The sequence below is a fragment of the Gigantopelta aegis genome, chromosome 8 (genome assembly GCF_016097555.1).
Source record: "Gigantopelta aegis isolate Gae_Host chromosome 8, Gae_host_genome, whole genome shotgun sequence".
NCBI classification, from domain to species: Eukaryota; Metazoa; Mollusca; class Gastropoda; order Neomphalida; family Peltospiridae; genus Gigantopelta; species Gigantopelta aegis.
In genome coordinates this window covers 16838301-16910389 of record NC_054706.1, presented here as the reverse complement: position 1 = coordinate 16910389, position 72089 = coordinate 16838301, and the positions used below count along the sequence as shown (strand labels likewise).

At 38.3% G+C, this 72089-nt stretch overlaps 2 protein-coding genes across 2 annotated transcripts; both read right to left on the bottom strand.

Moving 5' to 3' along the window:
- Positions 1 to 26253: 26253 nt before the first annotated feature.
- On the bottom strand, positions 26254 to 49007 carry LOC121379932 (monocarboxylate transporter 14-like). Its single transcript, XM_041508623.1, has 5 exons — positions 48918 to 49007; positions 34610 to 34880; positions 32148 to 32291; positions 29624 to 30400; positions 26254 to 28728 (listed from the first exon to the last, which is right to left on the bottom strand). The coding sequence occupies exons 2-5, from the start codon at positions 34794 to 34796 to the stop codon at positions 28358 to 28360; spliced, it is 1479 nt and encodes a 492-aa protein (XP_041364557.1). The 5' UTR covers positions 34797 to 34880; positions 48918 to 49007; the 3' UTR covers positions 26254 to 28357.
- Positions 49008 to 59550: 10543 nt separating this feature from the next.
- Positions 59551 to 71213, bottom strand: LOC121379513 (monocarboxylate transporter 13-like). The gene is made up of 5 exons (XM_041508157.1): positions 71132 to 71213; positions 63925 to 64181; positions 63035 to 63178; positions 61822 to 62598; positions 59551 to 60733 (listed from the first exon to the last, which is right to left on the bottom strand). Exons 2-5 carry the CDS (start codon positions 64109 to 64111, stop codon positions 59907 to 59909), a joined length of 1935 nt encoding a protein of 644 aa, XP_041364091.1. The 5' UTR covers positions 64112 to 64181; positions 71132 to 71213; the 3' UTR covers positions 59551 to 59906.
- Positions 71214 to 72089: the final 876 nt, after the last annotated feature.

Genomic DNA, 72089 nt, shown 5'->3' with positions numbered 1-72089 from the left:
TGAGTCGACAGGTGTTTTGGCAAGCGATGGGGGAAAACGCGACTTTTTATTGCGAATATATTAAAAACGGGTAAATTTTTAAAAATTTATTTTATTGATACTTCATATATATTGTAAAAGGTATACGTAGATACCAAACAATAGTGAATTACGTTTTTGATAAATGTTGACCTTTAAAGCTGGTAGGTACTGGGTTCGTATCCCGGAAACGGCTCCCACCCAGAGCGGGTTTTAACGACTCAGTGGGTAGATGTAAGACCACTACACTCTATTCTTTCTCACTAACCACTAAGCCACTGTCCAGATAGCTACGGTGTGCCCAGGACAGCGTGTTGAACATTAATTGGATTTAAAAGGAAATGATATGCTTGACACCCTTCTCTCACACTTCCGACCCCGGTCGGGCTGCCTGTGCTACCTTACATTTGCCAGTGTGTGCAATCCAGCCTTTTCCCTCCCCAAACCCTTTCCTGTCCTGGACAGAAGAGCTAATACTAGTTAGAACTTGTGTTCATTACAAACGTGCGCTTATCACAATTTGCTCTGAATGTGCACTTGCTTAACACGTAAATTCGCTGTTAATGATATCATGGCCGCGATGAAGTTGAACATATAGGTACCTTGGACAGGCACCTATTTATTTCCCACCACATTTTATATTTGCCAGATTAATAGATATGTGGGTCTTCCCCAATATGATTGGTTTCCTAAATATAAAATCCTCCAATTGGTAGTAATATGTTAATTATTTATGCAAATATTATATAAATATTATCCCTTACTAATATTTTATTATAGTCCTACTTTTATTTAGAACACAGTTGTTGCCGTGTACCGGTACACAATAGAGACTGACGCCAGTGTAAAGTAAAATGAAACGTGCAACTGTGATTTTCGGCAAAAATTAAAGTTGCTGTTGCTAATAAAAAAAACATTCATTAAATTTATTAAATTCCATGTGACCATGCAGATTAAATGTGAATTGTATTGGAATGAATGGATAAATGAGCGAATGAGTGAGTAGATGAATGGATGGACGGACGGACGGGTGGATGTATGCATGAATGAATGAATGAATGGATGGATGAATTAATTAATTCATGCTTAACAACACCCTAATACAAACAACTGTATTGGTGTACTGCCTTCAGGGGTGTGTAATGGTGCGTTGCTTATCAGTTTTATTAGAAAATGTTAACTTTACCGCCAATGGGTATTTATTTCGTCCAACAGACCTTATAGAGATTGTCCCATGGTAACTTATATAACAACCGGCTTATTATCCCAAACTGTGAACAGTACAGAACAAAAGGCAGGTTCATAGAGTCACTCTCAGCTTAACCAGCCATGAAGAATGTTTAACGACACCCCAGCACGAAAAATACATCGGCTATTGGGTGTTAAACTATGGTCAACATTAATATAAAAATTCAACAGTTAAATAAAAACACAGTGTAAAGGACTGTGTAAAAATACAAATATCATAGATAGATATAATTAAAATTTAGAATAAAAGTCAGTGTCACGTAAAATTTTTTAAATAATTTCTGGATGGAATCGAAATGATTCCATCACATTTCTCTGACCAAATATATCTTTTCGAGTTTCCGTGAGCGGAGTCAGCCATGAAGAAAGACGTGTCTCTACCAGACATGAGTAGAGGAAATCAGCAGGTTATTCATTTAGGATTTAGGGCTTTGACCGACCACTAAATTTACTTTTCCAAATTCCGCCCACCTTAAACTTACCCCCACCAGCCCCCTTCTGGGCCCGGACTTAGTCACTGGCGATGTCAGCGGTCAAGCCCATGACAGGCATGTGCGAAACGCTCGTGGTATATGCGCACGTTAAACTTATATCCGATCCGGTTCATATTGTAATAGTTAAAGCTGCACCATCGCCTCCACAAACTAGCCTCGGTGGAGTAGTGGTTAAGCCATCAGTCTTAAGGCTCGTAGGTAATGCGTTCGCATCCCGATACAGGTTTTCAACCAGGGTGTGGGACGGGATGTAGCCCGGTGGTAAGCCGCGCGCCTAATGCACGGTCGGTCTAAGATCGATCCCCGTCGATGGACCCACTGGGCTATTTCTCGTTCCACGACTGGTGTAACAAAGGCCATAGTATATACGATCATGTCTGTGCGATAGTGCCTATACCAATTCTTCGCTGCTAGTTCATGAAGGGGCGGCAGCGAGTTTCCTTTCTCATTATCTCTAATTATCTCGCTGGTCCTTAGCCATATATCGGGGCGGGACGTAGCCCAGTGGTTTTTAAGCGATCGCTTGGTGTGTTGTCGGTCTAGGATCGATCTCTGTCGGTGTGCCCATTGGGATATGTCTCGTGCTAGCCACTGCACCACAACTGGTATATCAAAGCCTGGCATGTGTTAACCTGTATGTGATACAGTGCATATAAAATATCCCTTGCTACTAATGGAAAACAAATGTAGCGGGATTCCTCTTTAAGACTATTTGTCAAAATTACCAAATAGCTGACATCCAATAGCCAATGATTAATAAATCAATGTGCTCTAGAGATGTTGTTAAACATATACTCTTAGAGGAAACCAGCTACATTTTTCTATTAGTAGCAAGGGATCTTTTATATGCACCATCCCACAGGCACGTACCACGGCCTTTGATATACCAGTCGTGGTGCACTGGCTGGGATAATAAATAGCCCAACGGGCCTACCGACGGGGATCGATCCCAGACCGACCGTGCATAAAACGAGCGCTTTTAACACTGGATTTTGTCCCGCCCCTCGTTAAACAAACCAAACTTGAACTTTTAACTCAAAACTTGCGGAATGTCACCACGACAAAGAAATGACATGAATAGTCTTCCATCTCATCCTAGTTTCAAAATGTTAAGTAGCCCGTGTCGCCATAAACCGCAGGCGTGTTTAGGATAATGACGACGAATATAGCGCTGTGGACGAAGCTGTTAACCGGCCTCCGTGGCGTCGTGGTTAAGCCATCGGACATAAGGCTGGTAGGCACAGGGTTCGCAGCCCGGTACCGGCTCACATTAAAAGAGAGTTTTAACGACTTAATGGGTAGGTGTACGGTCACTACACCCTCTTCTTTCTAACTAACCACTAACAATTAACAATAAGCCTACTGTCCTAGACAGACAGCCCAGATAGCTGAGGTGTGTGCCTAGGATAGCATGCTTGAAGCTTAATTGGATTTAAGCACCAAAATAAGTTAAACTGAAATGAAGCCGTTGAGGTATCCACCCATTTGTTACACGTCCCATTTCTTACGCACCTTATAACATGGTTGAGTGAACTGCTAATCCTATACCTTCTACCTAGTATGCAATAATGGACTCACCTTTTATTAACAATTAAACACACAAACAGAACATATATTCACATTTATTTATTACAAATTATTTATTTACTATGTGATGATAGACAACACTTTGTCATACATGATTACAATAAAACCACAAATTATCATAAACGTAATTATCATAAACTACAGATTCAATGTCTGTTAAAATTAAAGGTGCAATATCATAGATGCAAGTTGCATATTTCGTTACACGTTATACAAAAAACCTTGACAACTATGTTAGCTTGTCTGTGTTATTTTTATATTATTTAGAGTTTCATTTCCGATTCGTACTGGCTTATTACGGCATACAACGGCCATGTATGCGATATTCACACTGTAAACGTTTATCACATGCGCTTGGATTTTTTTTAGTTTAAACACGTTATTTTCCCGATTTACAATGTATTATGTACCAATGTGATTTGTTTGATGCAATAAAGTTTAATTGAATTGGACAGTTGAATTGGACTAGAATGTCCCACTAAGGGGTTTGCTTAATTAGTCCCTAAGCTGACTGTGTAAGAACAGGTAATATGCTGGGGCTTAATTCACAAAGCTCATTTAGGCTCTGCTAGACAACAAAGCATCCTCTTTGCAAGTCTTTTAGCATTGCACTGCGAGATCGCAAAGTTGCAAGACTTTAGTGAATTAGGCCCCAGGTGTGTAACAAATGGGATATAACCATGTGAACATACTAGTATACACAAGCAATACATGGCTACTTGTATCCATTTGAGTAACGGAAACAGAACAAAATACTGAATATTTAATGATATGGCTGAAATGTCACCATATAGTTATGCCCTTTGTGGGGAAGGGGAGGGGCGTGAAGACGCTACCAGGAAAATGGCATGGTGATTTGTTCTATAAAGGATGTGAATTTTGAAAGAAAGGTTAAAGTTTGTTTTGTTTAATGACACCACTAGACAATATTAATTTATTCATTATTGGCTGTTGGATGTCAAACATTGTGACATGCTGTCAAAGAAAACCAGCTACATTTTGCTGCAGGGTCACGAAATGTGGGCTCTTTTTCATGGTTGAGTGAACAACTATTATAAGTAACGCGAATTGTTTTACTTTATCGCTGCATTACAAAATAGACATACGAGACGAATGGACCTGTGATCGGAGAACTGAATAAAATCCGCTATTAGGTGAGAATTGATATTTAGGATGACATTGGTTTCTTAACAGGTATATCCAAATAATACGTGAGAGAGAGAGAGAGAGAGAGAGAGAGAGAGAGAGAGAGAGAGAGAGAGAGAGAGAGAGAGAGAGAGAGAGAGAGAGAGAGAGAGAGAGAGAGAGCAGGCAGGCAGGCAGGCAGGCAGGCAGGCAGGCAGGCAGATATTGAACAGTCCACAGTTGCAGCAGGGAGACGTAAACAGGACATATCTAAATGTTAGAGGTGAAGATGGGGTGGTTAATCATTCGAAGGAATAAATAAGTAGATTTCTTGCTAGATATAGATGACGACGATGAACCCTAAATACCACAGATTGCTAACTAGTCCTGAATATTAGCACCAGTTATTGATATATGGTCCTCAGATTGCTAACTAGTAATATATCCATATGATTGGTAACTAGTGCTAAGATCCATAAGATTGCTAACTGGTGCTAGAATTCATAAGATTACTAACTAGTGCTAAAATTCATTAGATTGCTAACTAGCGCTAAGATTCATTACAATGCTAACTAGTGCTAAGATTCATTAGATTGCTAACTAGCTCTAAGATCCATAAGATTGCTAACTAGTGCATAAATCCGTAAGACTACTAACTAGTGCTTAGATCCGTAAGACTACTAACTAGTATTTGGATCCGTAATATTGCTAACTAGTGCTTAGATCCGTAAGACTACTAATTAGTGCTAAGATCCCTAAGCTTGCTAAGTAGTGCTAAGATTCATAAGATTGCTAACTAGTGCTAGAATTCATAAGATTGCTAACTAGTGGGAAGATTCGTAAGATTGCTAACTAGTGCTAAGATCCATAAGATTGCTAACTAGCTCTAAGATTCATAAGATTACTAACTAGTGCTAAGATTCATAAGATTGCTAACTAGTGCCAATATTAATAAGATTGCTAACTAGTGCTAAGATTCATAAGATTGCTAACTAGTGGGAAGATTCGTAAGATTGCTAACTAGTGCTAAGATCCATACGATTGCTAACTAGCTCTTAGATTCATAAGATTGCTAACTAGCGCTAAGATTCATTAGATTGCTAACTAGTGCTAAGATTCATAAAATTGCTAACTAGTGCAGAGATTCGAAATATTGCTAACTAGTACTAACATTCATAAGATTGCTAACTAGTGCTAAGATCCATAAGATTGCTAACGAGCTCTAAGATCCATAAGATTGCTAAGTAGTGCTAATATTCATAAGATTCCTAACTAGTGCTAAGATTCATTAGATTGCTAACTAGCTCTAAGATCCATAAGATTGCTAACTAGTGCTTAGATCCGAAAGACTACTAACTAGTGCTTAGATCTGTAAGACTACTAACTAGTGTTTGGATCCGTAAGATTGCTAACTAGTGCTAAGATCCGTAAAATTACTAACTACTGCTAAAGTCCGTAAGATTGCTAACTAGTGCTAAGATCCATAAGATTGCTAACTAGTGCTAAGATCCATAAGATTGCTAACTAGTGCTAAGATCCATAAGATTGGTAACTAGTGCTAAGATCTATAAGATTGCTAACTAGTGCTAAGATTCATAAGATTGCTAACTAGTGCTAAGATCCATAAGATTGCTAAGTAGTGCTAGAATTCATAAGATTGCTAACTAGTGGGAAGATTTGTAAGATTGCTAACTAGTGCTAAGATCCATACGATTGCTAACTAGCTCTAAGATTCGTAAGGTTGCTAACTAGTGCTAAGATTCATAAGATTGCTAACTAGCGCCAATATTAATAAGATTGCTAACTAGTGCTAAGATTCATAAGATTACTAACTAGTGGGAAGATTCGTAAGATTGCTAACTAGTGCTAAAATCCATAAGATTGCTAACTAGCTCTAAGATTCATAAGATTGCTAACTAGTGCTAAGATTCATTAGATTGCTAACTAGTGCTAAGATTCATAAGATTGCTAACTAGTGCTAAGATTCATAAGATTGCTAACTAGTGCTACGATTCGAAATATTGCTAACTAGTACTAAGATCCGTAAGACAGCTAACAAGTGCTAAGATCCGTAAGTTTGCTAACTACTGCTAAAGTCCGTAAGACTGCTAACTAGTGCTAAGATCTGTAAGATTGCTAACTAGTGCTAAGATCCGTAAGACAGCTAACAAGTGCTAAGATCCGTAAGATTGCTAACTAGTGCTAAGATTCATAAGATTGCTAACTAGTGCTAAGATCCATAAGATTGCTAACTAGTGCTAGAATTCATAAGATTGCTAACTAGTGGGAAGATTCGTAAGAGGGCTAACTAGTGCTAAGATCCATACGATTGCTAACTAGCTCTAAGATTCGTAAGGTTGCTAACTAGTGCTAAGATTCATAAGATTGCTAACTAGCGCCAATATTAATAAGATTGCTAACTAGTGCTAAGATTCATAAGATTACTAACTAGTGGGAAGATTCGTAAGATTGCTAACTAGTGCTAAAATCCATAAGATTGCTCACTAGCTCTAAGATTCATAAGATTGCTAACTAGTGCTAAGATTCATTAGATTGCTAACTAGTGCTAAGATTCATAAGATTGCTAACTAGTGCTAAGATTCATAAGATTGCTAACTAGTGCTAAGATTCGAAATATTGCTAACTAGTACTAAGATCCGTAAGACAGCTAACAAGTGCTAAGATCCGTAAGTTTGCTAACTACTGCTAAAGTCCGTAAGACTGCTAACTAGTGCTAAGATCTGTAAGATTGCTAACTAGTGCTAAGATCCGTAAGACAGCTAACAAGTGCTAAGATCCGTAAGATTGCTAACTAGTGCTAAGATTCATAAGACTGCTAACTAGCTCTAAGATCCGTAAGATTGCTAACTAGTGCTAAGATCCATAAGACAGCTAACTAGTGCTAAGATCTGTAAGATTGCTAACTAGTGCTAAGATCCGTAAGACAGCTAACAAGTGCTAAGATCCGTAAGATTGCTAACTAGTGCTAAGATTCATAAGACTGCTAACTAGCTCTAAGATCCGTAAGATTGCTAACTAGTGCTAAGATCCATAAGACAGCTAACTAGTGCTAAGATCCGTAAGATTGCTAACTAGTGCTAAACTTCATAAGACTGCTAACTAGTGCTAAACTTCATAAGTTTGAATTATGTATTTTTATAAAGTGCATTGCATATTATCGTAATGTTTTTGTTTATCGTTTTGCTCATCTATCAGGTAATAGGGGACGAGGTAGTTGTGTCTGAAGGGAAATAACTATAATGTGTCTAATAACACAATATGACTATTATGTATCTATTTTGAATATTACTACAGATAAAAGTAGCAAGCGATCTTTTATATGTATATGCTACTCAATGTCTGCTATGGATCTCATATCTTTTTGACCATGGAAGAAGTTATATTTTAATCCAGGTTTTTCATAGACTTTGGTGATCATCGTTTCAAAGTGTTCAAGAGGGTTGGTGAACGATATCACGATGCCTACGTTGATGAACATGGCCTCTATGGTAGTGGCTGGGTAATGGTCTGGGGAATGATCAGTTGCGTTGGTAAAACCAGTCTCCATGACACGCTTAGAGAAACAATGACAGGTGTCCGGTACAGAGATGAAATACAGGATCCTCACGTTCAGCCATATACAGGTGCTTTAAGTCCTGGTTTTATCCTCGTGGACGTCAAAACAGGTCCACAACATGCTAGGGTCGTTAATGACTATCGTCAGGTGGAAACCATATTGCGAATGGAAGGAAGAAGGAAATGTGTTATTTAACGACGCACTCAACACATTTTATTTACAGTTACATGTCGTCAGACATATGGTTAAGAACCACACGGATATTGAGAGAGAAAACCCGCTGTCGCCACTTCATGGACTACTCTTTTCGAGTAGCAGCAAGGGTTCTTTTATATGCACCATCCCACAGGTAGGATAGTACATACCATGGCCTTTGTTAGACCAGTTGTGGAGCACTGGCTGGAACGAGAAATAGCCCAATGGGTCCACTGACGGGGATGGATTCCAGACCGACCGCACATAAAGCGAACGTTTTACTACTGGGCTATGTCCCGCCCCTATTGCGAATGGAGTGACCTGTTCGGTCTCCAGATCTCCTTCCATCTGAACACGCTACCTGTAGCCATTTCACACAGTCAGGTCCGGCCACAGACTCTGCAGGACATAGGAATTGCAATTTTGGAGGAATGGAACGATCTTCCACAAAGACACGTTCAAAGACTGATTGGAAAATTAAGACAACGATGCCAGGCTGGTATTGTGGTAAGAGGTTCTCATACACGATGTTGACATCGTCGTGCATCTGTCGGAGACGTTTCGTTGTTGTTCCTTATCTGTACTGACCTTCAAGTATGATTGCCCACAATATAGTTCTCAAAGATGCTTTGATCCTCTGCCATGTAGCTCATTTTCCCTCTCTTTAAATGGAAGGTGGTTTTTTGTTGCTTTTTTTTTTTTTTTGCATGTTTCCATTCACTAAACATTTAACTGTTAGACATTTGTATTATTTGGTGATTAATGTTGAACACGTTAATATTAGATAGACTGTACGATTAATATCAAACATTGAGTAATATACTTTCCCATAGAAAGGATAGTACTTGGGCCTTTGTTGTACCAATCGTGTTTTAAAAGACTAAATACTCAGTCTCCATACAGCCACGATATTATTAACAGCGCAAGAGTAATGCGAGCCAATGTTTCGTCGAATGGGCCAAGTCAAAACAGTCAGAGCGTGAACATCCGAACTGAATGAAGTCAGTGGAAACATCCAGGTTAACGTTACGTGGGTGAACGTAAGTATTACCTTGGGGGACAGATACCACATTACATTTGAGATCCAGGAAGGTGGTGGGCGGGTAGCCCACTATTGACTTCACATCGGCTTCAGTGTACAGCTTGACTCATTACAACCATAGATGTATTCCATCGCAGCTCAGTGGTGTAAGGTGATCGGTCGGTCGTGTGACCTTAAAGCGGCAGAACGATTAAGAAATATCGAAGTAAGTGATAATTTCGTGAAGTATTGTCCTAAATGAAGAAATATATATATATATTTTAAAATGTTAGAATTTTTTTTACCCTGTTGTGGTCTTACTACATATATTTATAATACTTAAAAGCCTGCTTTTAAAAACATTGGCTTTGTACATTCAAACTGTGTACCAAGTAAAATAGTTATTATGTTGTTGACAAACGACTCTCGAGGGTCAGTGTTTGCGTCTTCATTTTCATAAAACCCTAGTGGTACTTTCTTCGGTGTAATTCTTAGCACCGATATCTCATCGGTGATTCAAATGTGAGTTTCTGAAAACGTGACCTACTCTCAGATGAACCTGGTTTAATGTGAACCATTGGTCACGTCAGAAACTATTCCATGTACAAAAGCATCCAGTTAAACATAATTTGAATGGAGATCAAAACTGAATCACTAGCGCAATAGTTGACATTGTTTGACACCCAGTAGCCAGAGTATTTTGTGTGTGCCGAGGTGTCGTTAAGCATTAATTAATTCATGAATCATTAGCGTGAAATGTAGAAGCACAGTTGATCTTCTCTCAAAGAAAATTTAAACCATTAATCGTGGGTAAACCGTTAAAAAGAAATCGGCCGTAATGTATTTCATATTTATAACTGCCGTACACTAATTTGGTACTTGTTTATATTGTTTGTATTGCTCACTTACCATTTTATATATAATAGCCAGTGGTTATTTTTGTTGTGTAGCATTCTTTTATTCCACTATGAATAATAAAAATACTGAAAATACGCTAGGTAAGGGACAGAATAGCATCTAAAAGTATTATATTTTGCTATTATATTGTATGTTTTGTACATTTTCAGCTTCCGTTTTGAAAGTATCCAGAATATAGCTGATGAGGTGCGGGCTTGGCAGAGCTGTTTCCTTACTTTGGAGTTTCACAAAATGCCAACAGTAAGTCCACCATGGACACTCTTCTGGCGACTCTTTTTGCTTACAAAAGGTGGCTGTTGTTATATCTGCCACTGTTTCTGTAGAAAGTCTAAGTTAGCTGACAACATTCCCCTTCTAACAGCAGGTATGTCGTTCTGTCCCAGCATTTGAAAACCTTTTTTACTTAACAGCACACTAAAATGTAGGCTATAATTTCTAGGTGTGAACCATATTAAAATATACAGTAATATAAATGTGAATGAATGGCTTAGACACTGACAATTGAACTTATTTATGTTTGCTAGATTGATTGGATTATCCTTGTTAAGTATTTTAATTCTAATTTTAAACATGATTAATTAAAAATAATCTTGATTGGCCGCATTCATTGTTCTAATAAAGTGTGTTATTAATTTTCTTGACTTAATTGTCTTGTTAATTTTCTTGACCCATTCAAACTGGAAAATGGCAGTCTCTGTCTCAAGTCTGGCTATGCAAAAGTGAAGCTTACTTTGCCATGTATCTATATTGTTATCAGTTACCCTGTGTTAGATACTAACAGACTCATTAGTGGGAACCGGCCTCGGTGGCGTCGTGGTTAGGCCATCGGTCTACAGGCTGGTAGGTACTGGGTTCGGGTCCCCGTCGAGGCATGGGATTTTTAATCCAGAAACCGACTCCAAACCCTGAGTGAGTGCTCTGCAAGGCTCAAATGGATAGGTGCAAACCACTCACACTGACCAGTGATCCATAACTGATTCAACAAAGATCATGGTTTGTGCTATCCTGCCTGTGGGAAGCGCAAATAAAAGATCCCTTGCTGTCTGCCGTAAAAGAGTAGCCTATGTGGCGACAGCAGGAACTGCCTGGAGATGACTGATTAATTCTGTTTTCCACAGGGTTTTTTAATTAATATCATTAATTTATTTTCAAACTTGACCATCTTTTTTTTTTGTATAAAGCCATTGAAAACAATATTATTCATCTGGTAACCTGTTGCAGGTAATCAGTATGAAACCTGGTCCATGCATGTATAAAACATATTCAAGATTGGAAGAGATACCGAACAGAAATAACTACAAAGTGAAATGGTGCAGATATGTTGTTCTAAATAATGTTTGTATTTTAGTAAACATTCATCATCAGCAATCCCTGTGTTACGATCTCACTCTAAATTTTACAACTGACATTTTTACAAAACATGACAGAATAATAATATCGGAGAAACAAACGGAGATTGAGAGAATGAGTGAGTGAGTGAATGGATGAATGAATGAATTCAAGAACTTGCAAAAGCGACAACTGGCAGCTATATACTGTTGTACAATTTTATACAGTGATAGTAACTTGAAATTCAAAATTTGGATTTATAGATTTATTTGAGTAAACAGAAAATGATTTTCAGATAAAAACTGAAAATGTTGTTCGTGATATATTTAGAAAAATATGTAAAAAGAATGTTCAAACTTGTAAATAAGCTAGCCATAAGCGTATGTTGTATTACCTGAAATAAATCATGTAAATGTATGTCTTTTAAAGGGACACACCCTAGTTTTTAAACACTAAGGCATGTTTTTCAATATTAGAGCCGTCTCAGAAGTAACGGGTATGGAATCGCGTTTTAATCTATTTGTAAGGGTATTTCAACGTCACCAACTCTTGTTTCACTGTTCTATCCAAATTTATTACACGTTTGTAAATTAATCAAACTTAGTGTCCATTCGTACGGGTTGAAACTAGGGTCTAAGTGAAAAGTATGCCTTAGTGTTTAAAAACTAGGGTATGTCCCTTTAAGATCATTAATATTTATGTAAATGCCTTGGCCACCACATATTTAGCAACGTAAAAATATTAAGAATTCTAAATAAATTGGCCACAAGGCCAGCTTGCATTATCTGAAATAAATCATGTAAATCTATGTCGATAATAATTAAAGGAAGGCAAAAAGTGTAAATGAAATGTTTAGATTTGTTAAACACGTATTCTGAGTGGCAGTCCTCCTACATTCAAAGTATGACGGATGCATCATACTAGGAAGTAGCAGTCCTCCCATGGGAATAACACCTGACTAGTTCATGGGATCAGTCACACACGTGTCAAAACATCCTTTTGAGATTTGCAGATATGATTTTTCAAAATGTCAATGATTCATTTGAGATGTGGTATAGTAATTTATACCATTTACATAGTTTATTACATTTACGAAGTGACATAATAAAAACTTATTCATTTGATTTCATTAAATTGAGTTTCTTGAAATAGTTACTACATCATGTGTATACCACTGGATTGTATCAACTATATAAAGGAATTTAATCCATTTCGGTATTTTTAATCATTCTATGTGTATCATTTTACAGTAATATAAATGACAAATACAGGTATATGTATCACCATTTCCCCAAATTTTGGTTTCACACGTTTTGTAAATACAGTCTTTGTTTATTCTGATGGTGACATAATGAATCATACCCATTTTTATGGCATCAAAGTCACAGTTTTTAACCAGTCTAAACGTAGACAGGACAACTTCTACATCATCTCTCATAGAATAATATATATCACTGTAGAGACTGGTATTATATACCACTGTAGAGACCGGCAGTGAACAATATTTTATGTTTAGTTTAGAATCGATTTTAAAGGTTTCAAAAGTGTGAAAATCTGAAATAGAGCCATGAATTTTTAATTTTGATAATTTTGTTCTTACTGCAAACAAATGTATCCTTCATGCAGGCATACAACCGTTGAAGTTTTTGCATCTTTTTTGTTTTCAGTCCTTAAATATCATTAAAACAATACATTGCTCATACAAACCCTGTACATCAATATTCAACTTCTCACACCATGTTCTAACAAGGATTGAGATGATATGGTCATTGATTATTTTATTTTAAGCACAAAGTTGTGTACAGGCAGCGATTATGTTTAACAACATGAGGTGTCCAAAGCTGGTGTTATAGGATTTGATAAAGATAATGTTACCTAGACAATGGTATGTAACTGCTATCACATTTGGCAGGGTCATTATATCCCCATGAAGAATTGCCTGGAGGAATTCACTTACAAGTGAACAATGAAGGGTCCTGATCTTCTTGCAATGTTCCAATTGAATTAATTGTTAGTTTGTTTTACTCTTCTTCTTTTTTTACTTCTAGGCGTGGAATAAATTATACATTTCATCTAATGAAGGAAAGGAATGTAATGTTTTATTTAATGACGCACTCAACACATTTTATTTACGGTTATATGACACATAAGATATATGGTTAAAGATCACACATATATAAAGAGAGGAAACCCGCTCTCGTCACTCCATGGGCTACACTTTTAGATTACCAGCTAGGTATCTTTTGTATGCACCATCCCACAGACAAGATAGTACATACCACGACCTTAGTTACACCAGTTGTGGAGCACTGGCTGGAATGAGAAATAGCCCTATAGGGATCGATCCTAAACCGACTGCGCATCAAGTGAGCCTATGTCCCGGCCCTAATGAGAGTCATAATATATTTTATATTCCTTTTTATGTGTTATTTTGAATTCATTACTGTATTTTATTTATTTAGTTTGGTATGTGAAATAATTGTATTACAACATGGCTTATGTATGCTTTTATATTGCATGTGACATTGTATGCCTATTGAGGGGAAGGACGATCTACTTGGAATGATGACCATCTGTTGTTGGGGATTTGTTTTGTTTTGTTTGTTGTTCACTGGCGGTAATTTGAAGACTTTAATGATAATACAATTATTGGCTTTATCTAACCACATATATCTATCTATATTACCATTTTATGAATCTGCACTTATTAGTCCTCTACCGGACCAACTACAGGGGACTATAGGTTTCATCTCCGTCCTTCAGCCTGTCTGTATGTCTGTCCGTCTGTCTCATATGTTTTCTAGATGTTTGTTGCAGAAGTCTTTGAGATATTCAGCTGAAATTTTATCATTTACCATTACATAACAAGTTTGACTTTCATGGCTATTTACCAATTTTTGACGGAGTTATTACCCTTGAACTTAGGAGATATGAAATTTGTTTTCCGGACTTTTTCCCCCAGAAGGCCTTGATATATTAACCTGGAATTTTGTATATAGGTTTATCGTGTACTGTTACAGACGAAGTTGAACTTTTATGGCAATTTACCCATTTTTGACAGAGTTATGGCCCTTGGACTTCGGAGATATTTTCCATTCAATTTGCATCAGTGTTTTAAATATATAAACAGAAATGATTTACAAATAAACATTTTATAATAAATGTTAGTTTGTGTCTTTATAGCTCGAGCTAGTCATATATAGATATAGTTCCTGCTACTAACACTGATATGAAAGAAAGAAATGTTTTATTTAACGACGCACTCAACACATTTTATTTACGGTTATATGGCGTCAGACATATGGTTATGGACCACACAAAATTTTGAGAGGAAACCCGCTGTCGCCACTTCATGGGCTACTCTTTCCGATTAGCAGCAAGGGATCTTTTATTTGCGCTTCCCACAAGCAGGATAGCACAAACCATGGCCTTTGTTGAACCAGTTATGCATCACTGGTCGGTGTAAGTGGTTTACACCTACCCATTGAGCCTTGCGGAGCACTCACTCAGGGTTTGGAGTCGGTGTCTGGATTAAAAATCCCATGTCTCGACTGGGATCCGAACACAGTACCTACCAGCCTGTTGACCGATGGCCTAACCACGACGCCACCGAGGCCGATAAACACTGATATGACGTCATGCGCATAGCTACATTACAAAATCGCTCATTTGACCTCTAGGTAATAATACAATGTGGTTGAAATAATAGATATAATGGCTTTTCCCCTTAATTTTTATGGTCCGCAGGATATAGATTATAACTAGTTAAAGGGACACACCCTAGTTACGGCTAGTTGTTAACCATTACGGCGTTGTTTTTCGCTATTAAACCCATTTTTTCACAAATAAAATTGCACTTACTTACCGTTTATTATTTAGAATATACATTTCCATTCACCTGAAGTGTTTTTTGGTAATCCTGGTTTTTGTAATACCACAAAATACATTTTTCGTATTTCATAAAATCGCACGCACGTCTGAGAAAAAAACGTTGAGCAGACAAGGTCTAATCTATTTTTAGAGGGGATATTTCCATTTCAATGTCACAGACATTGGTATATCACGTGACCGTTATCATTTTGGTTCGGTTTGTTTTCTCGTGCACGGTTCGCGCAATCAACATCCGATTTGTTGTTGTTCATTTGTGAAATTTTTCTTCACATTTCGTGAACATTTTCAGTAACAATAAAGTTCAGACAAGTAAGTGGCTTAATACAAAACGTTACAAACCCTTAAAACCAATAATTTTGATAAGTCTTACGATATCTGGAGAGGGGATACAACCAGGACAGAACAGTTGGAACATGTCCAGGAGAGGTGAAAGAAACGCACCCCAAGTCTGTGAAATTTGTCGTGACGTAGGCATTGTTGTGCTTCGAGCGACATCTACCGGTGACATCAGAATACTAACTTTCAAAATTATTTCAAGCAATTGGGACATGGGGATTCCCATGGTATTTATCGATATAAAACCTGCTTTTTCACTCCATTTGATAAAAACGTGATCTAAGTGGGTTACAGGTTTGTAGATTAACCAAATTATAATTTATTTTCGCTGGATGGAACTAGGGTGTGCGGCTTTAATGACGTCGAATATCTGCTTTATCCTGTTCAGGTAGAAAGAGAAATTCCGCTAGGCTATTTTCCATTCTTACCTTCACAGGATAAAGTAGATATCCGACGTCATTAGCCAGTTATTCTCTGTATAAATTCCCATTTTTTTACGGGCGTTTTTGTATATAGATACCAGCCCCCTACATAAAGGGCGTGGACGTGGGAGAGGAGGGCAGCTGTACCTTTAGACAAATGTTAAAACATTAGCCCCATGCCTGGTAGGTATTGAGTTCGCACCCAAGACCACATTCTAAAGTGGGTAGATGTAAGACAATCTCTCGGCAACCACTATATCATCCCCTTTCCTGGAAAAACTGCTCAAATAGCAGAGGTGTGTGCACAAAACAGCGTGCATTAACCTTAATTGAATACAAGCATAAAATTTGGGTTAAAAAAAAATGGGCCATATTTCGTAACTGGTTTGGCACAGTACATTAGTGTATCAGGGAACCAGTCAAGTGTTTTGGAGGTGTTTTTATATTGGTTAACTTAACACTTCATAACACTTTAATCAATATTTATATTACTGCATCTTCTAGAGTGTTCCTTGAATTATAAGCTTCATTTCATTGTGCTGTAAAGACAGTCTAAAACACGCTTGAAGAGAGAATCAAACACCAGTATAGTCCGTGTCACAAGGGAACCGATGAACTGACGTATAACTCATGTTAAAGGGACATGGTGCACTTTTTAAGATGTTATCGACTAACAGAGACTTTTTAACGATTGTAATTGCATATCAAATATATTTTTTTGCATAAAATATTAGTGGCTGTATACTAAATGTGTTTCTGATCGTTTTAATGTTTGTACTATTATCCTGTTCAATTATTTAGACCCAAAGTTTTTTGCAAATGTTATGTTTATGTCCTATTCGATATTTGTTTTCTTTGCATTTACATGAAAACAAACCCAAACCCCGACAGGATTTATATACAAATCATCATATAAAATGCACGAAGTTGACTTAATTCCACTTTTTAAAAATCTCTGTGTCTTTTGAATGCACGTTATTTCTCCTATAAATAACTAAGGTCATTTGCTTATCAAAACATTGGGATCTGAGGATACGTGAAGGCCATTATAGCTTCTTTCACTAAATCAAGATTATTATTGTTTTGCAGTGTGTAACAGCATTGTCTAATCTTTCCGTTTAACATAGATGTAAACAAACAGAACATGTAACCCTTTCTTGTAGGTGCATTATATTTAATAAATTTAGCTAATGTATTATGTATTTTTATTTTATTATATCAATTATATATTAGCATACCATACCTAACCTAACACAACTGAGGTGTAGCACAGTAATAAACACAAATCACCTCACACACCGCAGGAATGTGCTTTCCAAATTTAGAAATAAATTTAATGCAGGGCCGGACCAAGAAGACCGGGGGGGGGGGGGATAAAATGTCAAAGGCCACCAACATCAAATAATAATAAAAATGTTATTTAATTTTCCTCTAAATTGGGAACTCATACGTATATATATATATATATATATATATATATATATATATATATATATATATATATATATATATATATATATATATATATAGTATTTAGGGTGGTGCAAGGGGCTGGGGTTTGGGGGTTGGGTGTTACATTTGTAATGCGAAAAACCAAAGGGCTATTGTTCGGACTCGTATGGGTTCAACCACTTTTTCATCCCGCAGACACAGCCCTGAATGTTCAAAATACGATAGCATTGCTTGGTCAATAACATCATTATTTCGATCTATGACTGCACGTGCTATTGTAGCAATGTGTAAACCACGTAAAATACAAGTTAGGTAGGGTATATAAATTCATTGAATATGTATTAGTCGACATTCTTGTTATTGTTATTTGAGGAAAAATATGGGTAAATCGAAAAACACTTCAGTTGATGTAAAATCGTGTATTAAGAACGTTTTCGATTATTTTGAAGATGAATATCAGCGCGGTAGACCTAGGTATGCTTCTTATCGAATTGTCGATCGAGTTGCCGCTGCACTTAAAGTTTCGGTTTCAACAGTAAAAAGAACTGTGAAAAATCTAAGCTCTACGAATCCAAGCACAGAAATCACTGTTAAAAAACGCGACCGAAAACTCATCGATTTATTTGATATAGATGTTATTAGACGACGAGTATACAGATTTTATAGAGAGGGCGAATTACCTACATTACATAAGATTAACGTGGCTTTAAGGGAGGAATGTGGAATCAATATATCCATATCAACGTTACGAAGAACACTCCATGACCTCGATTTTAAATACCAACATATGTCTACAACCGGAAAAGTGATTTTTGAGGACGCCAATATATCAGACAGGAGACTGTCCTATCTCCATGAAATATCCAGTTTACGAGAACAAGGGTATTTAATAGTGTATCAAGATGAGACCTGGGTGAATGTCAATCACACAACATCCCACCACTGGACAGATATCCACCCGGGCACAAGTATCGTCAATCACCTGCCGAAATCAGACGCTGCTGATCGAGTTCCTAAACTCTGTTCGGTGACTGGGAAGGGAAAAAGACTTATTATTTGTCATGCTGGCTGTGATAAATATGGATTGATAGATGGCTGTGAATTGATCTTTGAGGCTAAAAAAACAGACGGAGACTATCATGGTGAGATGAATCATGAAAATGTCATCAAATGGTTTGAAGAACAACTTATGCCTTCTCTACCAGAACCTTCTGTTATCGTCATGGATAACGCAAGCTACCACAACAAATTAACTGAGATTACACGATGTCCTGCACTAAACGCTAAAAAGGAAGAAATTCAGTCGTGGCTACGAAACAAAAATATACCTTTTGAGAGTAACATGACAAAGCCAGTTTTTTATGAACTTGTGAATAGTAACAAATGTGCAAAGCAATTTGTTAGTGATGATATTGCTGAACGCCATGGGCACTTGTGTCTAAGACTGCCGCCAAGACATTCTGAACTCAATCCGATAGAACTGATCTGGGGTCAAGTCAAAGGGCACATAGCTCGTCATAATGATGGTAAAATGACCACGGTGCGGAGAGAACTTGCACATGCATTGAACTCTGTCACACCTACACACTTCTCTGACGCAGTTAAACATGTAATAAAGATCGAAGACGATTTTAGAAAACAAAATAGTTTTATAAGAAATAAAATACCCCCTGTGATAGTTCCCCTTAACGAAGATAGTGATGAAGAAATGAGTTCGTCGACTGATTAAGTTATTTCTCCATACCCTACAGGAGTATTACTTTAATGTATGCATGAACTCTTTTAACACCAAAAACTATTTATTTCCATATCATTCACTATCAAACAACCTAACAACCTATAAACTAATCGACTAGAAATGCATATAGACTACACATACATACGAGAGAAATGTTTATTTAACGACACACTCAACGCATTTGATATACGTTTATGTGGCGTCAGATAAAACGGTTAAGGAGCATTATGACTGAGAAAGAAACTCGCTACCGCCACACGGGCCACTGTTTCCGATAAGCAATTTTAAAAAGCAATAAGGGACGTTTTATATGCACCATCCCATAGACAGGATAGCACATACCACAGCCTTTATACATCAGTTGTGGTGCACAGGCTGGAACTAGACACAACCCAATGGATCCACCATGTGGGATCGATCAGTCGACCTACCATGAGCGAACGCTTTACCTCTGAGCTACGTCCCGCTCCATATACAAAAGAAGCCTTAAGTGGGGTTGGGGTTGTGCAGAGGGTCACACCTCCACCAATCGCATGCATACCATATTCCTCTCTCTCCCTATAACCATAGATTAAAATATGTTGAGTGCGTCGTTACATAAATGACGTCTCTCTCTTTCTCTCTCTCTCTCTCTCTCTCTCTCTCTCTCTCTCTCTCTCTCTGTCTGTCTGTCTGTCACTCCCTTCAGCACGCGCGCTTGTGTATTCCACAATATAATTATAATATTTGATACATATTTTTTTTTCAAACTGAGGTTTTGTCACTTGAACTCCCCACCTGAATCCGCGCCTGCTTCATGTTTACAGATATTTTCTTAAATATAGGTCATACTACGATTTGTGCGGATAGGACGATAGAACCGAACATCAGTTTGAAACGCACTATAGAATGATGCTTTTGATATGCAAATGACCGTAGTTATTTATAGGAGAAATAACGTGCATTCAAAAGACACATAGATTTTTAAAAAGTAGAATTAAGTCAACTTCGTGCATTTTATATGATGATTTGTATATAAAACCTGTCGGGGTTTGGGTTTGTTTTCATGTAAATGCAAAGAAAACAAATATCGAATAGGACATAAACGTAACATTTGCAAAAAACTTTGGGTCTAAATAATTGAACAGGATAATAGGTTAAATTTCATTTTATTTCCTAAAATACAGTTTTTTCGTACGTACGAAATTATTTGAAGACAAAATCCAGTTTGGGCTTCTTATAAATATTAAGACAACCAGAAACATATTGAATATACAGACACTGATATTCTAAACAAGAAAATATATTTAATATGCAAGTTTAATCGTAGAAATATTTTATTAGTCGGAAACATATTACAATGCAGCAAACTCAGGAATGTCCCTTTAAAACTTATATTAAAACATCTTATTGAGTTTTAAACTCATACCAACTCAAATATGGTTTTATTCAGATTGATTTTTTTTTCTTAAAAAATTTTAATTGACGTTTTACGGGTTTGAAAGTTAACATGTTTACATATGAATTTTAACTTTATTCATTGTATAGTTCCGTCAATTCGTTGGTTCTCTTTTGACGCAAATGGACTACACACGAAAAAGCTTCATTCTGTCAAGCTAATCCAAGGAGAGTGGATGATACAGGAAGGATGGAATTGCCTTTTGTCGGTCACACATGCATTTATTTTGAAGACCCCTGCGCCTGCTGTAACCTCACCGTGGTGCAGGGGTGTAACATTCTCTTTGAGAATGGCCAATACAGCACAAATACATTTTGAGTAAAAGTCAGTATCTATCTGTGATATTTGTGTTCTTTCACGGTTTTTTAAACTGTGTTTTGTTTTGATGATTACTTTATTTGTTTGCATTACCATAGTTTGACACCCAATAGCCGATGTATTTTTCGTGCTGGGGTGTCGTTAAACATTCATTCATTATTATTTTGAAGAAGGATCATCCACCTTTGAGAGCGCTGTCAATGTACTCTGGCGGTGCGTCACATTTTGGGTGGAGTTCGGTCATCAGAAGCAAATGAGGAAAAATATGTTTGGTAGGAGACATCTGATCAGTTCCACCTTAGACTTGTATTTAAAGTTTATTCCAAATTTTAAATTTACTTACCAGTGATATTTATATTTTTGAATAACAACTTACACTGTGTTTTACACTTTAATTTATTGATAATCAGTCCATTCATCAGTTCAGTTGTTTACTTACCTTCGTTTTGACACACAGTAGTCGATGCATTTTTTTTTTTTTTTTTTTTGTGCCGAGGTGTTATTTATCCTTTTATTCCCGTGATAGGCTATGTGTTTTTCTTTATATTGTATTATTGTACTACAAACTGGCACATTTTCAGTTTAGACTAATAAACAGAATTCATACCACAAATACCTATTTACACCTACTCCAAATTAAATATAACAAGCTATGGACGTCTGTGTAGTAAAAAAAAGGAAATTCTTATTAATATACATACACACAAACACACGTATACCACTATAACTCTAAGCTTAAAACTTGAAAGAAGACAGGATTTGATTTGCAATATCAGTTTATTCAAGGCATTTTATATATGTATATAGGAAAAAAATCTAATAAACTAACACAAATCATTTGTTGAAGGAGTTAATATAGATAATACTTTGAGAATTTCATTTAATGAAAGCAAATAACATAAACTGGATAATAAGTGGGCTAACTAGCACTGTCTTTATTCGTGAAAATAACATAAATATAACTAACAATAAATTAATGAATGTTTACGACACCCTAGCACGAAACATGCATCGGCTATTGGGTGTCAAATTAAGGTAAATTCCAAAATGAAGTGAATTTAACTAATAAGGACTTACAAGTGCACCAGACTTTGGTTGAAAAATATATTATATAATACGCATATATATATTTAAATTTCACACAACAAATGCACAGTTGCTATACAACTTGAAAGAAGGTTATGCTGCCAAAATAATACCCGTTTAAAACCAATTCCTGGGCACTATTGACCACCTACCCTTGTTCCTCTTGAACAAGGGGTGGGCTAAAATTTAACAAGGAATCCGTGAATAAAAACGTTTGAATAATAATAATAAATAGCAAATAGATGTGCCCTTTGTTATAATGTAAATTGTATATTAGTGCTATTAAAAAAAACTTAATTATTATATTTCATGTGTACCTATTATCGCTGTCGCCCAGTTGTCAGTACAAACGGTTTGTTTTGAGTTAACTCTGTCATCATTTTCCTGTAAATGTAGTAATCACGTGTTTTGTGGTTCTATCCAGTTTTTGCATACGGGAACGGACACACATTTTTAATTTGATCTGAAGAAACTTTTTGGGCTAAAATTGTCTCAAATATTATTTCAAAAGCCCTAAACCTAATTCATAATTGTTCAGGGATTTATCCAGGCGTTCTGTGGGTCCAAACATAGGCTCCTTCCCCAAAACGTGGCATTGAAAATTCCCAATTTATATTCTAAAAATTCCCAATATAATTTAAATTAATTTAACAGTGGTGTATTAGACCATTCTGCGCTAATTTTTCCAATCCCATCAGATATGGGACCTTGGAACAAAATCCTGGATAAATACCTGTTGTTACGAAAAACGAATGTCATCATCACCATACCAGAAAATGTATTAAATTGTTGTTTTTACCTTGAAGTGGGTTCTTGGACAGCTGTACTGGCCCTCGGCCAGATGTACTGGGCCAATACAACAGTTCTATGAACACACCCATACAATAACATCATAATATGATTACCTGAAATAACAAATCATCAGGAATATCTGGAAATTGTACAGGAGGTCTACACTCTGGCGAGCGAAGTTTCTTGGGGGTATGGATCATAAAAATAGGCCTACATGTATATGGGGGGAAATTTACTGTGGGCAGGGGAATTCAATTACCTCCGCTGCTCATGATCCTGAATATATTCATTCAAACAAGTCATTCTTTATATAATATACTAATCCAGGTCTGGAGTTTGAAATATTACCACTCCTTACTGTCAGGGGCAGACGGCAAAACACTAAACGATGTTGTATTCGGGTTTTGGTTCAGGAATCGACCTCTTTTTTCATCCCCATAATTATGGGAGTTGGACCCTCTTTCAACATTGGATAACCCAACAATCAAATTCAACAAAATTAAATTAAAAAAAAGTGGCATCTTTTCAACAAAATTACATTCGTAAGTCAACTCCTACAATTGCCCACGGCAATTTTTATTCTTGTCACGGGGATCCTATAATACCCGTAACTGAATAAAACACGATTATCCAAATATCTCTCCTAACTGTATATCTATTAGATCTCTCTGTATCGGGCAGTCTAATACCCGAGTGGCTCGGCTCTAGGTATAATCAGAGATAAGATCTTATATAAACATATTTCTTCACAGCACTTTTTGTAGACTATATTCAATATGTTTTTCCATGGCATGTTGTTGGCGGTTTTTTTTGCCATAGACATTTTTTTAATTGCATGGGTTGTTGGTACTGGCTTCGCTTTCCAGAGTAATTTTCAGACATAGCCAGGATTGTATATTGAGGGTGGGACAACCCACACTGTCTATGAGTCATATTATGGGCATCTTCGCAAGCCACGGTACCATTCCTTATAACTACTGCATATGTAATGGTACCTTGGTTTGCGAAGATGCCTATAAACAGTAGCTATACGGAATGGTACCTTGGTTTGCGAAGATGCCTATAAACAGTAGCTATACGGAATGGTACCTTGGTTGCGAAGATGCCCATAAACAGTAGCTATACGGAAGAGTACCTTGGCTTGCGAAGATGCCCACAAACAGTAGCTATACGGAATGGTACCTTGGCTTGCGAAGATGTATTATAAGGCACAACAACAAGCAAGTATAAAAGGCGATGGGGAATTAACCGAGTCATCCATATCAATGTTTCATTGTGACAATCTAAGCAAAAATACAAAATTTTAGGTAAGTTTCTAAAACATTTAATAAAATATTTACTAATTAGTAATTAGTGAAAATAGAGTATAGTTCAAAATAGTATTATACATGTATGAAATAATAAAATGTGCAATAACAAATTGATATGACATATAACAAGTACATAAATATATGTATTTAACAACTTAGATAAAACACAACCAATAGAATTTGGTTATAATATTAATTAACATTTATAATATCTGTAATAATTATAATATTATAGTATTTATAATACACTGAGTACATCATTGTGCTTGTAAACTGCCTTTTTATCTTGAGGTAGTAGAACAAAATGTAGTTTATGAAAACGAAACGATAACACAATTGGTAAAAATAACTTGAGCCATATTTATGATAATAAATGCAATTTAGTTCATCTTTAAAATATTTGCTTTTTAGGAATCAATAATCATTATTGTTGCCATGGCATTGTAAAATATATATATATATATATATATATATATATATATATTGTTAAATTCAATACATATAATATATAAAAGGTAAAATTATATTAATGGTAAAAAGGTTAAGACTTTTAGACACACCACTAGAGCACATTGATTTAGTTAATGGTATGACATGGATGTCAAACATTTGCTAAATCTATTATACTGCCTTAGAGAAAACCAACAACTTAGTTACAACTAGCAAGCAATCTTTCTGTAGTTGTTGTATGCCACTTCTTATCAAGATTTAATACACAACTAGCTACATAGCTGTTGTATGCCACTTCTTATCAAGATTTAATACACAACTAGCTACATAGCTGTTGTATGCCACTTCTTATCAAGATATGATACACAACTAGCTGCATAGCTGCTGTATGCCACTTCTTATCAAGATTTAATACACAACTAGCTACATAGCTGTTGTATGCCACTTCTTATCAAGATTTAATACACAACTAGCTACATAGCTGTTGTATGCCACTTCTTATCAAGATTTGATACACAACTAGCTACATAGTTGTATGCCACTTCTTATCAAGATTTGACATATAGCTAGCTATTAGTTGTATGTCACTTCTTATCAGTATCTGGTATATAACTAACTACATAGCTGCTGTATGCCACTTCTTATCAATATTTGACATATAGCTAGCTACATAGTTGTATGTCACTTCTTATTAGTATCTGGTATATAACTAGCTAGATAGCTGTTGTATGCCACTTCTTGTAAATATTTTATATATAGCTAGCTACATAGTTGTTGTATGCCACTTCTTGTCAATATTTTATATATAGCTAGCTACATAGCTGTTGTATGCCACTTCTTGTCAATATTTGATATATAGCTAGCTACATAGCTGTTGTATGCCACTTCTTATCAGTATCTGGTGTATAACTAGCTACATAGCTGTTGTATCATACTTTGTATTAATATTTGGTACATAATTAGCTACACAGTTGTTGTATGCCACTTCTTATCAGTATTTGGTATATAATTACCTGCATAGTTATTTTATGCCACTTCTTATTAGTAACTGGTATATAACTGAATGTGCAATAACAAATTGATATGACATATAACAAGTACATAAATATATGTATTTAACAACCAATAGAATTTGGTTATAATATTAATTAACATTTTATAATATCTGTAAAGGTACAATGTGCTTGTAAACTGCCTTTTTATCTTGAGGTAGTAGGAAAAAATGTAGTTTATGAAAACGAAATGAGTAACAAAATTGGTAAAAATAACTTGAAACCATATTTATGATAGTAAATGCAATGTAGTTCATATTAAAAAATATTTGCCTTTTAGGAATCAATAATCATTATTTTTGCCATGGCACTGTAAAAAAATATCTATATTGTTAAATTCAATACATATAATATATAAAAGGTAATATTATATTAATGGTAAAAAGGTTAAAACTTTTAGAAGAAAACACACACCACTAGAGCACATTGATTTATTATTAATCATTGGTTATCAAAGAATAGGTCCATCAAGGTTTGATCCTACAACCATAGCATCTGTCGACCAAGCTACATGTAGATCCTACCCCAACCAGAACAATGTGTAAACAACGTTGTGTGTTTGTGTGCCCAATGAGTGTTATACCATTAACCAAATGTGCCCAAAACAAGTTTTCAAATTGTTATAAGCACAGCAGCACAGATATCTCATTTATTAAATGACCCCAAACAATATTACATAAAACTATATACATAAAATGTGTTACACAAAAAGTACTTTATTCAACTAGCTACATACAGTAGTTGTTGTATGCCACTTCTTATCAAGATATGATACACAACTAGCTGCATAGCTGTTGTATGCCACTTCTTATCAAGATTTAATACACAACTAGCTGCATAGCTGTTGTATGCCACTTCTTATCAATATTTGATACACAACTAGCTGCATAGCTGTTGTATGCCACTTCTTATCAAGATTTGATACACAACTAGCTGCATAGCTGCTGTATGCCACTTCTTATCAAGATTTGATACACAACTAGCTGCATAGCTGCTGTATGCCACTTCTTATCAAGATTTGATACACAACTAGCTGCATAGCTGCTGTATGCCACTTCTTATCAAGATTTAATACACAACTAGCTGCATAGCTGTTGTATGCCACTTCTTATCAAGATATGATACACAACTAGCTGCATAGCTGTTGTATGCCACTTCTTATCAAGATTTGATACACAACTAGCTACATAGCAGTTGTATGCCATTTCTTATCAAGATTTGATTGTTAACAATTTGGTTCGGACAATAGTGTATGTTTCTAGTCACATTAACTGATGAGGCATGTACACCTAGTGTATGTTTCTAGTCACATTAACTGATGAGGCATGTCCACCTAGTATATGTTTCTAGTCACATTAACTGATGAGGCATGTCCACCTAGTGTATGTTTCTAGTCACATTAACTGATGAGGCATGTCCACCTAGTGTATGTTTCTAGTCACATTAACTGATGAGGCATGTCCACCTAGTGTATGTTTCTAGTCACATTAACTGATGAGGCATGTACACCTAGTGTATGTTTCTAGTCACATTATAAAGAGCTAAATCCAGCCCCTCAAAGCAAAAGAATTAAAGCCCTGAGTTTAGACGTTAAAGTTTTGCAAGTACAGTGCTAGCTGTAGAATCACAAATGCTTTATTTACACCCTGTTCCAGTCTCCACTAAAAGTATGGTTTTCTTGTCAATACTATTTTCAGTTTCACTTGATGTACCGGTATAAATAAAATGAAAAGTGTTTTGGGAAGGAACATTTTATGACATTTGTGTAGTTTTATGAAAATATTAGTCAAGATATAAATAAAATAGCAACACTTATGGTAGGATACCATCTGCTTCTTGAAGAATGAAATTTTATTGTATTGACTGCTTTTTAAAACTATAAATAACAAAATGAATATAATATTATAGAGTTTAGTAGAATTAGCCAATAAAAAATAAAATGTCATTCCATCCTCATTGAGCAGATACCATTTGTATCTGTGGGCAAATTTTGTTGCTCTATTTATATCTTTAGCAATGTTTTTACAAATTCTGGGCTCACACTGGAACACATTTTGGTTTAGCTAATATTTAATTATGTAAGGTATTTGCTTGAAAATTATTAAAATGTGGTTGATTTATGGAAACTTTTATTAGCCAATGACTAAATGTTGTAGCCTCTTTGTATAAAAATGAGCAATCAATGGCTGATTTGGCAATGGACAAGGCAAGTCCTGCAAATTCCAATTAAAAATAAAAACAGAAATTTATTGTTGCACTGAACATTTTCTGTTTTATCTGCGGTAATAAATTAAAAAACAATAATAATACTAATAATCATCATCATAATCATCATAATGATAATAATAATAATAAATCTGAACGAGAAAACCATAATAATATTATGTAATCAGGGCCATGTCTCTGCACAATGTAGGGTCGAATGGACATTTGGTAAAACAGTGAATCTCTAGCTAGTGCCTCATCTATAGGAGGACAAAACAAACAAGAAGAAACCCCAGTATTTCAAAAACACTTTTCCTTTTCTTTTTACATCAAGTGGCTGGGACTGGGTATGGGTTTAAAGTCGAGTAGATTCATGTACTTCAGCCTCAAGGTTAGGACTGTCAGATTTCACTGTAAGTTTAACATAAGCCTCATCCTCTACTTCTTCAGCTGGAAATGTCAGATTCTCATAACTCAAATTTTCTTCTCCTTTTTTCAAACTCTCACCTTTGTGAGACCTGTTTTGCTTATTATAATCTTCACTCTTCTGTCCCTTCTTGAAAGGAAGTTCATCTGGGGGGCTGGTGATGTTCCAGACGGTGTCGTACCACCTGGCCAGCACGATCTTCAGTGGGATGAGAAGCATGAGGACTCCACCACAGATAGAAACACCTCCAGCAACGTAGAACGAAGACAAATAGTCCCCAGTCATCTCCTTCAAAGTCCCTTAAAGAGAAGATAGATATTTTAATTTAATATATCACCCTGTACTAATGCATAACAGTGGTACACATCTAAATTGTTCCATTAATCCAAAGTTTTAACTGATGAATATAATCAATTTATTTCTTTTCAGTGTCTAGAAATGTTACTCAGATCTTTGTTTCTGAGGAAGATAGGCCAACATCTAACATCTTAATCCATACCTATGATGTCCCACTATTGTTCTAGGTATAGATTATTTTTTTGAACCTGTGAAACAATGCAATTTGAACTTTTTAAGCATTCAGGTCAGGGATTTCAACCCACTTCTGAACAAACTTGTACACTGTAAACAAATACAACGCTTAATTTTGCCCATGAGGTTAAACATCTGCACGAACAAATAAATTTAAGCCTTATAAATCTAATACTACTGATAGTAATATATTCTGATGAAACACAGCGAACCTTACACGTTCAGGCATAGGGTGTGCATTCACTTAATGCCAGCCATCCACTGTTGAGGATTTCCTCACCAAATCATTCAGGTTAGGTTCAAAAGGATCCTATCATTTTGGGTTATAATTTTTGTGTAAATATTCTTTGCAATTTTAACCAATATTTTCATTAAAAAAAGATAAAATAGAAGTTAATTTAGCAGTCATGCAATTTGTTTTAATGAATGATGGATTAAGTTGGAGAATGCACTCAGAAATGTAGATTTATGAAAAATAATTAACTCACCCCTACAGGACTTGTGAATTATTTTTCATGAATCTACACCTCTTTGTATATTCTCCATTATAAACAAAAACAAAATTATTTTGGTAAACAAAGTGCCTATCCATAATTCAAAATTCTAGTAAAATTATTTGGAAAACCATATTTCATAAACACAGATGTTCGTACAGGTAAATACCTGCCAAAACTGGTCCTAAAAAAGCTCCAATTCCATTAGCTAGCATCAGATACCCAATGCCATCTCCCATACTTTCAGCTCCAAGAATGTCTATAGTTACCATGACGAGAAGACCCAGGCAGATGCCAAAGAACAAACCAAAGATGGCTGCAATAGTAGATATAGCACCAAATCCATGAACCAGTGGGAAAAGCATCACTGCAATTCCTTCCAAGATGTTAGATGTCATGTACATTCCAAAGCGATTGAATGACTGTATGTTTCCAACGATTCCACCAATGATGGCCCCAATAAATGTTGTGATTCCAGCAATTGTCAGCTGGAAAGCTGCATCTATATTAGTAAGGCCTTTGGTGGTGAAAAACTCTGGTCCAAATGAAAGAAGAATACAGGCACACAGGTTGTAGCAAATGTTGTTGATGAAGAACACGTCAAAACAAAAACTCGTAAAGACTCTAAAGTTTTTCAGAGGTTTCTTCAGGGCTTTTGTGGACAGAGCACTAATCTTCTCTTCAACTTCTATCTGTGCCTTTGACACTTCCGGCAGAGGTCGGAGAAGACCTCCGAAGACAAACAGATTTAAACTGATTCCAGAAAAAATTAAAATTGATCCTTTCCAGGAATATAATCTGATGAGATTTCCAGCAAGAATGGGAAAAATAGCCGTCCCTAGACCTGATCCACTAGTAACGATTCCTGTCGCTAGACTCCGCCCCTTGTCAAAATAGAGACCACTGAGGACCTGAGACGGGACGAATACGAAGCAGTAACCAATTCCTGAAACAACAACAAGAAACAGTCTATTTAATACAGTGAAACCTCTCAAAACCAGACCCTCTGTAAACTGATTTTTCAACAAAACTGGACGTTTTGCATAGCCCTTTTTTTGTAAATAACAAGACAGAACATAACATCTCTCAATCAGATACCCTTTAAAACTACAATAAATCTCATATTACTGACAGTCAAAGACACATTACATCTCTATACTTGACACAGACATTATGACGCTAATAGAGACTGGAATGGTCTACAATATCGAGTGTTCTCTTACTGCTTTCACTAAGTATATCAGAAGTTACTGGTAAAATGTGATCATGACCAGAGTCATAATAGGTAGCATAACATAACTCAAGGGTGGGATGAAATAAAAACATAAAGCAATACATGTTCCCTACCAGGCCCAGCCATATCAAGGGATAAAGGGTAAATTGCCATCAAAGTCAAACTTGAACTGTAACTGTACATGATAAAGCCATACACAAAATATCAGCTCAATATTTGGAGGCATTGTGAATAAAAAGTCTGGAAAACTATATGTTGGACACATCAACAGATAGACAGACAGACAGACAGAAGGATGGAGACGAAACCTATGGTTGGACTGGTAGGGGACAAATAATCAGCCCTGACCAATAGTTATCCAAAAATACACTTACACAATTTCTCTCAATAGGTAACAGTCCACCTACCCCCACCTTACGGCCTCCATGAGTCCATAACTAGATGACAATGAGACTAAGGAATAAAGTAAACTAGCATTATGCATCTTAATTCCAGGGCTGAACATGGATGCCAAATCATACCATTGTATTGCATTCCACACTTTCAACTTTTGTTTTCCCTCCATGTCTCATAGCGCTATAATGTAACAAGTGGCAATCATATATAGAATACCAAACGAGCTGCTTGTCATACCATTTTTATGAAATGAGTGACCATGTTTGGTATCTGACGAGCGAAAGTCAGTCAGATATCAACACTGTTCACGAATTTCGTAAAAATGGTATGACAGGCAAGCTAGTTTAGTATTTTATTTATTACAAACCAACTGCAAACAATCCGCAATGTAGATGTATGCAGTAATTCCAGCACTGAATATCAATGTCAAATCATGCCATTGTATTGCATTTAGAACACGGTTGATGTGTTCTGTATTATGATGGACGGACGAACAGACAGCCAGATTAAAAGAGAAACTAGCACAACTTGATCATATAATTATTGTGTAACTTGCATTGCTGATTAGTTACTGCTGAAATTAATGCTCTACATTGTCTCACATGTATGGGTACTCGGGTACTCGAGTCCTATGAATGGACTCAAATCTTGCTGGACTCTGCCCGTGTTCGAGTACTCGTGGAGACCCTAATGAAGTATGTTGTGTTATTTAATGAAACTTTTACAAAAGTGGTAATAAATACAGAACCACAAACCAGTTGTTTTCTCCATGTTGTTTATTGCACTTGCTTATAATGTGCAAGATTTATACCATGGTATAATATTCTTGTGCACTATAAACTCATGTAAAAAAACAACATGGGAAAACACCTGGTGTGTGGTTCTTTATATTTATAGATTAGCAAAATGTAAGAGGTCTCACAGTTTGGTGAATCAGTGGTCTCTAACCACAGGATCAATGGTTCAAATCCCACCAGTGGAAGTTGATTTATTTGTTACATATTTATCCATACAAATGTTGACATATAGAACCATAGTGATTCATTTCTTATTAAAAACATACCTGTTAGTGCTCCTTGGAAAATGTACAAATACTCCAAAGTTGGTAACCATGGAATCACGACAAGTCCAATGAAACCAAGAAGAGAACCAATCAGAACGATGGTTCTATGTTCTATCACAGTCATCAGGAAACTGACGAGTGGCCCTGTTGGTAGTAATTGATAAATTAGTTAAATACACACATCACACATGAAATCACGTTTAGTTTTAATTTAGAAATTACAAAAAGACCATAGTCCACCAGAAAGAAAGAAATATTTTATTTAATGATGCACTCAACACATTTTATTTACCCTTATATGGCATCAGACATATGGTTAAGGACCACACAGACATTGACAGAGAAAACCCGCTGTTGCCACTTCATGGGCTACTCTTTTCGATTGGCATCAAGGGATCTTTTATATGCACCATCCCACAGACAGGATAGCACATACCACAACCTTTGATGTACCAGTCATGGTGCACTGGCTGGAGCGTGAAATAGCCCAATGGGCCCACTGACAGGGATCGATCCCAAACCGACCGTCTCGCCCCTATTATAAACATATTTAAGGCTAAACTAAATTGTTAAGATATACACTGTATATTTTGTTATATTATGCTGCTAACATTATTTGTAAGAATTGACAGGAAGTATTTTTCCCATTTAAAAATATGAATCGATAGAACCATGTGCACACTTTTCACATAACATCTATGCAGAGTTGTACTGTGTGACATCGTTGCTCAGGTGATTGGAGGTCATGACATCCCAAAAGACGTATCACATGGGTGTAATAAATGATTTAAACAAGCTGTCTTATGCATATAGCATGATGAACTGTTCACCGCATTGTTACATAACACCGCTCATGCAGTACACAAACTAACCACATGAATGACATCACACAGGATGACATTAGAGGGCAGCTGTAGCAATTTCTGACAGTGCAAAAATGTTTTAATGTGTCACTTTAAAAAGACAGAGGTTGTTACCATGGACCCTTTTAAAATTCCACTGTGCCTTTTTTATTCTGGACACACACGCCACACACACACATACACACACACCCCACCCTCCCCCACCAGAGAAGCTAGATCTGTCCCAGTATGTGTTGTCCTGTTTTTAAAAAAGTACACATAAAATACTATCCCTTGCTGCTATTGAACAGGAGTAGCCTATGTGATTGTTGATGGTTTCCTATCTCCTACGTCTGACAATAACTGTACATCAGGCGTCAAACAATCAGATTTAAATGTGCTGAGGCATCAATAACTTAACATTCCATTCCTTTCCTTTCATTCTTTCTTCTTAGCGAAAATAATATTTTTATCTTCCCTACTTCAGCTGGAAGTTATTTTTTAGGCAAATACAGCAAAATTACTTTTTTATTATTTATTGAGTTGATTTTGTGCTGGCATAGGCATCGGAAATGGTGGAGGCAGTGGGGCACTGCCCCCATCCCAACTCTGAAACTGAGGGGCCACAATATGCACAATATGAACTCGCATTTAATAAGTGGGCCTCCCAGTTGCTGCTATCTTCCAACGCCTATGGCTGGGGTGTCATTAAACATTCAATTATTCATTCTGCAGATTGTGGGTATTAAAAACAGTTGTCTCCCTTGAACTGATATATAATTTTCTCTTGAACAGTTGTTTAAGTTTACTGTGTTTAAAACATGACTAGAGCACATTGATGTACTAATCATTGGCTATTGGACGTCAAACATTTGGTAATTTTTACATATAATCTTAGAGAGGAAACCCACTACATTTTTCAATTAGGTCAGGTCAGGTCAGGTCAGGTCATAGGGTTTTACATGCACATTCAGAGCAAGCTGTTGTAGCACATGCCTGTTATGGGTGAAAGTGTCAACTTGTGCTGGTTCATTCCCCCAGGACAGGAAAGGGTTTGGGTGGGTGGGAGAGGGGACCGCCCATGTTTGACAAGTGCAAGAGAGCACAAATAGCCAGACCAATTTTTCAATTAGTAGCTAGGGATCTTTTATATGCACCATCCCACAGACAGAATAGCACATACCATAGCCTTTGATATACCAGTTGTGGAGCACTGTCTGGAACGAGAAATAGCCCAATGGGTCCACCGAAGGGGATCAATCCAAGACCGTGACATGCGCACTTGAACAGTTCTATACAGGTAACTGCACAGAATCCTAATCAGGGCTAGTTCTGGGTGTATAGAACATTTTGCCAAATTATTTAATGAACTCCAAAAATTGCAGAAATCCACCATTATTTTCAACAAAATAACAATAATAACATGAAATTCTTTCACCAAATTAAAATAAAATTAGCCAGTTGTGTTCACAATTCGCAATTGGTGACTGTGGCGACTGGCAGAGTTAGGCCTGCCTTAATGAATCTATGACAAAAATGCTACAACTTGCCAAATACAATTATTGCAAAATGATTAGTTTAGGTTCTCACCTTGAACATCACCAAAGAGAATGTTCTCACCTGCGGCCTGGAAAAAACCGATGTTGATGGCTGATACGAGTGACACGGCGATGGCGTCGTTGGTGAAGTAGTCGAGGTACTCCATGTTGTAGATGCCAATCGACGAACTTATACCGAACGAGATCACTTGAATCATGAATGACGAGACGATGATGACGAAACCCGTCACTCCGTTCACAGCATGCATTCTGATGGTTAGGACGACATGGTTTTCTCATCGATATAGCGACAGATCATCTACTGCAATACTGGTGTGTGTTGTAAACTGCATCTGAAATCAAAGAAAGAATTAGAAGTGGTAAAACCAACAACATTTCATTGAGTATTTAACTTTATTGAATGAAAAAATAGTATCATACATTTGTATTATACATATGTATTAAACATGACTATAGCACAACCCAACATATTTGCAGCATACATTTTGATGGTTATGATGACACGGTTTTCTCATCAATATAGCGACATATGATCTACTGCAATACTCATATATGTTGTAGACTGCATCTGAAATCAAAGAAAGAACAAGAAGTGAAAAACTAATAAAATAAACATTTCAATAAGTACTGAAATTTGTGGAATGAAAATATAGTATCACAGATTTGTATTATATGTATTAAATATCACTATAGCACAACCTAACATATTTGCAGCATGTATTGTAATTCTTTCTTTGATTTCAGATTTTTGTGTGTGTTGTAAACTGCATCTGAAATCAAAGAAAGAATTATAAAGAAAAAAACTACAACATTTCACTGAGTATTTAACTTTGTGGAATGAAAAGATAGTATCATAGACTTGTGTTATATTTATGCATGTATTTTTGTTGTTCTTCTTCTTAAATGCATTGATTAAACTACTCCATGAATTTTGTTAATGAAAATTACACTTTGAGAGTGTGTGTGTGTGTGTGTGTGTGTGTGTGTGTGTGTGTGTGTGTGTGTGTGTGTGTAAAACTTCACTGTGGCACAACATAACACATTTGCAGCATACATTTTGATATTTTCTCATAGATATAGCTACAAGATCTACTGCAATATGTTGTAAACTGCATCTGAAATCAAAGAAAGAATTAGAAGCGAAAAAAATAATTTAAAAGTATACCTATAGATATGCATGTTGATCTGTCAAACCAGTAATTTGAAAAGTTCAAGCATGTCTGTCTCGGGGCCACCTTCAGAGTTCCCTGAATAAATTTGTCCTAGATTGAAGCGAAGTAGAAATCAAGTCATAGAATTTGGAATACACAATCTGAATAAGTACTCTGAGCTTGCATCCTGTACATGTATTTACATCAGTTCCGAGAAAAGTAATTTGGATTCAATTCAGACAGGCCTTCAAAAAAGAAGTTGGACTTAGATCCATATAAATATATCCATTTAATTTTTATTTTAACTTGATTTTTTTGTCTTTATCCAATCAAGGTTCAAGCACGTTATTTCAGACATACATTCCACCTATTTCATCGTCTGTCCAGGGCAGTGGGTTATTGGTTTGTGTTTAATTAGAGAGAAGTCAGTGTAGTGGTTTTATACCTTTCCACTGAGCTTATTCATTTTCATGTATACTTATTTTCATGCAATTAAGGTTCAAACATGCTGTCCTGGACACACACCTCACTTAACCACAATGTCACCAAGTCTGATGAGTTGGGTATTAGTGAGTCAGAAAACTACTGGATAGTTGCATAGCCTATAGCATGGCATACATGTACATTGATTAAATATCATATATACTCTTCAAAAAAAGAAACGCAAAAGGGTACAAATGGGTTATAACTCCGATTTTATGTTTCCTACCGGTTCATGCTTTGTGAATATAAGGTCATTGCATGTCCCAAACACATTCCCACGGTTACATTCGATAAAACGCAGCTACTGTACAATAAAGTTCCAAAATGTGAATATTCGCAAAAACGCAGCCACGTGCAAACCATGTCACCACTGCACGTGCGTTGTCTGCACGTGCAACATGAACACCGACAGTATAAAAGTGCAGGGTGTTCGCTTGTCTGGCCTCTGTATCTGGCCGACAGTTGACAATCCAGGACATGCCACGTCTCAGTGAACCGCAGAGAAACAATGCCATCGGCCGACTAGACGCAGGCAAATCCAGAACGGCCGTTGCCAGGGCATTCCATGTGTCCCCAAGCACCATCTCCAGACTGTGGGACCGTTACCAGCAACATGGATCAACACGTGACCTCCCTAGATCCGGTCGACCACGGGTCACTACCCCCGGGCAGGACCGCTACATCCGGGTACGCCACCTTCGGGAACGATTGACTACTGCCACCTCCAAAGCCGCAGCAATACCAGGTTTGCGCAGGATATCCGACCAGACCGTACGGAACCGCCTACGTGAGGTAGAAATTCGTGCCAGACGTCCAGTTCGAGGTGTCATCTTAACACCACAACACCGTCGACTCCGACTGCAGTGGTGCCAGATTCATCGACAATGGCCTCAACTGCGATGGAGACAGGTGTGATTCAGTGACGAGTCCCGATTTCTGCTCCGACGTCATGATGGAAGATGTCGCGTGTATAGGCGTCGTGGTGAACATTATGCGGCAAACTGCGTGCAGGAAGTGGACAGATTCGGCGGGGGTAGTGTCATGGTGTGGGCAGCCATCTCACACACTGGCAGAACTGACCTGGTCCACGTGCAGGGCAACCTGAATGCACAGGGCTACATTGACCAGATCCTCCGGCTACACATCGTTCCAGTTATGGCCAACGCCAACGCAGTGTTCCAACATGACAACGCCAGGCCTCACACAGCACGTCTCACAACGGCTTTCCTACAGAACAACAACATTAATGTCCTTCCTTGGCCATCGATATCACCGGATTTGAACCCAATTGAGCATCTATGGGACGAGTTGGACCGACGCCTCCGACAGCGACAACCACAGCCCCAGACCCTGCCCGAGCTGGCAGCAGCCTTGCAGGCCGAGTGGGCCACCATCCCCCGGGACGTCATCCGTACTCTGGTTGCTTCAATGGGCAGGCGGTGCCAGGCAGTTGTCAACACACGCGGAGGCCACACCCGGTATTGACTCCAGATGACCTTGACCTTGGTGGTGTGTCCTATCACTTACTCACAATGGACTAGAGTGAATTGTGAACAATCCTGCAACATTTGGTAATTATCGGACTCACCATTCAATAATTAAATCAATTCTCCAAATGTTACGACAATGTGGTTTTGCGTTTCTTCTTTTGAAGAGTATATATATATATAACAAACATGTTTACTGTTAGACACATAAAATAACATTGTCCAATAGGGTCTTCATCAGTACTCGAGTACTCGGGCACGGGCCGAGTCTAGCAAGACTTGAGTCTGTTCACAGGAGTCAAGTACCCATATAAGGAAGAGCACTCTCATTTAATTATATTTGTTTACGTCATTTTGCCATACGCATGCCATCAATTACATTATAGGGCTATAAGACATGGAGGGAAAACAAAAGTCGAATGTGCGGAATCCAATACAATGGTATGATTTGGCATCCATGTTCAGCACTGGAATTAAGATATATAATACTATTTTACTTTATTCCTTTGTCTCATTATCATCTAGTTTCGGGTACTCAGGTCTGGGTCGAGTTTCGCACAAGAGTCCAATATTTTGGACTCTTGGATGCCCTGCTGTCCAGTCAATTGTGCCCATAACATGGCGACGGGATGTAGGTCAGTCGTAGAGCACACGTCTGTCATGAGACAGGTGATAGGATCAATCCCCACAACTGTAACATCAAAGGTCTTGGTATGTACTGCCCTTTCCATGGTTAAGTGCATATAAAAAATCCCTTGCTGCTTCATGTGTTGGCAGCAGTTTTCCTCTCTCTCTCTCATTCTCAACTAACTGTCAAAATACAGATATAATGAAACCTCTCAAAACTGGACCATCTTTAAACTGGAATTCCCTCAAAACCGGACGTTTTTCATGGTCTGTTTTTAAATATATGTGCAGAAGATAACCTCTCTAAAGCAGGTACCTCTTAAAACCAGATGTTTTACTTCGTCCCAAAGGTGTCCAGTTTAGAGGACTTTTACTGTATAACCATATTAGACACTAAATAGCCATACACACAGCTGTATTAGTACACATGGTGACTAGGCTTTCACTGCATAACCATATTAGACACTAAATAGCCACTCACACAGCCGTATTAGTACACATGGCGACTAGGCTTTCACTGTATAACCATATTAGACACTAAATAGCCATACACACAGCCGTATTAGTACACATGGTGACTAGGCTTTCACTGCATAACCATATTAGACACTAAATAGCCATACACACAGCCGTATTAGTACACATGGTGACTAGACTTTCACTGCATAACCATATTAGACACTAAATAGCCATACACACAGCCGTATTAGTACACACGGCGACTAGACTTTCACTGTATAACCATATTAGACACTAAATAGCCATACACACAGCCGTATTAGTACACATGGCGACTAGGCCCAGGCCTAGGACACCAAATTTTATGGGCGGTAAAACATTTTGAAAAAAAAAACCCACGCAATTCCACTTTTCCACTAAATAGTAGAATCTGCTGCTAATTTTTAGCCACCTATCCCTAATTTTTTTTTACTGAGTATTACAATCTACTCTTTATGCCAGAACCATCTGCCCTCCCCACCCCGCTCATGTTTATCCACCTATCCCTAAATGTTTCCAGTTAGTAGCAGAATATACTGGTTATTCAATATAATCACCACCACACCACACCACCCCAATCAATATTAGTGACCTAGGGGCACCAAATATTCAAATACGTCTCTGGTCATACATGAAGTTTCAAAATGTGCTGATGTATCACTGAACAAATATTCCTGTCCATAAGGTGGTGGGATCTATAGCGGAGTCAGTAGAGAGCTTGTGGTTTGAGCACTGGCCTCGGTGGTGTCGTGGTTAAGCCATCAGACATAAGGTTGGTAGGATCTATAGCGGAGTCAATAGAGAGCTTGTGGTTTGAGCACTGGCCTCGGTGGTGTCGTGGTTAAGCCATCGGACATAAGGTTGGTAGGATCTATAGCGGAGTCAATAGAGAGCTTGTGGTTTGAGCACTGGCCTCGGTGGTATTGTGGTTAAGCCATCGGACATAAGGTTGGTAGAATCTATAGCGGAGTCAATAGAGAGCTTGTGGTTTGAGCACTACCCTCGGTGGTATCGTGGTTAAGCCATCGGACATAAGGTTGGTAGGATCTATAGCGGAGTCAGTAGAGAGCTTGTCGTTTGAGCACTGGCCTCGGTGGTATCATGGTTAAGCCATCGGACATAAGGTTGGTAGGATCTATAGCGGAGTCAGTAGAGAGCTTGTGGTTTGAGTACTGGCCTCGGTGGTATCATGGTTAAGCCATCGGACATAAGGTTGGTAGAATCTATAGCGGAGTCAATAGAGAGCTTGTGGTTTGAGCACTGGCCTCGGTGGCATCATGGTTAAGCCATCGGACATAAGGTTGGTAGGATCTATAGTGGAGTCAATAGAGAGCTTGTGGTTTGAGCACTGGCCTCGGTGGTATCATGGTTAAGCCATCAGACATAAGGTTGGTAGGATCTATAGCGGAGTCAGTAGAGAGCTTGTGGTTTGAGCACTGGCCTCGGTGGTATTGTGGTTAAGCCATCGGACATAAGGTTGGTAGGATCTATAGCAGAGTCAGTAGAGAGCTTGTGGTTTGAGCACTACCCTCGGTGGTATCATGGTTAAGCCATCGGACATAAGGTTGGTAGGATCTATAGCGGAGTCAGTAGAGAGCTTGTGGTTTGAGCACTGGCCTCGGTGGTATTGTGGTTAAGCCATCGGACATAAGGTTGGTAGGATCTATAGCAGAGTCAGTAGAGAGCTTGTGGTTTGAGCACTGGCCTCGGTGGTGTCGTGGTTAAGCCATCAGACATAAGGTTGGTAGGATCTATAGCGGAGTCAATAGAGAGCTTGTGGTTTGAGCACTGGCCTCGGTGGTATTGTGGTTAAGCCATCGGACATAAGGTTGGTAGAATCTATAGCGGAGTCAATAGAGAGCTTGTGGTTTGAGCACTACCCTCGGTGGTATCGTGGTTAAGCCATCGGACATAAGGTTGGTAGGATCTATAGCGGAGTCAGTAGAGAGCTTGTCGTTTGAGCACTGGCCTCGGTGGTATCATGGTTAAGCCATCGGACATAAGGTTGGTAGGATCTATAGCGGAGTCAATAGAGAGCTTGTGGTTTGAGCACTACCCTCGGTGGTATTGTGGTTAAGCCATCGGACATAAGGTTGGTAGAATCTATAGCGGAGTCAGTAGAGAGCTTGTGGTTTGAGCACTACCCTCGGTGGTATTGTGGTTAAGCCATCGGACATAAGGTTGGTAGGATCTATAGCGGAGTCAGTAGAGAGCTTGTGGTTTGAGCACTGGCCTCGGTGGTATCGTGGTTAAACCATCGGACATAAGGTTGGTAGGATCTATAGCGGAGTCAGTAGCGAGTTTGTGGTTTGAGCACTGGCCTCGGTGGTATCGTGGTTAAGCCATCAGACATAAGGTTGGTAGGTACAGGGTTCGCAGCCCGGTACCGGCTCCTACCCAGAGCGAGTTTTAACGACTCGGTGGGTAGGTGTAAGACCACTGCACCCTCTTCTTTCTCACCAACCACTAACAATTAACAACTAACCCACTGTCCTGGACAGACAGCCCAGATAGCTGAGGTGTGTGCCCAAGACAGCGTGCTTGAACCTTAATTGAATATAAACATGGAAATAAGTTGAAATGAATGAAATGTAGTTTGAAGGGTGGGGGTGGGGGGTACATAATATTGACATCTTCCCCCTGACCCATGCCTGGATGTCAACAAAAGTGCATCTCTAGAGCTCTGCCAAGATTGTCTAAAGTATCATTTGTTTCCAGATGTAATTTCTTACCACATTATATATAAATCCATTAGCCAGGAATTTTAATACACATATATATTAAAAGGGGAAAAACAATTTAATGTCAGAAATGAAGAATCACTGTGACAACTAGAGAATTTGGGTTACTTTGCAATAATGTATGAAGTAGATGGGCTTTTTGTTAAAGTTGCAACTTTGCAACACAATAGATTTTTTGTTAAATTGCATCTTCTATCTAGAAAAATCCTGCTTCTTTTAATAATGAATATGGTACTGTACTTACATAGCCTTATTAGTTTTCAGACTATAATGAATAGCATTGAAAACATTTACCAGTAAATGATACCCTTATTTTTGTGCTGGTGTGTCGTTAAACATTCATTCATTCTTTGAAACTAGTCTAGGTTGTATACCACTGGTGGATTTGTAGTGTTGCTCAGTATACAAGTAATGTGAGAATGTATCTGATAAAATAAAACTACTCAAATTTTAATCTGCATTTTAAAACTATATAGTACAGTGACATCCTTTATTTTTGTGGGCTTAAATGTTTATGGTTTTACTAAAAAAAAAACCCCACATTTCATTGAGATCTTAAATTTGTGGAATGAAAAGGTAGTATCCTAAATTTGGTACGTAGCCCAGTGGTAAAGCCCAAACCTGATGTGTGGTTGGTCTAGGATTGATCCCCATCAGTGGGCTCATTGGGCTATTTCCTGTTCCAGCCACTGTACCATGACTGGTATATTAAAGGCCATGGTATATGATATCCTGTAGGATGGAGCATATAAAAGATCTCTTGCTACTAATGGAAAAAATTAGCAGGTTTCCTATCTAAGACTATATGTCAAAATTACCATATGTTTGACATCCAATGGGTGATGATTATCAAGCATTCTGCGAGTACTGCTAAAGCTATACATGTCCCCTACCAGGCCCAACAATTTTTTGTATCTCCTAAACTCAAGAGCTGTACCTCAGTGAAAAGTGGGTAAATCACCAAGAAAGTTAACCTTTATCTGTAACAGTATGTGATAAAGCTACTTAAAAAATGTCATCTCCATATCTTCAGGCATTGCAAAACAAAAGTCTGAAAACAAATTTTCTTAACTCCTAATTTCAAGGGTCATAACTCTGTTGAAAATGGGTAAATTGCCATGAAAGTCAAATTTGATCTGTAACATTACATGATAAAGCTGTAGACAAAATTTCAGCTCAATATCTCAAGGCTTTGTGAAAAAAATGTCTGGAAAACATATTTTCACATCTCCTAAGTTCAAGGGCCATAACTGCGTTAAAAATGGGTAAATCAACATGAAAGTCAAACTTGATCTGCAACAGTACATGATAAAGCTATTCACAAAATTTAACTCAATATCACAAGGAATTCTATAATAAAAAAATAAAAAAACCACATCTGAAAAACTATGTGGGACAGATGGATGGATGGACAGACAGATGGACAGACAAGAACGATGATAAAACCTAATATCTAATAAAAGTAATAAATCAACATGCTCTAGTGGTGTCATTCAACAAAACAAACTTCTTCTTTTTTAATTAAATGTACATGTACTGGTATACATGTGGTACATTTTTTGTGTTCTTAAATTTGTGTTGATTAAACTATTCCATGAATTATCACATGAAAATTAAACTACCACAAACAAAAGTGATTTCACAGTATCACGGAATGAAAGCTTTGTTTCTGGCTAACACTGCATTACAAATTTACTAAACATTGCTACATGATTAAACCAACATATTTTCATCTACATGTATCTATGGCAATGGAAATATCATTGATTTTTATGTCACCTGAAATGTACACTGGCTCTGTACATTAATGATTTTTCTTCAGCTAATCCTACATTGTAGCTACCATAAGCCATAGTTCAACCATTTTAAACAACTGTCATTTACTAAAACTGAATGGGTTTTTCTTCTCCTGATTTATGGCTATGCAGTTAAAATGATAAAACTTGGTTTATAGTTACTAACACCTATGAATGTTCATCACAATGCATGTAAAAAAAATAATAATAAAAAATTGAATTTGAAATTTTAATGGGGATTTTTCTGTAATATTTATGTTCTAATAAAAAATTTAAAATGCATTTACATGAACAGATCTGTGGAAGGAAATATTTTATTTAACAACGCACTCAACACATTTTATTTATGGTTAAATGGCGTCGGACATATGGTTAAGGACCACACAGATATTGAGAGAGAAAACCCGCCGCCGCCACTTCATGGGTTACTCTTTTTCGATTAGCAGCAAGGGATCTTTTATATGCACCATCACTCACACACAGGATAGTACATACCACGGCCTTTGTAACACCAGTTGTGGAGCACTGGCTGGAACGAGAAATAGCCCAATGGGTCCACCGACAGGGATCGATCCCAGACTGACCGCACATCGAATGGGCACTTTACCACTGGTCTACATCCCGCCCCTGAAGAGATCTATGGATGCACCAGTCAGCGACACTGAATAATTTTATAGTAGGTCTGCAGAATTCTTGATGATTCTTGTGTTTACAAAGGTTGAATAATTTTATAGCAGGTCTGCAGAATTCTTGATGATTCTTGTGTTGACAAAGGTTGAATAATTTTATAGCAGGTCTGCAGAATTCTTGATGATTCTTGTGTTTACAAAGGTTGAATAATTTTATAGCAGGTCTGCAGAATTCTTGATGATTCTTGTGTTTACAAAGGTTGAATAATTTTATAGCAGGTCTGTAGAATTCTTGATGATTCTTGTGTTTACAAAGGCTGAATAATTTTATAGCAGGTCTGCAGAATTCTTGATGATTCTTGTGTTTACAAAGGTTGAATAATTTTATAGCAGGTCTGCAGAATTCTTGATGATTCTTGTGTTTACAAAGGTTGAATAATTTTATAGCAGGTCTGCAGAATTCTTGATGATTCTTGTGTTTACAAAGGTTGAATAATTTTATAGCAGGTCTGTAGAATTCTTGATGATTCTTGTGTTTACAAAGGGGCAAGCAGCATGCTGTTCTAGACACACCTCGGGACGGGATTTAGCTCAGTAGGATGAGTACTCACCTGACGTGCTTGTGTTGCAGGATCGAACCACCTCAGTGGATCCGTTCAATTGATTGGGTTTTTTTTCGATCCAACCAGTGCACCACAACTGGTATGTGCTTTCCTGTCTGTGGGAAAGTGCATATAAAAGATCCCTTGCTGCATTAGGAAAAATGTAGCGGGTTTCCTCTGATGACTACGTGTCAGAATTACCAAATGTTTGACATCCAATAACCAATGATTAATTAATCAATATGCTCTAGAGGTTTCGTTAAAAAAAAATAACAAAATAGACACACCTCAGCTATCAGTGTATAAATTAAGTTGGGTTTTTTTAACAATATCACTAGAGCACATTGATTTATTAATCATCAGCTATTAGATGTCAAACATTTGGTAATTTTTACATATAGTCTTAGAAAGGAAACCTGCTAAAAAAATGTCATTAGTAGCAAGGGATTTTTTTATATGCAGCATCCCACAGACAGGATAGCACATACCACAGTCTTTCATATAACAGTCATGGTGCACTGGCTAGAATGAGAAATAGTCCAATGGGTCCACTGATGGGGACTGATCCCAGATTGACCTCGCATCATGCAAGCAATTTACCACTGGCTATATCCCCCCCCCCCCCCCCCCACCCCCATTGAGAAAAATAACTTAATGGTTAGTGGTTAATGACAAAGAAGTCAGCATTATGGCCTACGTGTAGCTTACACCTCCACATTTAATTTAATCATAAAACATTTCATTATTGAACCTACTCACCAATGAACTGTTAACTCTCTCAGAGTGGTAGCTGGGACCAGGATTCGAACCTAGCTCCTTAGTACCCGCCTCAAATCTGAGGGCTTGATAAAAGTGCCTATGATGCATGCATCAGTTCAGCTCCTAGAGTACATATTAAAATGTTCCGGTTTAAACGACACTCAAGCTTATATGAATGTAACAGACCTGACACTAGCTAATACTGGTATATATGTAACATATTTGATACTGACAGTGGGTCATCAAGCATGTCAGGTTCGCAGGAGAGTAATGTGTTGAATCCATTTAAGACCTGTTTCAGGATTGATCACAGGGGGCAACTTTTGTCTACGAACCAACCACACTATAGAAGCAACAAGGCATAAAATAATAAATGAATGCGCCTCCTGCCTCCCCCATTTGATTAATGATGGAACAGCCCAATACAGGGTAGGTTTTAGTCATGTGCACCATAGGGGGCTGTTCAACACTTACATGTACATAACATGAAAACTGGCATTTTTTTAACATGCCTTGTCCCCATTTAACATTTTTTTAAATACTCCCTGCCCCCATTTAACATTTTGTAAAATTCTCAAATACTCGATCAAAATTACTGGCTAGGCCCATAGGAAGATATCTGAGGTGGGAAGCTCACTTCAAGGGGAGGAGGGCACTAGCCATATTTGTATATCTATTTATATAATGTAATACCAAAAAACATACCTTTCTGTCTTCAAGTGGAGGAGTCTAAGCCCCTTCCTGGGTCCCCTAGTTTTCATGGGCTAACTGGTTGCATTTAAATTTATAAATAAAACTGAGACAGTTGTTTTGAAAATGTTACTTAACTTTAGATAACCCCTCGCCCCCACCATAACATTTCAAAATACATACATCTATATATATATCTATATTATAGAGCTTTCTATAGTGTTTAGACCTGGCTGTTTAAGGGGAGCTATCACTCCTGCTCTCCATCACTCCCCTGAGACTAGTTCAAGGAGAGTAACTTTTACCTCCCCTTAGCATGTAAATTAAAAAATAAATAAAAGTACTGCAAAAAGATAAAACATCAATACTCAATATGGTCATATCCTAAATACCTCCCCATCATCATTTCATTCATTTTCGTGCTTATATCCAATTAAGGTTCAAGCATGCTGTCCTGGGCACACACCTCAGCTATCTGGGCTGTCTGTCCAGGACAGTGGGTTAGTTGTTAGTTGTTACTGGTTAGTTGTTAGTAACAAAGAAGAGGGTATAGTGGTCGTTAAATCTCGCTCTAGGTGGGAGCCAGTACCGGGCTGCAAACCCTGTACCTACTAGGCTCATGTCTGTTGGCTTAACCACAACATCACCAAGGCCAGTAAAACATCAATGCTCAATATCCTAAATGGCTCCCCATCATCCAAGTTATGGGAGCAATTAATCACTCCCCTCACTTTTGTTCCTGTAGAGATCAGAGTGTTATATAATTATTAGCTGCTATCCCCCACATTCAACCAGCCTCAGTGGTGTCGTCGTTAAGCCATCGGACATAAGGCTGGTAGGTACAGGGTTCACAGCCCGGTACCGGCTCCCACCCAGAGCGAGTTTTAACGACTCAGTGGGTTGGTTCAAGACCACTACACCCTCTTCTCTCTCACTAACCAACAACAACTAACTCACTGGACAGGCAGCTCAGATAGCTGAGGTGTGTGCCCAGGACAGTGTGCTTGAACCTTAATTGGATATAAGCACGACAATAAGTTAAATAGATAGATGCAGATGCAACAGTCTGACTACATGTACATGCCGCATCCAGTCTTGTTGGTACAGGGTTCACAACCCGGTACCGGCTCCCACCCAGAGAAAGTTTTAGTACATGTACTCTGACGGTGCGCTACATTTCGGTGGCGTGCAATCTTCTTAAGCAAACAAGGAAAGATATATTTGGTCGAAGAAATGTGATGGAATCATTTCAATTCCATACTGAACTTTTAATGAAATTTCTTTGTGATACTGAATTTTATTTATTTTAATTTTACCTATGTGTAATATTTGAATTTTTTGCGCAGCTCTTTACACTGTGTTTTATTTGAACATTTGTAATTCTTATATTAATATTGATCTTAACACCATTGATGCATTTACCTTAGTTTGACACCCAACAGCCTATGTATTTTTCATGCTGGGGTGTCCTTAAACATTCATTCCCTTTCAAGGCTGTAGGAACAGGGCTGGAGGGGGAGGGGGGTACAACCACCATTTGAAGACAAAAATGTATGGATTTTTTTGTGCAACAATAGATATTGGAAGGAAGTCCTGTTTTTAATTTCATTCTATTACGGTTATATGGATGTGGACATATGGTTACGGGCCACACAGGTAATGAGATGAAACCTGATTTCACCATGCAATGGGTTACTCGTTCCAATTAAGAGTGCAAGGGATCTTTAATACACAATATCCTACAGACTTGACTTTGTTACACCAGTTGTATAACACTGGCTGGGACTTCCCATTAGCGATGGTCTCTCCCCCCCCCCCCCCCCCCCAATCACTTCCGATATGGTTCCTATGGGCCATAGGTGTATGGACTCCCATTTTGTAGGGGGTGGGGGATGGCAGACTGATTTTCTCCAGAATTAAAAGAAAATGCCCGTCCAGCATTTATTCATATTATCATTAGTGCCAAACAGCTATATAGGGTTGCAAACGAATCACTACGCATTGTTACATGGATTACAACTAATAGTGAAGGATGATACAAATACATGATAAAAAGGTTTCATGTTAGCTCATTTTGCCTGAATAACTCATCTTTTCCCCCCCAATTTGTAGATTTGCTCCAAGCCGGGAGGGGGAGGGACAACTGCCCACCCACCTGCCTGTCTCCTAGGCTTATGCTAAGGGCCTGCTCCTTCCCAATACAAATACAATCCTGACTTTGACCGTATGAGGGAGCGAGACGTAGCCCAGTGGTAAAGCGTTCACTTGATGCGCAGTCAGTCTAGGATCAATCCCCATTGGTGGACCCATTTGGCTATTTCTCATTCCAGCCAGTGCTTCACAACTGATGTAACAAAGGCCGTGGTATGTACTATCCTGTCTGTGAGATGGTGCATATAAACGATCCCTTGCTGCTAATCGAAAAGAGTGGCCCATGAAGTAGCTACAGCGGGTTTCCTCTCTCAATATCTGTGGTCCTTAACCATATGTCTGACGCCATATAACTGTATCCTGTCTGTGGGATGGTGCATATAAAAGATCCCTTGCTGCTAATCGAAAAGAGTAGCCCATGAAGTGGCACCAGCGGGTTTCCCCTCTCAATATCTGTGTGGTCCTTAACCATATGTCTGATGCCATATAACGGTAAATACAGTGTTGAGTGCGTTGTTAAATAAAACATTTCTCTTTTTTTCCCATATAATTGTAACTAAAATGTGTTGAGTGCGTCGTTAAATAAGACAATGCCTTGACCGTATGAGAGCAAGACAGACATTTGGACAGTTTTGATAATCATAGAGCATTACAACTTGCCAAATGTCCGTCTACCTCTCGGGTTAATCCAGGTTCTGCTCCTACACCTGTATCGGTGTGATCGATAAGTCAGAAACACGCAAAGAAACGTATACCTGACACTGTTCATAACGACGTCCCGTAGGCATAGCGGTCGCATAGCTGCCATTTCCCCTTGCCCCGCCTCCAAGCCAGTTCTCGATCCGTCCCTGCAATATTATGATATCCTGGTCATCTAGGTTTTACCGGAAAAGTGCTCACATGTATCTAAAGCCGTACGTAGATCAACGTTGCACTGGCGTCTTTTCGTACATGCATCGTCTGACAGAGAGCACTATCGTTGTAAACATATAGGTTTATCTGTCACACAGCAGTAAAGTACATGACCCTATTTGAATACCAGTATAATATAAATAAGCCACAGCAAGACACAATACCGTAAAGAACCTCGCTTTGATCGTTAACATAATGTGAGACCACTTACTCTTTAAAGACTGAGTATCAAATTTTGCCAAAAGAAGGAAGAGCAAAAGTTTTCAAAAACTGTGTACTCGTAAAAATCATTTGTCAAGGAGCGATTCTAGAATTTAACCAACGGGGAGGCTCCTAAGATACCTGTTCTTCTTGAAATAGTGCATTCTAGAGCACTATGGCGTGAGAGTTTAAACTGTCAAACATTATAAATCCTATCACACACACACTCACACACGCACAGAGGCACGCACACACAGGCACACACACGCACGCACAGACACACATTGGTTAGTATGGCGTGTCACGGGCGTAGGAAGGTGCCAAAAAGTGGGGAGCGCGCACGCACACACACACACACACACACATATATATGTAGAAATATATAAAACCATCTCTGCTTCTACAAAGTGGGGAGCACATCCCCATTGCCCCATCCCCCAGCTTCCTACGCCAGTGGCTGTGTATTCGTGTATGGATCTTGCTATAATATATGACTCCATTAGCGTTGTATGTTAAAACAATAATAATAATAATAATAATAATAATAATAATAATAAATTAAATAGTAAATTAAATAGTAAATAAAAAAATATAAAAATAATTATAATTATAATAATATTTTGAAAACCAGATGGCTCACTAGTTCATAAATAAAATTCGTGCAACAGCGGTATGCAAAAATATATACCATCGCCAAAAACACGAATACGATAGGCCTACTTATGTAAAGAACATTTTATATTTTTCAGTTACGGTACTTGAAATAAAATATATTCCAATCAGTTAACGAAAACAAAATCAACAACATGGACTTAAAACGAATCCATTCTAGTAAACAAAAGTGTTACACCATACAGTAAAAAGGAAAGGGTGCAGGCATATTATTCATAGTAAATCTTAAGGCAGAGATGAATTTTACTTGTAGAATGCAGCAAATTGCATTTCATAACATCTTGTTTTTAAAAAAAACAATCCGGAGGAGCGTAGGCCCTACCCTGAATGCCCTAGAAACTTTGCTTTGCGCCCTCGATCTCAGTCAGACCCCCCACCCCTCACCCCCCACTCCCCACCCCTCTTCCGATCACCAACTGAATATTATACACACCCATCCAATAATAGGCGTTTTAATGTATAACGGTGTGTACTTTATCGCCAAAAAGGGTGCGGGTTGAGCCCTAAATACACACGTGCAAAATATGGGGTCTCGTGCAGTTGAAGTGGGGATTATATTACATATAGTTTCATGATTCTGTTTTCACATTTTACACTTCTCTTCTATGTTCACGATTTCTCTCACAAAATATCAATTTTATATTAGTAGTTTGATTTACACCGATTTCGTCTTCTAGAATTAAAATAGGGGACGAGACGTAGCTCAATGGTAAAGCGTTCGCTTGATGCACGGTCGGTCCAGGATCGATCCCCGTTGGTGGACCCATTGGGCTATTTCTCGTTCCAGCCAGTGCTCCACAACTGGTGTAACAAAGGCCGTGGTGTGTACTATCCTGTTGTGTGGGATGGTGCATATAAAAGATTCCTTGCTAATCGAAAAGAGTAGCCCTCTCTCTCAATATCTGTGTGGTCCTTAACCATATGTCTGATGCCATATAATCGTAAATAAAATGTGCTGAGTACGTCGTTAAATAAAACATTTCTTTCTTTCTTTCTAGAATTAAAATAATTTTGAAAATGGTAGAGACGGATTCAGGATATTTAAAAGGGTGGAGCTAAAAAAAAGGCCTATTAAAAGGCCACTTTGAGTTTGCAAAAGGTAAAAAGATTGACCTATAGATGCCTAGAGACGCGATTCTGAGGCAATATAGTGTTGTTTTGCTACTGTTCTGTTTGGAACATTTTACCAATTATATAATATGATTTAATGGGAAGTTGAACGTAATAAGTTAAAAACAAAACTCACTTTAATTGGTTATGACACCGCCGCTGGCGCAGCCAGGGGTGGAATTGGGGACGGTGTGGTCATATTTGCAGTTATAAACAACAAGAAAACACGTGTTGTAACCCTAACCTGATTGCAGTTATAAAACATAAACCGGGGTAGATTTTGGCCTTGGCTTTGAAGAAATGGTTTCGGGCACCAAGACAATTGAACAGCGCACCAAAGCCAAGTTTCTTTCAACATTTCAACACGTTGATCTATTTATATATGTGGTTTATGGTCAAAATTAAAAACAAAAATACATGCTATTCTGGGGCGTAGCCAGAGAGGAGAAAACGCCAAGGAAAACCCAGACCTGTAAAGTAAATATCTGTTATGGAAAAAATTAAATAAATCTGTTTTTGTCTTTGGGTTTGTGAAATCAACAAATGTCACATAGGTGTGGGACAGGTTATATAAACGTTTCTTCACAACTAAAAAGGGAAATAGGTTTAGACACAATTTTAGCACTATAATGAAACGACAACGATGACCATATAGCAAGTTACCTTCATGCTAAATGATAATGTCATGTAATTAATATTACATTGTTAATAATAGATAACTAACACCATAAAATATCTAATTATTTATTTTAATATTTACAAAGTCCATCTTAATTTGGTGACAGATACATTTTCAGCTATGACAGGTAAACATTTTGATCAGCATGGTTCACTGAATTATTTCCAGGTTTGTTCGAAAGATAAAGGTGCCTAGTACTAGGGGCTGTATTTACCAAACAATTTGAAATGTGGCTTACGTTTCTCAAATTGACATAACTTACCAAGACAAAAACGTAATTTGGTATTCATCAAATGACAGGATAAAATGTTTAAAGTTATAAGTCGTTATGAAAATCGATGTTAATATAATCACGTGAATACTACCAGATGCGAATTTCTATAGAATTATTATTTTTTTATTATATGATTTTAAAAAAAACCCAATTCCAATAATTCTTATTAAATTGACAAAGCCACATTTTGGAATTAAATATTTTAATTTCATAATGTTCTACAATACTTCTCAAAGATCCTATCTTTCACGCCAACCTTCCTGCAGGCCATATAGTATTTCTTAGCAAGGCATATTTCTTTTGGTCTGCTATTTAAAACAAAAAATAACAGGTCATATTTTACTTCCTTATTCCAAGCCCTGCCTTTGTCAGATTTGATATTAAACTCGTTTTTTTTTTTCAATGAACAAATTATAATGTTCTTTTAGTGTCATCATAGCTAATAATATTACGGCATGCTGCATAGGTGGTGTTTAAATTACAGTTTTTTACGTTTTTTAGTGTCATCATAGCTAATAATATTACGGCATGCTGCATAGGTGGTGTTTAAATTACAGCTTTTGACGTTTTTTAGTCTAGAAAAATCTTTAATCATTTCGATTAGAATATGTATTGTAATACAAAAAAACAGCTTTAAAAATAATAATCTATTCAGCAAATATTATTTTTAAAATGTGGGGAAGAGGTTTTAAAAACATAAAACGTTTTCTTTTCCTACCTACAGTCTCCTCTTTTTTTTTAATTAGGGTTGGGGGGATATGTAGCAGGAACCAAATATTTATTTTTACTTGGCCTTTGTAGTATTATGACTGTTATGATCATCTACATTATTAGTAGTAGTAGTAGTAGTAGTAGTAGTAGTAGTAGTAGTAGTAGTAGTAGTAGTAGTAGTAGTAGTAGTATTTTTATTACCACACTACTATATGTACAAGTCATGCACTTCTAGTGTTTAACTTTTATATTCTAATTAATATTTTGTGTGGCGATGACAATAATTTAAAAATATTTTTTTTTTTTTTTTTAATTATTTCATGAGCAGAACACCCATAAGCACATGCGACGGGGATGAGGGTGCAGGGGGCAACTGACCACTAGTGCTGGAGTAAATCTTCAAATTCGGTCCAAACGATAGAGATATTCGGGCAAAATGTGCTAACCTGAGATTTTTTTAATATGTATTTCCATCATTAGTTGTAATACATGTAAAAAAAAAAAAAAAATGCATAGTGATTAGTGTCATGGGGCTCAACGCAGTTGGAGGGTGATGTTCCAATTACATGACCCCCCACACACACACACACACACACACACACACACGCGCGCGCGCGCGCTTATTAAATTTGGCTCGTCTTTCCCGTCTAGGGGTAGCTCCTCTTGTGGTCCCGCTGACTGTTAAGTTAAATAAATCATGACGATTGGCTATTTCTACTAATCAAAGGACTAAACTAAATTTAGTATATCGTATCCACTATGAATAACAACACAATACAATAATGCATGACGATTGGCTATTTCTATTATTCAAAGGACTAAACTAAATTTAGTATATCGTATCCACTATGAATAACAACACAACACAATAATACATGACGATTGGCTATTTCTATTATTCAAAGGACTAAATTAAATTTAGTATATCGTATCCACTATGAATAACAACACAACACAATAATACATGACGATTGGCTATTTCTATTATTCAAAGGACTAAATTAAATTTAGTATATCGTATCCACTATGAATAACAACACAATACAATAATGCATGACGATTGGCTATTTCTATTAGTCAAAGGACTAAACTAAATTTAGTATATCGTATGAATAACAACACAACACAATACTACTATTTTGATGATAATTATTATATCATAACATATATATCACATGATAGGCCAATGTTGCCACATACTATAGTCCGTTATAACAATATCAACATAGATGAGTTGCCTTACTATCTATAACATGATATGCAGGTGTCCTATTATATTTATTTTACATAATGAGTAACCCTGCGGTACTATCAATATACCCTGCGCGTGCTGTAACCTCACCGTGGTGCAGGGGTGTAACATTCTCTTTGAGAATGACCAATACAGCACAGTTAAAAGTTTGAGTAAACGTCAGTATCTATCTGTGATATTTGTATTTTTGCACAGTTCTTTACACTGTTTTTATTTAAATCTTGAATTGTTATATTGATGTTGATCATCACTTTATTTGTTTGCATTACCATAGTTTGACACCCAATAGCCGGTATATTTTTCGTGCTGGAGTGTCGTTAAACATTCGTTCATTCATTCTATCAATATAATATTTTCACGTTAATCGCCTAGGATTCGTAGAAACAATATGCGGGAGTAATGGGCGTGTGCACTGGGTATTTTACTAACCTACCATAACTCTCTACTCAAAGATTTGGGTATATTTACTTTACCCCTGGTGAATTTATATCTTATATAGTTATAATACTCTATGAAGGATAATTCAACAGGTTACATCATCTCTACAACAAGACATCAACAGACAGGATACACGTTTCTTTTAGGAATTTTAATGGCGATGATGCTTCACGAGTCGTGATGGTGATGACAATGGTGAACAGTGATGGTTGTGCTTAGTGAATAGTGACGACGATGGTGATGATGGCGACGGATTAATGATGATGATAACGATGGTGAACGTCAGGCACGGCGGAGCAAGGGAGATGGTGGGATGCCCCCCCCCCCCCCCCCCCCCCAATGTCTACTTGCTTCCGCCGTGCCGGAATGGTGAACAGTGATAGTAATTAAGGCGAGTAATTAGGGTGAACGATAATAGTGAACTGTGACTTGTTACATTGTGGAAACATATTTTTAATATTAAACTTTGAAAAGTAGTAATCATATTTATATTTTATTTTATGATCACCTGTGATATGTGGTAAAAGTGACGTCAAATGAATGGAAAGTGTGTATGTATTGATTGGGAGGGATTTGTGTATGTAATTAAACTTGCTTTAAATTACTTTTGAGTTAATGTTTTCTTTCTTTTGGACTCCCGATTCGAGACAGTCTTGAATATGCATTCTCAAAGTTACAAGTTTCGTATTTTGATATGTTTACATGTAACTGCGATAAATATAACTACAAATGAACTTCGACAATTCATGGCCAAAGATATGTAGTACATATCAACTACATCCCATTGTGTAATGTTTAATGTCAGGGGCCTAATTTGCTCATCTCTCGCAATTTTGCGATCTCGCAGTGCAATGCTAAAAGACTTGCAAAGAGGATGCTTTGTTGTCTAGCAGAGCCTAAGAGACCTTTTTGAATTAGGCCCCAGGTATTTTTCAGGCGGTGTGTATAACTGTGGGTGGGTGGACGGTCCTTGTATATTGCAAGCTGTTAAATCATATAATGATGGACGAGATCCATTTAGACATATTTCTGTTTACGTCCGCTTTCCTAAATAAGCCAGGCGCGGATCACCTTTTTTCGCCTTCGTCAAAAAATAAAATAAGGCCTGTTCAAACACCTCTTACCATGTCCTGCGTCACTCCCCCTCATAAACCCCTGGATCCTCGCCTGCCATCACCACCACACCACCCTTAGACTACAATTTATGTTTCAAAGTAACACCTGTTAGATGTAAGGAGACGTAAGCATAAAACACCTCTTACCATGTCCTGCGTCACTCCCCCTCATAAACCCCTGGATCCTCGCCTGCCATCACCACCACCCCACCCTTAGACTACAATTTATGTTTCAAAGTAACACCTGTTAGATGTAAGGAGACGTAAGCATAAAACACCTCTTACCATGTCCTGCGTCACTCCCCCTCATAAACCCCTGGATCCTCGCCTGCCATCACCACCACCCCACCCTTAGACTACAATTTATGTTTCAAAGTAACACCTGTTAGATGTAAGGAGACGTAAGCATAAAACACCTCTTACCATGTCCTGCGTCACTCCCCCTCATAAACCCCTGGATCCTCGCCTGCCATCACCACCACCCCACCCTTAGACTACAATTTATGTTTCAAAGTAACACCTGTTAGATGTAAGGAGACGTAAGCATAAAACACCTCTTACCATGTCCTGCGTCACTCCCCCTCATAAACCCCTGGATCCTCGCCTGCCATCACCACCACCCCACCCTTAGACTACAATTTATGTTTCAAAGTAACACCTGTTAGATGTAAGGAGACGTAAGCATAAAACACCTCTTACCATGTCCTGCGTCACTCCCCCTCATAAACCCCTGGATCCTCGCCTGCCATCACCACCACCCCACCCTTAGACTACAATTTATGTTTCAAAGTAACACCTGTTAGATGTAAGGAGACGTAAGCATAAAACACCTCTTACCATGTCCTGCGTCACTCCCCCTCATAAACCCCTGGATCCTCGCCTGCCATCACCACCACCCCACCCTTAGACTACAATTTATGTTTCAAAGTAACACCTGTTAGATGTAAGGAGACGTAAGCATAAAACACCTCTTACCATGTCCTGCGTCACTCCCCCTCATAAACCCCTGGTCACTCCCCCTCATAACCCCATCCTCGCCTGCCATCACCACCACCCCACCCTTAGACTACAATTTATGTTTCAAAGTAACACCTGTTAGATGTAAGGAGACGTAAGCATAAAACACCTCTTACCATGTCCTGCGTCACTCCCCCTCATAAACCCCTGGATCCTCGCCTGCCATCACCACCACCCCACCCTTAGACTACAATTTATGTTTCAAAGTAACACCTGTTAGATGTAAGGAGACGTAAGCATAAAACACCTCTTACCATGTCCTGCGTCACTCCCCCTCATAAACCCCTGGATCCTCGCCTGCCATCACCACCACCCCACCCTTAGACTACAATTTATGTTTCAAAGTAACACCTGTTAGATGTAAGGAGACGTAAGCATAAAACACCTCTTACCATGTCCTGCGTCACTCCCCCTCATAAACCCCTGGATCCTCGCCTGCCATCACCACCACCCCACCCTTAGACTACAATTTATGTTTCAAAGTAACACCTGTTAGATGTAAGGAGACGTAAGCATAAAAAACACCTCTTACCATGTCCTGCGTCACTCCCCCTCATAAACCCCTGGATCCTCGCCTGCCATCACCACCACCCCACCCTTAGACTACAATTTATGTTTCAAAGTAACACCTGTTAGATGTAAGGAGACGTAAGCATAAAACACCTCTTACCATGTCCTGCGTCACTCCCCCTCATAAACCCCTGGATCCTCGCCTGCCATCACCACCACCCCACCCTTAGACTACAATTTATGTTTCAAAGTAACACCTGTTAGATGTAAGGAGACGTAAGCATAAAACACCTCTTACCATGTCCTGCGTCACTCCCCCTCATAAACCCCTGGATCCTCGCCTGCCATCACCACCACCCCACCCTTAGACTACAATTTATGTTTCAAAGTAACACCTGTTAGATGTAAGGAGACGTAAGCATAAAAAACACCTCTTACCATGTCCTGCGTCACTCCCCCTCATAAACCCCTGGATCCTCGCCTGCCATCACCACCACACCACCCCATAAAACCCTTTGTGTGGTTGTGATCCTCTGCCTTGCCATCACCACCACCCCCCTTAGACTACAATTTATGTTTCAAAGTAACACCTGTTAGATGTAAGGAGACGTAAGCATAAAACACCTCTTACCATGTCCTGCGTCACTCCCCCTCATAAACCCCTGGATCCTCGCCTGCCATCACCACCACCCCACCCTTAGACTACAATTTATGTTTCAAAGTAACACCTGTTAGATGTAAGGAGACGTAAGCATAAAACACCTCTTACCATGTCCTGCGTCACTCCCCCTCATAAACCCCTGGATCCTCGCCTGCCATCACCACCACCCCACCCTTAGACTACAATTTATGTTTCAAAGTAACACCTGTTAGATGTAAGGAGACGTAAGCATAAAACACCTCTTACCATGTCCTGCGTCACTCCCCCTCATAAACCCCTGGATCCTCGCCTGCCATCACCACCACCCCACCCTTAGACTACAATTTATGTTTCAAAGTAACACCTGTTAGATGTAAGGAGACGTAAGCATAAAACACCTCTTACCATGTCCTGCGTCACTCCCCCTCATAAACCCCTGGATCCTCGCCTGCCATCACCACCACCCCACCCTTAGACTACAATTTATGTTTCAAAGTAACACCTGTTAGATGTAAGGAGACGTAAGCATAAAACAACAAGATACACTGTAAAAAAATAAATGTTTAATAGTTAAAACTGTAAAAATACATTATACCATAAGCCAAACACAAAATATAAAGTTTTATACCTGTAATAACAAAATGATACAACGTATTAAGATATACAGATAAAATGTAATGAATGAGACAAACTGGCTGAAAATCTGTATTTAGGCGTAAAAACAATGTGTGTGTTTCCGGTTTCCCGACCGACCCTAATTTTACGCTGTGACCCTAAAAAAAATTTGACTACCAAACACCCCCCCCCCCCCCCCCCCCCCCCCCCAAAAAAAAAAAAAAAAAAAAAAAAACCAACATCTACCGCGATTTTTACAGTCCGCAAACTAGGTTCGTAACACTTCGGTTTAAAAAAAAATAATAATAATAAAAAAAAAGTTCTTACCTACCTATCCTATTTTTTCCAGAGATGAAACCTGAAACACATTATTTTTTTGGGCCGTAAAATAAAAAATTGTGTGTTTCCGGTTTCCCGACCGACCCTAATTTTATGCTGCGACCCTAAAATATTTTTGACTACCAACCCCCCCCCCCCCCAAAAAACAACAACAACAACCAACAACAAAAACAACCCAACATCAACCGCGATTTTTGCAGTCCGCAAACTAGGTTCGTAACACTTCGGTTTAAAAAAAAAAAAAAAAAAAAAGTTCCTACCTACCTACCCTATTTTTTCCAGAGATGAAACCTGAAACACACATATTTTTTTTTTTTGGCCTTAGTAATATTAATGACGCAGTCACTCAGGGTAGCAATACAGATTCTGGAGGTAGTAGGCCAGAAATAAAAAAATTAAAAGTTTCTTTTGTTTAAAGGGACATTCCTGAGTTTGCTGCATTATAAGATGTTTCCGACTAATAAATAGTTCTACGATTAAACTTACATATTAAATATATTTTCTGGTTTAGAATATCAATGGCTGTATATTCAATGTGTTTCTGGTCGTCTTAATAAAATAAAATGAAATTTAGTCTAGTACAAATATTAGGACGATCAGAAACACGTTTAATATACAGCCACTGATATTTTATGTACAAAAATATATTTGAAATGTAATTACAATCGTTAAAAGGTCTTTATTAATCGATAACATTTTAAAAAGTGCAGCAAACTCAGGAATGTCCCTTTAACGACACCACTGGAGTACATTGATTAATTAATCATCGGCTATTGGATGTTAAACATTTGGTTATTCTGACACGTAATCATCAAAGGAAACCCGCTACATTTTTCCTAATGCAGCAAGGGATCTTTTATATGCACCTTCCCACAGACAGGAAAGCATATACCACGGCCTTTGTCCAGTTGTGGTGCATTGGTTGGAACGAGAAAAAACCCCAATCATTTGAATGGGTCCACCAGGGTGGTTCGATCCTACGACACAAGCCCCTATCGACTGACAGTGTTTTGGGTATGGCGTTATGGAACTGAATGCAACCACAGTCAACAGTGGGTATTGGGGGCCTCCTCTAGAATGAAAATGGTTTAAATTTAGGGTTAGGGTTAAGAAAATCATACAGTAATGATAAGAGTAATTGATTTTGTCAAAAGGTTAACTTGAAAAAAATATATATGTAAAACAATTTGGGTATGGCACCATACTCGTTTTACCCTCTGACAGAAATCCTGACTGAGCTAAATCCCGACCTCATAGTTCTAAAGATGAGTACATTCTATAGCTTCATCCATAAGGTCGACACTGTGTGGTTCCAGAGTAACTTTAAAGTGTGTTTGGTTTTCTTTAGAAACACCTTTCAGATCCTCGCAAACACAGACTTTCTGTTCTCTTTGATCAGAAAGTCCATTGATCTCATTAACGTAATAATGCTGGTTTTCCTGTACGCGTTCATAGGGGAGTTCACATCCCTCACCATAATGCTGATCGTCCGGTTCTTTTTTACCATTAATTTTATACTCGTCATTATCGTAATAGTTAACTCCATCATGTCCTCTCTTATCAGACAGCTTATACCCCTCATTATCACAATTCGACTCTTTCTGCTCTCTTTCACCAGAGACTTCCTTCTCTTCATTGTTATCATTCTCTTTTTGCTGTTCTCTTTTATTAGAGAGTTCCTGTTGCTCATTATCATAATGTTCATCTTTCTGTCTTTCTTTACCAGAGAGGTGGCATATCTCATTGTTATAATGTTGCTTTTTCTGTTCTCTTTTACTAGAGAGTTCCTGCTTCTCATTATCATACTGCTCCACTTTATGTTCTCGTTTACCGGAGAGGTCATTGGCATCATGAAACTGGGTTTTTTCTTTACGTTTTTCAGTATCCACGTCTGCCACATATCCTTCGTTTTCCTTTCCTATAAAAGAGAATTCACCAGGGACATCACTGCTGTGGGCGGCGTCGTGCCTCTTTGCCAATAATGTCTTCAGCAGGATTAGAAGTATGATGACTCCACCAGAGATAGAAACTCCCCCAGCGAGATAGAATGATGACCGGTAGCTGCCAGTCTTCTGCTTTAAATATCCTTAAAAAGAAAAGAAGAAAGGCGTGCGCTACAACAGCTTGTTCTGAATGTGCACGTAAAACCCTATGACATGACATAAAGAAGAAAAGGTATTTAATATTTAACACATGTTCAACACTTGTACATGAGAGAGTATGTGATGTGAACTTCTCCTGAAAACATAATAGAATAAATATTGTTGGTCGTTTAAAACAACTATTGACAATATTTTTTGAAAACGTAGAATAATTCTAGGTGCTTAAACCACTGTGAACCAAATTATATGAAAAACTGGCCTACACTAATAATACTGAAATGGGGTTTATGAGAGAAATCGTGAACAAATTTAACTTCTAATGGTAGAGAAGAAGTGTAAAATCCAAAAATATACACATGAAACAATAATATAATCCCCACATCTACTGCATGAGACCCCATATTTAGCACCTTGCAGGTGCGAATTTAAGAATAAGTGAGTTTTGATGAGGCACTGCCCAACTCTCACCCTTTTTGGCGGTGAAATATACACCATGGCGGTAGTTATATATTGAAACTCCTTCATTGGAGGGGGAATGTATAATATTCAGAGTTAGGGACTGTGACCGTAGCCCCCTCCGCTCACAATGCCTATGTACCCTGCCAATACTGTTCCTCACTTATATTTAGAACCAATACTTGTATTCTAATTCGCCCCCTTGAAGAAAAAAAAATTGAATATGATACACAGTGTAATAATTACTAAGTTATTGTAACGTCATAAACCCAATAACTAATAAAGTCACAGTGACCCGAAAGAGCCAAACAAAAACAAAACTGACATGGGGGGGGGGGGGTGCAACTTCAATAATAGGGCTCCTGTTGTATTCCTAAGTACACTAACATGAATTATACAATAAACAATCGTTACACACAGAAATCAAGCTGACCCCAATTAAAAAGAAATATAATTAATTTACAATACATTTATTCATCTGTTAAACACGGGAATTTCTAGTCACTGTGACTTAGAACAGATGTTTAGTACTAACTTAATTTCCCTGTATCCATTACTACAGCAAAATCATTCGACAAAATATATTTTAAAAATTATCTTTGTTACAACAAAGTACCCGCCAAAATCGGTCCCAAGAACGCTCCAAATCCATTGGCTAGCATGAGATATCCAAGTCCGTCTCCAATGCTTTCTGGTCCAAGGACGTCTATGGTGACCATCACGAGAAGACCCAGACAGACGCCAAAGCAGAAGCCAAAGGTGACCGACAGTGTAGTTATGGCATCAAGTCCACTAACCAGTGGAAAGAGCCCTGCCGCGAGTCCTTCAAAGATGTTGGACACCATGTACATTCCAAAACGATTAAGGCAATTTATGTTTCCAAGAACTCCACCGACTAGTGCCCCAAGAAATGTCGCTAGCCCTGAAAGTGTCAACTGAAAAGCAGCATCGATTTTGCTAAGTCCTATGGTGGTGAAATATTCTGGGCCAAAGGCGATTAAAATACAAGCGCACATGTTGTAGCAAATATTGTTGATGAAAAGCACATCGAAACAGAAATCCGTCAACACTCTAAAGTTTTTCAGCGGTTTTTTACGCGTTTTAGTTGTCAAAGCAATAACTGTTTCTTCAGCTACTATTCTATTCTTTGCCGCCTCTGGCAGTGGACGCAGGAGACCTCCCAAAACTAGCAGATTCAGACTGATTCCAGCAACTATATAAATGGATCCTTTCCAGGAATAAAACTCCACAAGGTAACCAACAAGGATGGGAAAAACGGCTGTTCCAAACCCTGATCCACTTGTGACAATTCCTGCTGCAAGACTCCGCCCTTTGTCAAAATAAAGACTGCTAAGAACTTGGGACGCGACAAAAACAAAACAGTATCCAATTCCTGAAAACGAAGAAAGAGCATGAAAAGTTTGTTTTGTTTGACGACACCACTAGAGTACTTCATCATTGGCTATTGAATGTCAAACATTTGATAATTCTGACACATGATTTTAGAGAAAATCCTCGACATTTTTACATCTAGCAGCAAAAGATCCTTTTGTATGCACTTTCCCTCAGACATGACACTACATACGACAGGTTTTGATATACCAGTCGCAAAAACCTAGGACTTGGATTTAGCAAAAATATTTTATTATTAACTCGCCAAGAAGTCCTAATACATTCAGAGGTCCATCTTAAACACCGCTCGTGACATTAAATACACATATTAACAGACATCGGGGATAATAATTAAAAAAAAGGTCTTACAGAAAGAAAACAAAGCTGGATTATTGATTCTCTATGGTTACATAAATTAACAGTGAAATAATGCATACCTGTTAGTGCTCCTTGGAAAATGTACAAATACTCCAAAGTTGGTAACCATGGAATCACGATAAGCCCAATGAAACTGAGGAGTGAACCAATCAGAACGATCGTTCTGTATTCTAGCACGGTCATCAAGAAACTGACAAGTGGCCCTGTTGGTAGAAAGTTAAAAGTTTGTTTGGGTTAGCGACATAACCAGAACATATTGATTTATTAGTCATCGACTATTGTGTGTCAAACATTTGGTAATTTTGACATAGTCATAGAGAGGGGAAAGTTAAAGTTTGTTTATTTAACGACACCACTAGAGCATATTGATTTGTTGGATGTCAAACATTCGATAATTGTGACACATAGTCTTAGAGAGGAAACCCGCTACATTTTTCCACTAGTAGCAAGGGGTATTTTATGTGCATCATCCCACACATAATAGCACATATCACGGCCTTTGATATACCAGTCATGCTGCATTGGCTAGAACGAGAAATAACCCAAATGGGTCCACTAACGGGGATCGATCTAAGACCGACAGGGCATCAGGCGAGAGCTTTACCACTGGGCTTTATGTGATCTAGATTTATGATTGTAAATAATAAAGTTTCATCTGGGTCAAACATGTATGCAATTTTCTTTCATTTAGTACCACTGTGCTTTCATTTAGTACCAAGTAGCCTTGTGCTTGAAACTTGTATGGGGTACCTGTACAAAAAGTACTAAAATTTTGTGCGGAACTAGGGTAGTCATAGATAAGATGCTACCCGTTATTCGTGGTGCACTGGCTGGAACGAGAAATATCCCAATGGACCCACCGACGGGGATCGATCCCAGACCGATCGCGCATCAAACGAGCACTGTACCACTGGGCTACGCCCCCTCCCTCCACCCAAAGAAGCTCTACCTGTAAGTTGAAAACAGCCGATGTTGATTGCGGCGACGAAGGACACTGCGACGGCGTCGTTGGTGAAGTAGTCGAGGTACTCCATATTGTAGATGCCGATCGACGAACAGACGCCGAACGCGATCACTTGAATCAGGAACGACGAGATGATGACCACGTAGCCGACGGCTCCGTTTGCGGCGTGCATTGTGACCGGTGGTGATGTTTTCTTATACTCGTGTAAAGACGATCAGTTGCAATAGACGTATATATTGTATCTGAAGTAAAATAATTAGACAGACATATTCAGTCAAGAATGCAGGCAGGGGAGAGACAGAGAGAAAGAGAGGAACAGATAGACTATAGAGAGAGACAGCAGGAAGTGGGGAGAGCTAGAAAGAGACATAGAGCGGCGGACAGCGAGAGAGAGAGAGAGAGAGAGAGAGAGAGAGAGAGAGAGAGAGAGAGAGAGAGAGAGAGAGAGAGAGAGAGAGAGAGAGAGAGAGAGAGAGAGAGAGAGAGAGAGAGAGAGAGAGAGAGAGAGAGATGCAGACAGCGAGACAGGGGCATACAGAGAGAGACAGAGGGGCAGACATACACACACACACACACACACACAGAGAGAGAGAGAGAGAGAGAGAGGAGAGATAGAGATAGAGATATATATATATATATATATATATATATATATATAGAGAGAGAGAGAGAGAGAGAGAGAGAGAGAGAGAGAGAGAGAGAGAGAGAGAGAGAGAGAGAGAGAGATAATGATACTAATGGTGTTAAACCACATGTAGATAGAGTCTTGAACACTTAAATAATCTTGTTTCTGGCTATTAATATTTTTAAGCTGTTGTCAAAAATGAATACAGATTGAATTTCATCTAAAAGACAGGTCTTTTGAAAATTCCGTAATACAGTTAATTACTAATATAAACTTTCAAATCTAAGTAATCAGGGGCCTAATTCACTAAACTCTCGCAACTTTGCGATCTCGCAGTGCAATGCTAAGAGATGTACAAAGGGGATGCTTTGTTGTCAAACAGAGACTAAGAGACCTTTGTGAATTAGGCCCCAGAGCCTAAGAGACCTTTGTGAATTAGGCCCCAGAGCCTAAAAGACCTTTGTGAATTAGGCCCCAGAGCCTAAGAGACCTCTGTGAATTAGGCCCCAGAGCCTAAGAGACCTCTGTGAATTAGGCCCCAGAGCCTAAGAGACCTTTGTGAATTAGGCCCCAGAGCCTAAGAGACCTTTGTGAATTAGGCCCACTTGTAGAGTAAAAACAAAAACCTTTACAGATTGAGTACTCATCAGTTCAACTTTTCTGTAAACTTGTATTTTGATTCAATAAAGCTCGTGATTCAACAGATGGCATTATACTAGTACATGTATATGAATATATATATATATATATATATATATATATATATATATATATATATATTGTTTGCAAGGTTTACAGTAGCCCGAGTAGGCTACTCTGACGGTAAGAGAGCAAGACGAACATTTGGGCAGTTATGATCGCTCTCGTAACGGTGATGTAAGAGAGTGTTCATAAGTTACGAGAGTGTTCATAACTGTCCAAATGTTCGTCTAGCTCTCTTCCCGTCAGAGTACTCGGGCTAGGTTTACAGCAAAGCAGACTACCCTGTTGTTTACCCCGAAGGTCTGTTCAGTAGCAAAGCAAAAGTATGTTGTGCGGAGTCAGGTCCATCAAAATTACAAGCCCTTGGATGTCGGATTATATATATATGTATGTATGTATATATGTGTATATATATATATATATATATATATATATATATATATATATATATATATATATACATACATACATACATACATACATACATACATACATACATACATACATACATACATACGTATATATATATATATACATACATACATACATATATATATATATATATATATATATATATATATATATATATATATATATATATACACATATATGTTAGTAGATACTTTTTTGTTCTGTTTTCAGATGTAGTAAATAGCATCATCATCAACGTCGTTCGTACTCAGATCAAAATCTTGGGGGTGGGGGTAGGGGTTTTTTGGTGACACTACTTTTCATAAACAAATGAAACACATTATAAATTAAACCCTGAGATGTGTATGCTATTTTCCGGAGGGTACGGCCGTAATCATTCCCTGAAAGATCGTTCCACGGGGAATGCGTTAATTCAGAGCAATGATACTGTATTTAGTAACGTTCCGAACAATCGAAACCCCGCATGTTTGTCTGACAACAGAAGCATAAATGTGAGTATATAAAACTATATTCAGTTATAAATTATTGTTTTTAAACGTAATTAGATTCATAATATTTGCCATCCTCATTTTAAACAATTATTTTTGCTTAATATGAAGTAAAAACATATTTTAGAGTGCGTTTTGCTCCGATAAAAGAAGATAAGTCCAAAAGTAATTTATTGGCTGTGATCATGAGGGGGGTTGGCGGGGGGGGGGGGGTCGATATTACAGAGTATTGCATTCTAAGCGAACGCTCTACCGATAAGCTACACGTCTCCCCACCTCACCCCATATACACACATTAAAATGATTTCCAAACCCCCCTCCCCCATTCCAATTAGTCGCATAATTAATCATCATTGATGGTTGCATTACTGTTGTCATCAATTAAAAACTAAAATCCATTGTAATGAACACAAAAATATCAGTCGAGTGTCATGCTATGAATTATCTGCCCTGCTCTCCCGAGGAAGGGATTGTTTCTTGTACCCGTGTACATGTATGCAGCTCACCTTTACAATAACAAGTAATGTCACATGGAATATTTTTCTTCTCACATGAACAATGTCTTGTGCACTGGCGTTTACAGTTACAAAAACAACTGCTCATCAGATTGGACGGTATCGGACTTTGCAACATCAACAGTGGTCGGACTCCAGATGATAGCGATATCCATCAAAAGTTAAAGGGATCTGGGATTGTAGGCTTGTGCTGCATGGCTTTTACTCAGATGCATGTTTGCAAGACAACTCGAAGGATGTGCTGACGAAAGACGTCATCTGTTGGCGATAGACGTTTGATGTCTGTTTTTCTGGCATAAAGATGACCTCTTATTGTGCTCAGGTTGATCATAAACTAGAAATTAAGGGGGCCAAGTGGTGTAGGGTAAAATTATGTTTCTGGCTTTGGAGCTCAGACTAGGAAGGAAATGTTTTATTTAACGATGCACTCAACACATTTTATTTACGGTTATATGGCGTCAGACATATGGTTAAGAACCACACAGATATTAAGAGAGAAAACTCGCTGTTGCCACTTTATGGGCTACTCTTTTTGATTAGCAGCAAGGGATCTTTTATATGCACCATCCAACAGACAGGATAGATCATACCATGGCCTGTGTTACACTAGTTGTGGAGCACTGGCTGGAACGAGAAATAGCCCAATGGGTCCACCGACGGGGATCGATACTAGACCGACCGCGCATCAAGCGAATGGGTTCTCGCTTGAGGTGCTTGCGTTGCAGGATCGAACCATCTCGGTGGATCCATTCAACTAATTGTTGTTTTGTGGGAAAGTGTATATAAAAGATCCCTTGTTGCATTAGAAAAAATGTAGCGGGTTTCCTCTGATGACTACATGTCAGAATTACCAAATGTTTGACATCCAATTATGATTAATTAATCAATGTATTCTAGTGGTGTCGTTAAACAAAACAAACTTTAACTTTTAACTTTAGCTTCTGATAATTCTGTATGTGATATACAACTATAATGTCTGGATTAAACTATATTTTAACTGTATAGCAGAATCCTGGAAAATTACCAAGACCATCAGAAGTTGGATGTCTTTCAAAATCGGTGCCTTCGCATGATTCTGAATATCTTCTGGCCCAACATCATAACCAACGAAGAACTCCATAAACAAACCTCCACACAGTTATTGATATCGGAGATCAAGCGCCGAAGATGGGGGCTAGATTGGCATGTCATCAGAATGCCTCAAACAGCCCTACCAAGAGTGGCACTCCGATGGACCCCTCCTGGAAAAAGGAAACTGGGAAGACCGAAAGCAACATGGAGGAGGACAGCAGAGAAGGAAATCCGAGAGGACAGTGGGCTGGGGGCTGTTGGAGAAGCTAAGCAGTTTGTCGTTTAAAGTTAATATTTGTTTTGTTTAATGACACCACTAGAGCACATTGATTTATTAATCATCGGCTATCGGATGTCAAACATTTGGTAATTTTGACACGTTGTCTTAGAGGAAACCCGCTACATTTTTCCATTAGCAGCAAGGGATCTTTTATATGAATTTTCCCCCACAGAGGACAGCACATACCATGACCTTTGATAGGACGGGAAAAACAAAATCTGAAAATGGGTTCACTGAGATGGTTCAATCCTACAATGCAAGCACCAAGTTTGTTTTGTTTAACGACACCACTAGAGCACATTGGTCAAACATTTCGTCATTTTGACATATAGTCTTAGAGAGCAAACCTGCATCATTTTGTTCATTAGTAGCAAGGGATCTTTTATATGCGCCATCCCACAGACAGGATAACGCATACCACGGCCTTTTAAATAGCAGTCGTGGTGCACTGGTTGGAACGAAACTATTTATGAGAACACAATCGCAGATGCTCCAGATCTGCGATTGTTATCACAAATGTTTTCCTTCATGTGTGTCCATCTGCAGCCAGTGCACCGCGACTGGTACCTCAAAGGCCGTGGTATGTGCTATCCTGTCTATGGGATGGTGCATATAAAAGACCCCTTGCTGCTAATCGAAAAGAGTAGCCCATGAAGTGGCGACAGCTGGTTTCTTCCCTCAATATCTGCGAACGCTCTACCGATAAGCTACACGTCTCCCCACCTCACCCCATATACACACACTGAAGAGATTTCCAAACCCCCCTCCCCCATTCCAATTAGTCGCATAATTAATCATCATTGATGGTTGCATTACTGTACAAAAATATCAGTCGAGTGTCATGCTATGAATTATCTGCCCTGCTCTGCCCTTAACTGCCCTACCCTGTCCTGACCTCGTCGGTTTTCTTGATACCTGAGGTTAACTATTCGACTCATGCTTTGAGAAATGGGCTCCACTGTGGTATGACAACTTGTGTCTGACAAATTAGTCTGCTGAAAGCTACAACACCTGCTGCACATCAGTTGACACGGTTTCCGTAATCATAGCCACGATGACAGACACACATACAAACGGACACGACTGTAGGGTCAGATCTAGACATGTCTGATTAATTTGTTAATCCTAGCCCACATCAAATGAATGGTTGTATTTTCACACCTGGCCATTCCCGCTGACAACTGTTGATTAATGACTACATTTGAAAGACTGGTTAAAATGTAATAATAAGCATATAGCTGCTGCTCTACTTACAATTAACCCCTAGGTCTCTGCCCTTGACAGGGGCGGGACGTAGCCCAGTCGTCAAGCGCTCGCCTGATGTGCGGTCGGTCTGAGATCGATACCCGTCGGCGGGCCCATTGGGCTATTTCTCGTGGTATGTGCTATCATGTCTGTGGGATGGAGCATTATAAAAGATCCCTTGATACTAATGGAAACATGCAGTGGGTTTCCTCTCTAAGACTATAGGTCAAACTTACCGAATGTTTGACATCCAATTACTCTCTCTCTCTCTCTCTCTCTCTCTCTCTCTCTCTCTTCTCTCTCTCTCTCTCTCTCTCTCTCTCTCTCTCTCTCTCTCTCTCTCTCTCTCTCTCTCTCTCTCTCTCTCTCTCTCTCTCTCTCTCTCTCTCTCAGTCAATTCAGTTTTCAGCGAGCCTAAGGTAGTCGTTTATGGTGTCTGTTCACGAAAGCGTGCTTTAAATTTTATTGAAAATAAATGACAGCATTAGTAATAACATGAAAGAACTGCGATTCAGCTCGGTGACCGGTAGACACCTGCCCGAGCTGTTTTTCGCGTTCCGGTCAGAGATCGGTGAACGGGTGAACGACAGAATCGAAGGTCGCCGGAATTGTTGTTGTTGCTAAGCGTTGCAGAAAGAACACCTGTTGTTAATGTCAAAAAGTAAAGTTTGTTTTATTTAACGACGCCACTAGAGCACAATGATTTTTAATCTTATCATCGGCTATTGGACGTCAAACATATGGTCATTTTGACACTGTTTTTAGACGAAACCCGCTGTCGCCACATAGGCTACTCTTTTTTACGACAGGCAGCAAGGGATAGCACAAACCATGGCCTTTGTTGAACCAGTTATGGATCACTGGTCGGTGCAAGTGGTTTACACCTACCCATTGAGCCTTGCGGAGCACTCACTCAGGGTTTGGAGTCGGTATTTGGATTAAAAATCCCATGCCTCGACTGGGATCCGAACCCAGTACCTACCAGCCTGTAGACCGATGGCCTGCCACGACGCCACCGAGGCCGGTGTTAATGTCAATTACAGGTGAGTGTGCTATATAGAACACCGTGTATAACAGTCACCTGTTTATAATGACCAGCGTTTTGGGTGTTTTTTTCATGTTTGGGATCGATTCCCGACAGTGGGCCCATTGAGCTATTTCTCGTTCCATCTAGTGCACCACGACTGGTATATCAAAGACCGTGGTATGTGCTATCCTGTCTGTGGGATGATGAATATAAAAGATCCCTTGCTACTAATGGAAAAATGTAGCGGGTTTCCTCTCTAAGACAGTATGTCAAAATTACCAATAGCCGATGATTAATAAATCGATGTACTCTAGTGGTGTCGTTAAATAAAACAAACTTTCACATCAGCGTATGTTATTGTTCTCCATGTAAATATTACTTAGTAGGTTTATGGGGTGGTCATTATAGGCAGTACAGATTAAAATGTTTTAACATGCAAACGATCTGCAGTGCAGTTTTTAATAGACATACGTACTAAAAGCACGCACGCGCAGGCATAAAGGTACGCATATGCATGCATGCATGCATACATACATACATACATACATACATCCATACATCCATACATCCCATCCATCCATACAAACATACATACATACATACATACATACATACATATACAGACAAGACAAACATGAATTAATTAATGCACGCATACACGAGTGAATTAATTAATTAAAAAAAAATATTTATAGAACGTAGCACAAAAATATGGATATAGAATGAAAAGCAAACGTAGATATATATATATCGATTACATTTATCGATCACTGAATACTCACTCTATCACAGAGCCTATGTACTTACCCTGGGTACTTGACCATGTACTTACCCACCCGGGGTAACAATGTGGCTACGCCATTGATCCAACTGCATCCGCACAGTAAAGTCTGTTATTACGCTATAAAGGAACACAACAACATCATCATCATCCCCCCCCCCCCCCCCCCCCCCCCCCCCCCCCGCCTCCGCCTGCTACCGACCACGGTCGGGCTGCTGGTGCTTCCTTGCACCTGCCAGTGTAGGCGGTCCCTCCTCTCCCCCTCCCCCGCCTTTCCTGTCCTGGACGGAGGAGCCGGCCGAGGCCGGCTCTTGTGCCCAGGACAGGCGTGTGCTACAACAGTTTGCTCTGTGCACGTAAAGCCCTATGACCTGACCTGACCTCATCATCCTACATCCGCTATAGTGCGATCACGAAGTTGTCTTCTTTTCTGTTTTCGTTCGACACGAAGGGTACGGAAGTGCACGAAGAAAGACGTCTATTGACGAATGCGACTTGAACGCAGGTTGAACGCAGATTGCAGCCAGGAAACGTATAAACATCGTTTTGTTCCGGTCCGCTTACTGTCCTTGATGTTGACAAACATTTCCCGATGTTGTTGTTGTTGTTTTCACATGGTGACACATGTACCTAGTGTTACAGTTTATTAGTAGCTAAACGTGTTACTCTACTTACTGTACTACAAAGTGACTGTTCTAAAGATTGTTACATGGAGTGACGGAAATATAAATAAGGGTTTTTTTGGGTGTGTTTTTTTGTTTGTTTTGCTCTCTCTCTCTCTCTCTCTCTCTCTCTCTCTCTCTCTCTCTCTCTCTCTCTCTCTCTCTCTATGTATATATATATATATATATATATATATATGTATATACATGTATGTAGATATATGTATATACATGTGTATATATATATATATACAATGAATGTGTTAAGTATTGTTCTATCCAATAATTTTATTCCTTCCTCTGGCCAGGACACACTAGAATA

Coding starts and splice junctions, on each gene's coding strand:
- LOC121379932 (XM_041508623.1), bottom strand. CDS start 34,796: ATGCATGCTGTGAACGGAGTGACGGGTTTCGTCATCATCGTCTCGTCA. Junction 32,292..34,609: donor CGGTTTTTTCCAGGCCGCAG/GTGAGAACATTC, acceptor TACTACCAACAG/GGCCACTCGTCAGTTTCCTG. Junction 30,401..32,147: donor TTTCCAAGGAGCACTAACAG/GTATGTTTTTAA, acceptor TTGTTGTTTCAG/GAATTGGTTACTGCTTCGTA.
- LOC121379513 (XM_041508157.1), bottom strand. CDS start 64,111: ATGCACGCCGCAAACGGAGCCGTCGGCTACGTGGTCATCATCTCGTCG. Junction 63,179..63,924: donor CGGCTGTTTTCAACTTACAG/GTAGAGCTTCTT, acceptor TTCTACCAACAG/GGCCACTTGTCAGTTTCTTG. Junction 60,734..61,821: donor CTTGGGACCGATTTTGGCGG/GTACTTTGTTGT, acceptor TTTCTTTTTAAG/GATATTTAAAGCAGAAGACT.